The sequence below is a fragment of the Ochotona curzoniae genome, unplaced genomic scaffold (assembly GCF_017591425.1).
Source record: "Ochotona curzoniae isolate NIBS_2020 unplaced genomic scaffold, NIBS_Ocur_1.0 contig_430, whole genome shotgun sequence".
Taxonomy (NCBI): domain Eukaryota; kingdom Metazoa; phylum Chordata; class Mammalia; order Lagomorpha; family Ochotonidae; genus Ochotona; species Ochotona curzoniae.
The window spans coordinates 15,259,308-15,330,378 of NW_024466219.1; the positions used below are offsets into that span (position 1 = coordinate 15,259,308).

General features: G+C 49.5%; 1 protein-coding gene across 1 annotated transcript; it reads right to left on the bottom strand.

The window, feature by feature from the left end:
• Positions 1-20,084: 20,084 nt before the first annotated feature.
• On the bottom strand, positions 20,085-49,433 carry LEMD1 (LEM domain containing 1). The gene is made up of 7 exons (XM_040985270.1): positions 49,374-49,433; positions 47,904-48,022; positions 47,226-47,348; positions 44,300-44,364; positions 35,897-35,968; positions 21,352-21,428; positions 20,085-20,515 (listed from the first exon to the last, which is right to left on the bottom strand). The coding sequence occupies exons 2-7, from the start codon at positions 47,983-47,985 to the stop codon at positions 20,326-20,328; spliced, it is 609 nt and encodes a 202-aa protein (XP_040841204.1). The 5' UTR covers positions 47,986-48,022; positions 49,374-49,433; the 3' UTR covers positions 20,085-20,325.
• Between the last annotated feature and the right edge of the window lie 21,638 nt (positions 49,434-71,071).

The window sequence follows — 71,071 nt, forward strand, 5'->3', positions numbered from 1 at the left end:
AATTCCATCCAGGGTCTCCCACGAGCGCAGCAGAGACCCAAAAACTTAGGCCATCACCTACTAGATGATGTGCCTCCTAGGGTGCATCTTAGCAGGAAGTTGCAATCAGAAGTTGAGCCGGGACTCTAATCTAGGCATCTAGGATGGGATGCAGCGTTGTAATCCCTGGCCAAGTGCCCGCTCCCCTAGCCCAGGTGAGTCTGTGTGACTATGAGCATCTGGAGCACAGGGACTGGGCACAGCAGATGCCATTCCTGGGCCCCACCCCAGGAGCCCAGGAGACAGGAAGTGGCGTTGTGGGGGAAGAGAGGATGCTTGTAGGGGCCACTCATGGAGACGCTCACATACTCTGACATCCATCTCATGGGTGTGGGGGAAGGGGGAGTTGCCCTTATTGACCTGCACTCTAGGGCACTGCCTGCATCTGTGGGGGAATCCTGTCGTCACCATCACCCTCGCCTCTCCACCTTGACAACCCCCTGGGCTTCCAGACGCCCTGTCGAGCTGGGCTTTGTCCCTGAGTGGTGTGACCTGGTGGCCATGGGCTGCACGCTCCTGGGGGTCCAAGTACCCCAGACTATCAGGAACCTTGCTGTTAGTCTCTACTTACTCAGTGCAATGACACCTTCAAGCCCATCCATCCATCCATCTAGGGAGAATCATTTGCAGCTCCATTTGGGACTGCCTGTTCTAGCAAACATTTGGAGGCGCTGGCACATGTTTCCTGCTGCATTTGCGGTAATGGTGAGATGGAGAGGCAGAGCAGCACAAGATGCTCACGTGCAGGTGCCAGGTGTGAAGAGTGATGCGAACATCCCAGCTTGGACCCGGGGAAGCTTCTTGCTTCCCCTCCCACTGCTTGCGAAATTCGCGCAGTTCCGGTTAGCCACCAATGAAATGTAACCTCAAGTTTTACCTGAGAATCACACCCCCCCCCCAATCTGTCGCGGCCCCTCCCTCAGTCCCCACTCACCTACCTGTGGCTCAGATAATCTTAGTTCCCAGTCCCTTGGGGGACCGCCCACAGTTCCTCCCAATGAATTCCCCATGCCCCTCCCACACCTTGCAGACTCACCTGGGTTGTGTGAATGAGCCTTCCCGTGTACCCCCTTCTCTTCCCTTTCTTCCCTTCTTCCCCTTCTCCTGCCTCACTCCCTTTCTCCATCCCGTCCCTTCCCCTGCCCTGGCAGCCCCCATCCTCCTACCATGGCAGATGTGTTCCTTCCAGTTTTCTCCCCCTCCACCCCTCTCGTGTTCCTACCCTATTGCAATAAAAAAGACCTCCTAATATCTCATCGCTTCTGATGTTTTAGGTTTAAGGTAAAAGAGGGCTTGGCTGTGGGAATTAACTGCGCGTAACAAAGTTAGAACTTTAAGTGCGTTTTAAAACCTAACACCAGGGAGCGAAGTGAATGAGATCCGTGGCATCTGTGCTGGCTGCAAAGATGTTGGCGATGACCCTCAATTACGGGTCTGAATGAGGCACCCCGGGACCTGAACAAGTGTAAGGCAGGTATCAATAGTGAGTGTCAGAGCCGTGAAGCCGACATTCGGGGACAAAATACAGTTTGTGGCAGCTCAGACACAGACTGGGGTCCGGATTACAAAGCAGATGAAGCCCCGGTCTTGGGGTGCGTAGGAGCCCGGAAGCTGGGCCCGTGTGATCAGCTCCCCGAATCTACCCTGGCTGCGCCCCTTCGGTGCTGGAGGCCCGGGCAAACACAGGGCAAGGCCATGCAATTCTGCCTACTGGAAGCTGCGTTCACGGAGTAGGCCCAGGAGCAGCCGAAGGAGGGGAGCAAATCCAGTAAATACATGGCAGCCCTGCCGTTGGACAGAAGCCATTAGCCAAACAGCGCGCCCAATTGGGGGCCGTGGAAACAGAACGGTGAGAGAGGGGCGCAGGGCGCTGTGGGCGGGGAGCGCCGGAGTGGGCGGACAGCAGGGCGAGGCTGCGGGCAGCAGACCGGCACAGGGGCCGTGCGGAGGGCAGAGCAGGGGCCTGGCAGACGGCGGCGGGGTGTCTGCGCCAGACACCCTTCCGGAGACGCCCACACGGCCCCTTTGTCCTCCCCCAGGTCCTGTCTGGGGGAGCCCATCCATCACAGAGGCTGCTCACGAAGAGATTTCCCCCTTTCTCCGGAACCTCGAGACACAACAGGCGCCTCCCAGCCCGCCTCGGATTAACCCAGGCACACAAAGGAGAGGGACAAATCCCTGGGCAACCAGTGCCTGGAGATTTCTTTCTTTCTTTCTTTCTTTCTTTTTTTTTTTTTTTTTTTCCTGCCTTTCAGTTCAAATTGCTCAGGGGCTGAAATCCACTGTCCGCCTGCGTGCACACGGAAGACGCCGTAATCGCACAGACGTTTTCATTTTTAAGCCATAGTAATTGCTTTATTTTGTAACTGGCCATTGTGAAGGCTGGTTTTTTTCTTCTTCCTTTTAATAAACTCTCATATCTTTGTTAACCCATTCTCCTAAATTGGGAGGTTTCAGATTAAGTTCCTTACATGCCATCTGACTTGCCTGGGGTTCCGTGTACCACTGACCCCAGGATTTTAGGCGGGAAAACCACCCTGAAAATGAAAATAGAAAGTGGCTTTGATTTAGGGCAATCGAGTCTCTCTCGCTCTTTTTAAAAAGATTTGTTTATTTAAAAGAAAGAATTAACGGAGAGAAATTTGTCTTCCCTGCTGGCCTACTCTCCAAGTAGACACAATAGCCAGATTTGAGCCAAACCAAAACCAGGAGCCAGGTGTTTCGTGTGGGTGGCAGGGGCCGTCCAAGCCCTTGGGCCATCTTCTGCTTTCTCAGGCGCATTAGCAGGGACTTGAATCAGAAGTGAAGTAGCCTGGACAGAAACAGGCACCCATCCGGGGTGCTGCTGCTGCAAGTGGTGGCTTGACTTGCTATGTGGTGGCACAATGCCGGCCTCTGTTGAGTCTTACTCCTTCAACAGATGCCAGCAGGCACCTCCTGAGTGCAGAGTGGGAGGTGGCACCCCAGATGTGGTCTTGTGCTTGGGAAGCTCTCAGTATAGAGCAGAAAGAAGTATGAGGCCTGCATGTTCAGAGTGGAGGGTTGAGTGATGGGGAGGCAGGACTGCTGTTTGAGAAAGCAACAGTTGCAGTTATCCAAGGATGCCAGAGAAGACCTCGGAAGAAAGGAAGTTCTTTGAATTGGACATTCAAAAAGATGTCAGGTCTAGGTGAGGTAGCATGGAGGGCTTTCCAAGCAGAACCAGCAGATCCATGTTGGCAGGCAGGGTATAGGTGAGCCAGCAGGGTGCCCAGGCAACTCCGAGTGTTTACAGCACACTAAAAACTTGGCTTTGATTGAAATTCAGCTGTAAGTGGGTGTCCTGTGTTTCCATTTACTAAATCCAGCCATCCCGTGACAAAAAGAAACTATCAAGTTCCATACATCAAGTCCTTGCAGTGTACCAGTGTACCAGTTGTCATGCCCATTTTGTAGATGGGGGGAACTAAGGCTGATAGGTTTCAGGTGACTTGTGATTCCAAGTCACACAGTTCATAAGCAGCAGTGCCAGGGTTTCACCATTAGCCTTTCCAATGGCAAAGCTGCCCTGTGAGGACAGAAGGACAGAAGGGCAGGTTGGGGCTACTAGAGATGGTTCCTGCTGGTATGGCAGGCTAGGAGCAAGGTGTCTGGGAGGAATGAGCAGTCAGTCTCTGGGTGTTGCTGAGCCAGGGCATAAAGGGCCTAGCGCCCTGTTTGAAGACTAATCTGACAGTGGACTTGCAAGTGGGTCTGGTCCAGGACAGAGTGCAGAGGCCTTTCTTGGCACGGTGCCTTGTGGGATGACCACCGGGTACCAGGCATTGCACCCAGCACTGGGGGCTTGCAGGTGGCCGGGAAGAGCATAGCTTCAAACTCTGTGCCCAGGGAGCTTATCTCTGACCGAACTGCCAAGCAACAAAGTTCAGTAGAAGGGGAAGAGTTTTATGAGAATGAGGAACCTGGCAGACAGAGCAAAGGATCAACACAGCCTACCAGGAAGGAGACAGGATCTGAATTCGAGTCACGGAAAGGGGCATGCTTTTGCAAACCCGGATTTCAAAATGTGTTCATGATGCGGCCAAGGGATCTGATTGTTAATTACAAGAGTGGGAGCAGGAAAAACGCAGATCATTAAAATCCATAGATAATCCAAAATCCCCATCACTTGTAGAAATGCCTTTATCAGTTAAGGATAGTGTTCAAAATTTAAAAAAACTGTAAAGACCTAAATATAAGTGCTCTAACTATGACACCTTTTTAAAAGACTTTTTAAAAACATATATATTTTTGGCAATCTTTACATTGTTAATTAGGGTTAAAAGGTACAAGGACTATAGGAGAGTGGGTAAGACCACTATTTCCCTATTGTTTCCTTCATGTATCTGAGGTAAAGGGAATATTGAGGGAGAAGCCCTACCCAGTCTCTCGCCCACCCCAGGTCCCGGATGTGGGGCATACTCTGAGATCCTTGCTCAAGTGGTTTTGATAGTTCACCAGTTATGAATCGCTGCCAGTCTCGCCACTCCAGGCACGATGAGGCTGTTGAAGAATCGACTGATTGACATAGTCCATCATAGAGTCTCCATTTGTCCAGTATTTTGCTGCCAACATATAGCTGAGGTGGTTGATTGACCTGTTCTATCTTTCGTCTTTTCATGGTTAGGGTTCTGAGTCCGCCATTTCAATTGTGGGGATTCCCAAAGAAACTTTTTTGAGGTGTTCCCAGACCAGATTCCTATATGTACTATCAAGTGCAGGGCCCGCCACAGTCCATCACCCCAATCAGCTGGTAATTGCAAGTGCTGGGTTGGTTGTTTTCAGCCCCGACTTCTACTGGAACCAATGGGTGTTGCAGTCCAGCCTGGTTCTGCACAGCACATATTCGGCCCTCACCTAAACCAGTGGGAGCTGCAGCCCAGTCAGAGCGACCCACAATAAACCCCCACCAGACCTGTCCCTACCTTGGTTTGCCATATGTGTAGCAGACTAGTCCAGTCTGCCCCATATCCCATTTGGCTCTCGTAAATGTCGAAGGGTATTGAAGCTTGGTTCCATCTAACCAGCTCAACTATCCAGCCCCCACGGATGTAGTTGAGTGCCTCTCTGTCTAGCCACCCCAGCCCTTGTCCTAGTTTTTGTGCCCTCCCGTGGGAGTGGTAACCCAAGAGGGAGGAGCCCACTATTTCCCTCCCAGGTCTCTCTCACTCCCGGATTATACTCCAGGTGGTTCTGTGATTTGACTTGACAGCATTAGCCCCCAGTGCCAACTTCTGCTGCGGGTAAGCCCCAACAACTCTCACCCACTCTAATTTTGTTTGGACCAGTAGGAATAGTCCGCCCATCCTGGCTCTTCCCTGATCTGGTCCACATGAGGCACACAGGTGCTATAGCCTTGCCTATCTGGTCTGTCCCCATCCCAGGTCACGCTCTCCAGTGGGAGTAGCTGTCCAGCAAGGGAATAACCCCTTATCCCCCTGCCAGCTCTGCCCCTCCCTTCCTGATTTTCACATGTGCTGATTGGGTGCTGCGGTCACATCTGGCACAGGCAGCCTCATCTTGGCATTCTATGTTGTGTATTGCTTTTGTCGCGACCGAACCTGGCTTGACCCACACCTTGCTCTGGCATTTGGATTTGCCAGTGGATGACGCAAACTGATTCAACCTGGTCGGCCTCCATATAACACCTTTTTAAAGGATTTATTTATTTGTTTTTTATTGGAAAGTCAGATATACAGAGAGGAGGAGAGATAGAGAGGAAGATCCTCCATCTGATGATTCACTTTGCAAGTGGCCTCAACGGCTGGAGCTGAGCCAACCTGAAGCCAGGAGCCTTGAGCTTCTTCCAGGTCTCCCACATGGGCGCAGGATCCAAAGGTTTTGGGCTGTCCTCAACTAATTTCCCAGGCCACAAACAGGGAGCTGGATGGGAAGCAGGGCAGCCGGGCCACAAACCGGTGTCCATATGGGATCCCAGCACGTGCAAGGTGAAGACTTTAGCCACTAGGCTATTGCGCTGGGCTCTATGACACATTTTTTAAACAAAAAGATGTATTTATTTTTATTGGAAAGGCAGACTTACAAAAAGAAGAAGAAACAAAGAGAGAGAGAGAGATCTTTCATCTGTTGCTTCATGGCCCAAGTGGCTGGAATGGTCAGAGAAAAGTTGATCTGAAGTCAGGAGCATCTTGTGATTTCCCAAGTCCCAAGGACTTGACACATTCTCTGCCTCTTTCCCAGGTCATAAGCAGAGAGCTGGATTGGAAGTGGAGCAGCCAGGACTGGAACTGGACTGGAACTATCACCCATGGGATGCCAATGTGAGCAGACAAAGGATTAGCATGCTGAGTCACGGTGCCAGCCCCATCAAACTATAACACTCTTTTTTTTTTTAAGGCGGGACTTCGGAGTGCCCGCCCCTCCCTTGTACTTCCCCCCCGCCTCTTACTTAACAGCCCCCCCCCATCAAAACAATACCACTCATTTATTGGAATAAGAGTTACGGATTTTATCTATCATCTTTTCATCATTTTTTATTGGAAAGGCGGATATACAGAAAGAGGAAGAGTGACCAGAGAGGAAAGATCTTCCATCCGATGATTCACTCCCCAAGTGAGCACAATGGCCGATGCTATGCTGATCCGAAGCCAGGAGCCTCTTCCAGGTCTCCCACGCAGGTGCAGGGTCCCAAGGCTTTGGGCTGTCCTCGACTGCTTTCCTGGGCCACAAGCAGGGAGCTGGAAGGGAAGCGGGGCTGCCGGGATTAGAACCGGCGCCCATATGGGATCCTGGGCGTGCAAGGCGAGGACCTTAACCACTTGCGCCACCGCGCCGGGCCCCAAACTATAACACTCTTAAAGGTCAATATAGGATAGAACCTTCCTGACCTTAAGTTACACAATAGTTTCTTGGATACAACACTAAAAGCTCAAGCAACTGGAGAAAAATGTGTGTAGCGTGCATCAGTCCCTTAATAATTGCCTAATAACGTTCTATTGTATGGATGAGTCGGAAAGCATTTAGCCGCTCTTCAGCTAATAGGGTAAGTTTTGGGGGTAATGAAATGTTTAAAACTGATTACGATGAGGGTCTTACCCATCTGCTGCTAAAAGCCGTTGAATGGTTTACTCAAGATGGTTGAATTCTGTATAGAGCATAAATTATATATATCCATAAAGCTTTTTTTTTTTAAAGAACAAACCCTTTGACACCAAATAGATATGAGTTAATACCCCACTTCTCCATTTGACCTTGAATAAATCAAGTTTCTGGGCTTCAATTGCTTCATCTGAAAAGGAAAAATTATTGTAGCCTCTATTTCAAGGGCTACAAGGAGGTTTAAGTGAGATAATGAGGAAGAGTACAATTCCAGGCACATACTATGATTTCAATTCATGTTGTCTCTCCCGCTAAGGATAGGTGAGTACTTTGTGTGTTACCGTGGGGGCATTCCAGCTCTGTGAATTAGTAATACAAGGGTGTCCTGGGATACCTCCAGGGGACTGGTAAATATTGACACCAAGTGACAGCTGTGCCACCACAAAGTACTTTGCACTCATGAAACAAACCTCTCAAGGACCCACACACAACCCTAAAATTATAAAACAAAACTGGAAGACATTCCAGGGTTAAGCTACTTTCAATTAAAGGGTTCAAAGCCTAATAAATTGGCATTGGGGCTGTGTGTAAAGACAAGCTTCACACTCTTTGAGAGCAGTTCTTTGAAAAATGTCTTAAGGCAGGTAAGTGACTGAGAGAAGTATGATATGCCACATTGTGTGTTTCTCTGTAATTAATCTTTTTTTCTGAACTTGAGAGACAGGGAAAGCAAAGACTCTCCTATCTGTTGGTTCACTCCCCAGATGTCTTCAACTGCTGGAGCTGATGCTCGGAGCTGGGGGCTCACACTATGTGGGTGTCAGGGATCCAGTCCTGAGTCCTCACTGCTGTCTCCCTGTGCATCAGCAGCAAGTTGGAGTCTGGAGGCAGAGTCAGGAATCAGACCTGCACACTCTGGTGTGTGACATGGGAATGTTAACCTCCAGGCTAATCGCCCACTCCTGATTTCTCCATCATTTAAACATGAACTGTGAAAATGCTATGCTGCGATTTACCTGTGTCACAAGTTCTGCTGGGAAAGTTTACTTGCCTATGAACAGGTAAAAAGATTTGTTAGCCAGTTCAGTTGGCCAATACTGGGGGGGGAAAAACAGTAGTGAAGAAAGAAACCATCTTGGGCCCGGCACAATAGCGTAATGGTTATGGTCCTTGTCTTGAACGCACCGGGATCCCATGTAAGCGCCAGTTCTAATCCCGGCGGCCCCTCTTCCCATCCAGCTTCCTGCTTGTGGCCTGGGAAAGCAGTCGAGGATGGCCCAAAGCCTTGGGACCCTGCACCCGTGTAGGAGACCCGGAAAGAAGTTCCTGGCTCCTAGCTTCAGATCGGCACAGCGCCGGCCGTTGTGGTCACTTGGGGGGTGAACCATCGGACAGAAGATCTTCCTCTCTGTCTCTCCTCCTCTCTGTACATCTGCCCTTCCAATAAAAATACATAAATCTTTAAAAAGAAACCATCCTGAGTAGCAACAGTGCCAATTCTTTCCTGCTAATCCTCTTGTCCAAGACTTGCAAGAGAGGGCAGACAAACAAAGGACCCTCTGTACTAGCGATGGCTCCTGGAGCGACAAGGACTATATACTAACTCCATACTAACTGCATACTAACTACTCAATCATCACATCATCCACAGGCAAGGAGCCTCCAAAAGTTTATAGAAAATACATATTATGAAAACACTAAGCAGGAGTTTCAAAATCTTTTTGCACCAAAATGATTTTCTAATTCCATTTCCACAGGTTTTGAAGTTTCTTGGTATTATCTACATAAAACTCATGTAAAGGAGATTATTATTTTTTTCTGGAGGATTACTAAATTTTATTTGGAAGTAGAGTTACAGTTAAAGACGGTAGAAGGGAGACTGAGAGAGAATCTTCCATCCACTGGATTACTCCCCAGATGGAACACAGGCAGGGACTGGGGTAGGTCATAGTTGGAAGCATGAAACTCCATTTGGGTCTTCCACAAGGGGTGAGGAGCTCAAGCACTTGGGTCATCTTCTGCTGCCTTGCCAGTCACAGAAACAGAGAATGGATTAGAAGCGGAGCAGCTGGGACTCAAACTGGTACCTAGGTGGGATGTAGCTATCAAAGGTGAATGCTAACCTGTTGTCCATAAGGCTGAAAAGGAAAGGTGGGGGTATCTTGATTTCCCCTTTATAGGTGAGGAAATGGAAACTCAAGAGTTTCCCCAAATCCCAGAGAAAGTAAGAGACTCAATGATTCAGAGCCCCAGGCTGATTCCAGGTAAGCTTCCACTCAGTTGCTTGCTCCAATCTGCTTTGGACGGAGCAGTTCACCTTCAACTCTGGCTACACACCGATGCCTGCGTACCTCCCCTAGACATCCTGGTGCAATTGAGATGGAGTTCTGCAGAGGGCTCCAGAGAGCTCTGACAGAGAGCCAGGCATAGAACTGATGGACTGGGGAAGTCTGCCTGGGAACACTCTGGGCCTCCCATGTACACCTGCTTCTCAGTGGAGCCAGATCAGATCTGGCTGCAGCTGCTGGGTGTTTATGACACAGCAAGAAAGGCTCACCCTACTGTGCCCACGGTAGAAACTCCTGCACAGCAGGTTCCCGGTGGACAGATAAAAGAATCAAACTTGGGCTCTGGGCCAGCCACAGAGCGTGAGCCGCTGTTCATCCAGTTTCATTGTTGTGTGAACATTATGCACCCCCGCAGTAGTTTCTGGAATGTGACCTCAGGGCAGCCAGCTCTCTGCTCCTTGCTGCCTCAGGGCCTGAGCAGTAGAGGCAAGTGTTTAAGCACCCTGTCCTCTTTAGCTTCTTGGAGTTCAGCCATTGAAGAGTGAGAGCCAAGCCCTGGAGCAAACCTGGAGGCTCTGGCCAGCAAAGTCCTCAAACAGGAGGGACTGGAGGGTGGTTAGGAACCCCAGCCTCAAATGCACAACTCCGCAGACGAAGCCCGTAAAGCTGAGCGTGTGAGGGCACCCTGAGCTGTTAGGTGTGCAGCCAGAATTTGAGCCCAGATCTGTCTGTCTTTTCATTTTGCACGCTAAAGGATGCTCACAGCCAAGAGCTCGACACCTCCTAAAGCCTGGCAGTGAGGTGTCATCTCCATCACTGTCCTCATTTTACCCAGGAGGCTACGAAGGAGGAAGTCATTCAAAACTATGCAAAACTATATTGGAGATCTTTTGTTTAAAAGGGGCCAAGGAAGACACGACGTTTCCACAAGATTGCTACTCAAGCACAAGTGACTCAGAGTGTGGGGGAGGGTAAGATGTGGAAGCCAACCAAAGTTGTGGTCCCAGGTAACCCAAGCCCAGGCTTGATTGGCAGTGGATGGTGGTATAAAAGTGGATCCTTGATACAGTTGTTAAGAACCCCGTTTGGCACAGTAGGTTAAGCCTCCAACTGCAATATCAGCATCCCATATGTGTGCCAGCCCTGGCTACTCCATTTTTAATCCAGCTCCCTGATTGTGGCCTGTGAAAGCAGCAAAGGATGGCCCAAGTCCCTGGGACCCTCCACCCATGTGGGAAACCTGGAAGAAGCTCCTGGCTCCTGGCTTCGCATTGGCTCAGCTTCAGTCTCTGTGGATGGAAAATCTTGCACTCTCTCTCCTTCTCACTCTGTAGTCATTCTGCCTTTCAAAATAAAAAATAATCCTTTTAAAAAAGAAAGATACCACTTGCCTGGTTTGGAGTCTGAGCTCTGCTGCCAACTCCAGTTCCCTGCTCCAGTGTACCCTGGAAAGCACATTCATAATTCTGATCATGATTAGACTGATAGCCGGAGAACTTAGTCCCTGCCACACATGTGGGAGTCTTGGCTTCTGTCTTTGACCTGGCCTGGCCCTGGCTATTGATGGGCCTTTGGGGGAGTGAACCAATGGATGCCTTTTAGATAAAAGCGAATAAAAATGGCAAATGTTGCATCAGATCCTAGGAGTGGTCATGCAGAAAGACCCACTGAACAAGGGCCACAACCTCCTCAGGGCCAGTGGTGTTTGCTGAAATCTCTGCTCTGCTCATCTCAGCCATGCCTCTGAGTGAGCCCAGCACCTGCAAAGGGAGCCAGCCTCTGGAGGGCTTCATGTAAGCAGGAGACATCTGTGCCATCCCTGAAAACTCACTGTTGAAATTCCAGCCAAAGGAACACCCAAACTTCATCTTCTCATTACCAAATTTGGAACAAGTCCACCGCAGACTGGCAGAGCAAGAGTGATGTGTTCTCAACAACTCTCTAAATGGCCTACTTTTGTCTTGAGCATATCCCACCTCTAAATAAACCCGTTAGCAAGCGCCAAATGTGGCCCAGGTTCCCTTGCCAAGCTGAGGCTTGGGTTTGGGAGGGAAGGATAGCACTGTGTGTGGGTGCTGCTGCTGCCCCCCAGAGTAAAATCTCGGCCTAGAATTTCCTGTTTTCCACACCCAGAGGGCAAAGGAGATGGACATCAGATAGAGGTGATTGATCAGTTTTAAAACAAGAGTGCAAAGGCCTCAATGTGATGAGTCAGTCTACTTCCTTCAGTCTCCATTAAGAAAGTAATGGTAAGAATGACTGGAATTGGGGCCTGCATTGCAGGTTAAGCTGCTCCCTACCATGCCTGCATCCTATGTCTGTGAAAGTAAGGGTCTTGGATGTTCCATTTCTGATCAAGCTTGGAGCTAATGAGCCCGAGAAAAGCATCAAAAGATGGCCCAAGGGCTTGGAAGCCTGCATTCATGTGGGAGACCCAGCTTTAGCCTGGCTCAGCCCTTGGTTGCTATAGCCAAGTGAGAGAGTGCCTCTGTGAATCGGATCATCTTTCTGTGCCTTTGTCTCTCCTTATCTCTCTACAACTCTGACTTTCAAATAAGCAAATAAATCTTATAAGAAAAAACAATTAGTGGAATTGAGGAAATGAGAGGGAACTTGGGGAGTTTATAGGCACATAAATAATCCCTTAGGCCTCTGTGAGACCAACGATGATGTTGATATGGTAACCCACAGGCTTACCCTGCCTGTCCTGGCATGTTCCTATGGGGCACACAATGTGGAAAATGAACAGCCTCTTCAGGTCCAGATTGTCTCCAGCCTGAAGTTAAGGGAGAAATGAGATGGGACAGTAGCCAGGAAGGATAAGAAGCACACAGCTGGCTGTCCCAAGGCAGAAAGCCAGGGGGCCGCACCGTCCGAACTGCCAATGAGGAGCTGACATTGTGGTGTAGGGGGTTAAGCCACTGCATCCCATATCAGAGTACCACTTCCTGTCCTGGATGCTCCACTTCTACCTGCTACCTGCTAATCTACCTGGAGAGGCAGTGGGAGATGGACCAAGTGCTTGGGCTCTTGCCACCCACATGGAAGACCCAGTTAGAGTTCCTAGCTCCCGGCTTTGGCATAGCCCAGCCCTGGTCACTGTAGTCATTTGGGGAGTGAATCAGCCATCAAATGAAGATGTCTCTCTCTTTCCTTGTTACTCCCTCTGTGTGACTCTGCTTTTGGAATTAATCTTTACAAACCTGCAGATATATTTTGTTTGCCTACAGTTTGTATTTTTTCCTAAAAGTTAGAATTAGCTGACAATCGAAAGAATTCAGCGTTTTCACACAAAGATACAGAATTTTCTCTTCTTTTGAAAAACCTACCCATGGAGAGTCTGGCTGCTCCCTCACCCAGCAGATGGCCAAGTCCAGAGGTCAAAGGCTTGAACATTTGTCTCCAGAGCTCACCTGACCCCACGGGTCTGTTTGAGATGTCTGACACTGGGAACCAGCACAATAGGTAATCATTTTATGTGATGTATTCTTTGTCATTTCAACCATTTTTAATTGTACAGTTCAGAGCTCATTTGGGAAGTGGACCAGGAAATGAAAGATCTCTCCTCTTTGTCTCTATCTCTGTAATTCTGCCTTTCAAACAACTAAATAAGTCTTTTTTTTTTTCTCAAAGATTTATTTTTTATTACAAAGAGAAGGAGAGACAAAAAGAAAGGTTCTCTGTCTACCAGTTAACTCCCCAAGTAAGTGACTGCAATGGCTGAAGCTGAGCTGATTTCGAAGCCAGGAGCCAGGAGCTTCTTCTAGGTCTCCTCAATAGGTATGGGGTTCCAAGGCCCTGGGCCATTGACTGCTTTCCCAGGCCATAAGCAGAAAGCTGGATGGGAACTGGAGCAGCTAGGATGCTAACCAACACCCAGAAGGAATACCAACACATGCAATATAAGGGTTAAGTCACTGAACCACTGTGCTGGGCCCAAATAAATAAGTCTTAAAGGAACAGCAACAACAAGGAAAAAAGAGATCAATTGCAAGCAGCTGGGTTTGAGTCTCACTTTTCCTTCCAGCTCAGCTTTCTGCTAATGCACACCCTGGGAAGGCAGCAGATATTGGCTCAAGCACTTGGGCCCTGCCACCCACATGGGCAATCTGGGCAAAATTTCTGGCTCCGGGGTTTAGCTTGACCCATGCTGGTTTGTTGAATATATTTGAGGAGTAAATCAGCAAATGGAAGATTCTTTCTTTCTGTCTCTACTAGTCTGCCTTTCACACACACACACACACACACACACGCTGTTTTAAAAAGAAGAAAGAAGCACTCAAGCCGCACCCTCCAGTTATCTCCATTTATCCTTGAACTCCAAAGAGGACAGCAGCAGCAATACTCTCTAGGAACCGTGGCTGTCACGTGGTTCTCTGGTTGCCAGGAAGTCCTCATCCCCACTGCAGTGGACCAAGAATAGCACCTGGCTCCCCAGTGATGGATCCACGGGGCAGGCTTGCTTGGGGAGGGGCCGCCCATGCGCCGTAGCTTCTGACGGGAGCCTGCCGCTGCCCCAGGGAGCTGCTGGGTGAATGTCCCCCGCATCACACATGCTTTCACTTGTTACACTCTCACCTACTGGGCCAGCAAGTGTGGCTGGACTCTGCACCCAGCCAGCCTCGTGACCTGTTTCACAGGTTCATTTCTTTTTGAGTTAGCTAGTTAGAAGTCTCTGTCGCCTGAGTCGGCTAATTGGTTCCCTTCCCGTTGTCTGCCATCCAAGTTATGGTGGGGGGATTTTCCTCAGGCTCAAATGCCAAGTAGGGTAGACACTTCTTTATTTTTAGTCTTGAAATAAGCTCTGGCCTCAGGAAGAAAAGCAAGGTTTAATTTTACTTCAAAGATCAATTCCTTCGTGTTATTCTAATCAGCAAGACTTTTCTTGGCTGGGAGATGGGGGCGTGGGGAGGGAAGAGAAGGGAGGGAACTGGAGGAAAAAAACCCACAATGTCAACAAGCTCTTTTTCTTATATGCAGGAATTATTATGAGCCACTGGAGATATAAATAGTGTGGTCTAGCATGTCTTTATTTATGATGGTGGTAATGAAAATAGCTTGGTACTTAGGCAATTATTTTTAAGAGCTGGTAGCATTAGTGTTTCTTTGAATGTCGAGCAACAGAATTAGGGCCTTACAGAATGTCCTCCATCTGCCAGCCTCCGTGTTGGCTGTGCAAGGACTTAAACAGCACGTGGACAACAGAAGAAGTCCTGCTGGTCCCCCTGCACAACACAAGCCAGTGGACTCCAGCAAGCTCCCGACTTAACTGGCAGTTAGACGGAGAATACTCTGGCTGGGCAGGTGACAGGTCTGACCCAGAGATAAATCGTGACATTGAAGAAGCAAGTACCACCTTCACCTGGTTGAATACCGGCAAACCTGTGATGGGCGTGGTTGGGAACACCTTCGCGCTGCCACCCCTGCTACCATTGAGGGTGTGTTTCTGCATGGTTGATTAGAAGCAGGCTCTGGGGATATTTTGTGATTTCAAGTGGCTACTTGGATTGCCAACTGCTCGAAAAGGAAATGGGTTCTTCCTGGAGGGAGTGCAGACGTCTTCCAGAGAGGAGACCCTGAGATGAGGAAGATCCAGTCCTCAACCCAGGGAACTCCAGTTTTGGAGAGGCCAAGGACCTGTCACTGGAATGGGAAAAGAAGCACTTTGCTCTTGCTCTTGGCAAGAGGCAGTGAATCTCTACTCCAATAATCTTCCCATCACTGTCACTGGCAGAGAGCTCTGCATCGGGATTGGATTTGGCCAAAGCTAAGGAGGGAGACCAAAGCAGAGAGGTGCAAAGCACAACAATTAAACACAGGCAGGGGCCTGGTAGTGAATTCAGCCGCTGTCTGTGGCACCAGCAACCCCTAGGACCTCAGGATCCATCCAAGCTACTTCACTTCCTAGCCAGCTCCCTGCTAAGATGCCTGGAAAAGCAGTGGAGGATGGCTTAAGTACTTGGGCTCCTGCCACCCACATGGAATATCCAGAAGTTTCTGGTTCTTGGTATAGATGGGTCTGGCTCAATTCTAACCATGTGACCATCTGGAGAGTGAATCAGCCAATAGAAGATCTCTCTCTGTGTCTCTTCGCCTCTTTCTATAAGTCTGATTTGCAAATAAATAAGCAAATCTTTTAAAAATAATACTAAGTATAAAAAAGTTAAAAGCAGGCAAATGCAGGATCTGGGTCAGGAGCAGGAGGCATCTGGTGTAATAAGACTTGAGGTGAGAGAGATGTTTCTCTGCCTGGATGCTCAGCCAGGTAGCAGGTGTCTGAGACCTGTACTGTGCTGGAGCCCTGTTCTTGGAAGGGAGTGGTGGCATCCTGGCTCTGGGCAGAGAGCCACCCGGAGGGTTAATGGTGGCGTTGGGCAAAGGAGCACCATGTTTCAGACATGTGAAGGAACCTGCAGCTTCCTTTCTCTGGGATTCTGGGAGTTGATCCCGTTAACATCCTTGTTTGAGTTCTCTCCCTCCCACACTTCTACTTCCTCTGTTTCCCTCCATCTAAAACACCAGAGAAGCCAGCTAACACACCCAGCCTGTGTTAGAGAGCTGAGGAGAACTTAGGGACTGGGAGGCAGGGAGAAAGTGGTGCTCCCTCACTGATACCCTTTGCTGAGGTCTGCTCCATGGCAGCTCCTTTATGTGTCTGAGGATGGTGACCCAGGATGTCAGTCAGCCACACACCCTGCGCATGCTTTCCCCACATCACCATGGAAAGGTCACTCAGGAGATGATCAGGAACTTTGGGGTCATCAAATAGGACAAGAGCACCCTTGGAGTACTCTAAGCAGAGGGATGCTAACTGTCCTCCATCCCCACCCCCAATCCTCCAGGCACCAGCCATTGCAGTGACTTTTCTGCTCTCTGCAGGCAACCCATGGTGCCAGCTCCTGGTCACTCGCCAGCACGGTAGTCTCAGTCCATCTCCCCACCCTAAGCAACTCCTGGTTATATCTCAGCTGCCCTGATCCAATACAGACTGCCATAAGTGTTGGACTGCCTGTGCTACTGACCTGAGCTCCCACAGTCACTGAGTGATCTGCCCAGCTCCTGCAAAGCCCTTCTTCCCTCTGTAGTAGCCTAGTCATTTTGGGCCTCTGGATGCAGAAATGGACTTGGAAGTCAACTGGGGGGCGGGCAAAATCATTAACCGGAAGAATTCCAGTTCTCACACATTGGCCTCCATCAATGTCCCAGCTGTTCCTTACCCTGGACCACATTCTCCTTCCTTGGTCCCCAAGTCCCTCCATGAGCTGAGTGTCACCTTCTTTCCCAGCCCTGTGGGTGCCATCATCCTGCTCTCCCTCTAGCCCAGGAAGACACCTTCCCTCAGCCACACTCGCCTTTTAGCCTCGCCCTCTCTGCTCCCCTTCGTTGGCGCTGGTCCTGCACATCCTTCTGCCTTCCACTGCAATATCACCAACTACAGGAAGCTGCTAGGTCCACTTCCAACGCCTGGAAAGGTCCCTTCATATGTTCCCATCAGAAGGATGTTACTAACACTGTAAGGTCACTGACGTCCCCACCTACTTCCTAACTGCCTGTGGTACTTGAGACCAGAGCCAATTGTGTCACGGCTTTCATTTGTCATTTTATTGTGATTGTACAAGGTACTGTCAAGTCAATTGCTGAATGAATGGTGACACATGGCCTGGAGCCAGACGTGTCTGTCTCGAGTTTCTTCCTTTAAGACCAGTTTTTCCCAAAGGGGAAATTAGTTCCCACTGCTAAGAGACTCCTGATAGACTTCCCCTGCTGGTCCTCTGGCCTGAATCTTAGGGACTCCTTCCAGATGTGCTGTTAGAGACAGGAACTTGCAGTGCACTGGCCCCAGGTGACTGGTTTTCCCCACACCATTCTGACATCAGGGTCTCCAGGGGACCCCAAAGGGGTGTCCTATAATCTACTTCTCTTCTGACACTACCCAGAGATGGCTCAATATCCCACAGCTTGAGGGCTCAGTCCCACAAGACGGTCACCATGGCAGGTGCCAGTCACAAGCAGGTGACCCATGTGTCTGAGTGGCCATAAACTAGGCTTCCCACAGCCACCCCTACTCCAGCGAATTTGCTACAGTGGCTGCAGTAAGTCAGGGAAACACTGACTGAGGCTTATGAGGATAACAAATATCAGATACCAGTGAGCAAGTCAGATAGAGGAGGCACACAAGATGCGGTCTGTGGGAAGAGACTTATTGTACTTCCTTTAGACACCTCCACCAGGTCAGCTTGGTGGGAGCTCCCAGAACCCTGTTCTTTGGGAGTTTATAGAGGCTGTTATGTAGGTATGGTTGATGCCATTGACCATCTGTGGTCAACTTAACCCTCAGCGCCCTCCTCAGAGATTCCAAACCTGTGCTGTGTCTTTTCTGGTGACCAGCTACCCCTCTTCTATGCTGAAGCTGTGAAGGGGCCCTCTACTCTCATGTTCAAGACTCACTGTGGTGACCCCAGGCTTTTTGGGAGTATTTCAGTGTCAGACCAAGGGGGAGAGCTCATGCACCTGTGTCCTTCTAATCATAGCGTCTGATGGGGACGGACCATAGCAGAGCTTCTCACATCCCCTGGGAGCCTGTTACACCGCACATTCTGGCTCAGCAGCTGGGGCTGGACCATACAGGCTGGTGCTGGTGGGCGGGGACTCCACACCCTGAGTGTAAGGCAGGAAACTAGATGGCCTCGGTAACCTCTTTAAACTGATTCCAGGATTCCAGCCCATAAACACTAATTGGTGGGCTGATGTTGTGGAGGAGTGGGCCTACGTGGATACAGGGTTGTGTCCCGGCTGCTCCAGTTCCAATCCAGTTCACTGCAAATGGCCTGGGAAATACAGTGGAAGATGGTCCAAGTGTTTGGGCTCTTGATGTGCTTGTGGGAGACCCAGATGAAGCTCTGGACTCCTGGCTTCAGTCTTGACACAGTGCTGGCCCCTTGTAGCCATTTGGGGAATGAACAAGTGGATGGAAGATTCTCTCTCCTATTATTCCTATGTGTGAGAGAGAATACATAGTTAAAGAAAACAAAAAACTAACCGGGGCCTGGCGCAGTAGCCTAGCAGCTGAAGTCCTTGCCTTGCATGCACCAGGATCCCATATGGGCACCAGTTCGTGTCCCCGCTTCCCTGCTTCCCATCCAGCTCCCTGCTTGTGGCCTGAGAAAGCAGTCAAGAATGCTCCACAGCTTTGGGACCCTGCACCCATGTGGGAGACCTAGAAGAAGCTCCTGGCTTCAGATCGGCTCAGTTATGACCATTGTGGCTGCTTGGGGAGTGAATCATCAGATGGAAAATCTTCTTCTATGTCTCTCTTCCTCTCTGCATATCTGACTTTGCAATAAAAATAAAAATAAATCTTTAAAAAAGGAGCTAGCAAAAATGGGAGATTTTTTTTGTCAAAGGAGGTTTTGTAGGTGAACCTTTTTTTTTTAAAGATTTATTTTATTTTTATTGGAAAGGCGGATATACAGAGAGGAGAGACAGAGAGGAAGATCTTCCGTCCAATGATTCACTCCCCAAGTGAGCGCAACGGCCGATGCTATGCTGATCTGAAGCCAGGAGCCTCTTCCAGGTCTCCCACGCGGGGGCAGGGTTCCAAAGCTTTGGGCTGTCCTCAACTGCTTTTCCGGGTCACAAGCAGGGAGCTGGAAGGGAAGCGGGGCTGCTGGGATAGAACCGGTGCCCATATGGGATCCTGGGACGTGCAAGGCGAGGACCTTAACAACTGCACCACCGCGCCGGGCCAGAACCTTTGTTTTTATAATGCTTGATCCTATGAGAAGCTTCTTTCTTTCTTTTTGTTTTGTAAAAAGCCCACGTTTAAAAATTATTTGTAAGCCAGAGTGTGAGAAGGGGAGAGAGAGAACTTGATTTTCTATCCACTGTTTTACTCCCCAAATGTTTACAAAAGCCTAGACTAAATCAGGCTGCATCTAGGAGCCAGGAACTCCATCCAGATGTCCTACTTGAGTGGCAGGTGTTGCAACACTTGAACCATCACTGTCTGCTCCCTCATCAGGCCTTACTTTTCAAGAATCCTGCGATGCTTCAAGGACACATTGCTCTCCCATGCTAAATGATTTCTGTGATGTTGGACCAACTTTGTGTTTATATAACTAAACATCCCCCCCCCCCTTTTGTTAATTAGCTGTCATGGTCTTTCTAACAATTGGCTATGCAATTTGAGCTGTGACTAGCACGTGATCCGTGGCGGATCACTGTAATTAACACAATTGCACATTCATGCTCCTCTCCCTCAGCGTTGTGTGCACACGACTCTGCTCCTTACCTTGTCTTCTCTCAAAACTTTTAGGATCAAGCAATTCCTGGACAAGGGAAAAACAAAACTTGCCCCTCCCCCCCAGCGAATTCACATGAAAACTGGTAATAAAATCAGTGCAAGCCCAAGGGGAGACATTGGAGAACAACCAGGCTGAGCCTGCCGGGAATTCTAGCAGGGATGGCACAATCATAAGGATGCTATGTCCAAATTACTCTCACTTTACCATATCAAGCCAAGTAAGGTCACCATTGTTTGTGCTGTTAGACATGTTTTACTGGGAATACAATTTTTCTCTTTGCTCTATGCTCCACACAAGTAGGCTGGTTCATGTATAAATATGGGGAAACCTGCTGTTTAAAAAAAGAAAGAAAGAAAAATACTGGGTGGAGCTTCCATTTGAGGAGTGTGCTGTAAGGGGGAAATGCTTTTAATGATGGCCTACATAACTTGGGGGGTTTCCTAACAGCCATGCTCTTAACACAATGCTTCTCCCTTGTTCTTCCCACCTCACCGGGGCCAGATGCCTGTTTGTGCAAGCAACAAGGGGCTGGGGCAGGCTCCAGGGCCAGGCCAGCTCCTTGAGTGGAACCGCTGGGGGATCTCTTTGCTTGGGGCATTGCTCTTGCTGCTAAGTGTTTAGCCAAAGATCGGCTTCTTCTCCACAGTGATGTAGACGAACAGCACAATGATGAAAATGCCAAGCACCGCCAGCTTCAGACCCAGGGGGAGCCCGAGGCCAGCACTCGGGTCCGCTGCACAGGGCTTTCTGACGACACACCCAGCCTTGCATCTGGGGACTCTGTTATCAGAGGGCCTTGCAGCATACCTGTGAAAACACGCGTGGCTCTGAGGGCTGTGGCAGCTCCTATCTGTCTCAGCTAATGCTGTGGCTTTAGTGACAGCCCACTACACACATGAAGCCCATGCTGATCTCACCAGGAATGACACTTCTCTATCCCACACAGGATCTATTTACCATTACCCTCCACTTTGGCACAGCGCCAGGCTTAGGGACCTTGTTGATTCCCTCACCTGCCCAGGTGCTCCCCCACCCCCTTTGGCACAGGTATAAACTCAGGGCTAGACACTGGTCCTTTTGCAACCTACTCATTTTGCATTTAAAAGGGCTCTTGTGGGAGTTCATTCAGAAGTTAGGGAGCTTTTCAGAAGGCTCCATCTCCTCGGCACAAAAACAGTACATAATTCTGGGCTAGACTGTGACATTGCAATACCCAGAGGCTTGGCACATGTGTGGCATGATGAGATTGGGGCAATTGGCATCTTCAGCACCATTTATCATTTCTGCCTGTGGAGATCATTCAAGAGCCTTTCTCCTAGCTAATGTGAAACACAAAATGGATTGTTCATGACAGCCGCCCTGGCTGCACTATCCAGCACCAAATCTTGCTCCCTTAATATTGTGTTCGCCACAACAATGATCTCTTTCTAACCCTCTTGCCCAGCCTCTGGTGGTCCCTCTTCCACTTTCTGTTCCTATGAAACCACTGAGTTCAGCACCCACGTGCAAATGAGAACTCTCTGCGTGTGAATTCAGTTGGAGACCTCACTTTCAGACGAGTGAGGTGGTCCAGGCGGGATTCCTGGGGACTGACAGAACGTGAGAACATTAATGTCTTCAAATGCAGGGAAAAAAAGCATTACCTTATGCCTTTGGGAAGCTTGTGAGCCAGGCAGCCTCCTTCTCGAGCTTTTGTTTTGCCCGCAGGAGCCTCGGGTCTCTAGCAAACAGAGAGGAATTTGAATCTCACCAAGAACCCTGGATGGGGCTGCTGTTTTAAATACTTTTTCTTCATCCACTTGAAAAGCAGAGAGAAACGGAGACAGAATTCCACTTGTGGGTTTATCCTTCAAATGCCCCCCAAAGCCAGGGTGGGCCAACGCTCAGAGCCCACAGATCCACGCAGGTCTTTCACACGGATGGGAGGGGCTCAAGCACTGGAACCAACACCTGCTACCTGCCAGGGTGTGCATTTCTGGGAAGGCAGGGTCAGAAACAGAGCAGCAGGGACTCTCACTCAGCACTTTGATACCAAGGGGTGCTTAACCTGCCACACCGAAACTCATGGCCAGACTTCTTTGCCCCAGAAAAAAAATCACCTAAACTGTAGCTCAGTAAGAGCTGTGGGCATATCAGGTTGAATTATTCACTTGCACTTCCCAACACAAAGTTTCAGTGGAAGGGCTGAGCTTATGTCACTCCTGTGAAGCTGCTGCTCGGGATGCCTTATCAGAGTGCCTCTGGGATTGAACCCTGCTTCTGCTTCCTATCCAGCTTCCTGCTAAAGCATCTGGGACAGAGCAGACGATGGCCAGGCACCCAGGTTCCCGCCCTTCACATTGGAGACCCAGAGAGAGTTCCCGGGAAATGACTTTATGGGCATTTAGGAAGTGAATCACAGATGAAAAGGTCTCTAATTTTTCCCTGTCTGACACTGCCTTTCAGATAAATAACATTTTTTAAAAACCCTGCCACATGGTTGTTTAAAAAGTTTAGAGCGAGTGAGGTGGCATAGTAGACTAACCCTCTGCCTGTGGCATCGGCATCCCATCCTTTCTTGGCTGTTTCACTTCCCATTCTGCTCTTTTATTGTCTGGGAAAGCAGTGGAGAATGGCTCAAGTCCTTGGGCCCTTGCACATATGTGGGAAACCCAGAGGAAGCTCTTGGTTCTTGGCTTTGGATCGGCTCAGCTCTGACCATTGCTGTTCTTTCTTTCTTTTTTTTTTTTTTAAAAGATTTATTTTTATTATTTTTTTTTATTGGAAAGGCAGATATACAGAGAGGAGAGACAGAGAGGAAGATCTTCTGTCCGATGATTCACTCCCTAAGTAAGCGCAACGGCCGATGCTATGCCAATCCGAAGCCAGGAGCCTCTTCCGGGTCTCCCACGCAGGTGCAGGGTTCCAAAGCTTTGGGCCGTCCTCGACTGCTTTCCTGGGCCACAGGCAGGGAACTGGAAGGGAAGTGGGGCCGCCGGGATAGAACCGGCGCCCATATGGGATCCTGGGTGTGCAAGACGAGAAACAACCACTTGCGCCACCGCGCCGGGCCCTGTTATTTCTTTAAAATAAGAATACCTAATAAATATATTAAAGTTCAAGTTCACTTTTATTCAATAATGAGCCAAACATCCAAGTTTCAAGGAGTCTTAGGTTCTGAACTTCAACAACTTATACAAGAATAACAGGAGCCTGGTCAGTAGGGCTCCTGAGCAAGAGGGACATTCTGATCCTATGTAGCAACCTTCTGCTGACTGAATTCGCTGATTGTGCAGGGCTTTTTCACGTGTATATGCATTTTCATACAAAGAAGGAAGTAGCTTAAGACAACAAATTGGACAAGAGCAAGGATGAGCAAATAATTTTAGAAAAAAAAATATTGCCGAGTAAGAAAAACAGAAGTAAGGACCACAGGGTTTTCTTTGCCCTTTAAAAACATATATGTACTTATAACATATTATGTATATATTTACACACATATGTATATATACATACACATATCTATCTATCTATTTATCTGTCTATCTATCTATCTATCCATCCATCTATCTATCCAGATCATGTTGTTAGGTTTTTTCACGGAATTGAAAAAGACTCCTTGTGAGGTAGAAGACACGGGGACTTAATACAGGCAATATGGCTCAAAACATCTGCAGGTGCACCAGAAGTGATCAACAAGTATTAGCAGAAATGGTTGTGATAATGATCATTGTGATTAATTTCATACTGCTTTCCCCTGCTTCCACATCTACCTTTTGTTAATTGTTCAAATTTAACGTCCAGGCTTTATCTTCTTCAAAAGCCTGTCGTGTCCAGTGGGAGCACCCTAGGAGCGTGAGGCTGGGGTATTTGACAAGCTCGGTAAGCACGTGTTACAGGTACCAGGCCCCACTCTCGAGGCGTCCTGCCCTCTGCCACTCTCCTGAGGAGGCACTTTTACTGCTCCCTTTTGGGAGAACAGCCTACAGCATAGACAGATCAAGTCCCTCCCAAGGTCACAGTATCATCAGTGGAAAGTGCTGTGCTCCAACCCCTGCAGCGGGCTCCTCAACATCCTTCAGTTTCTAAAACTTATTTCCCTCCTGCAAGACAGAGAAGCAGACAAACAGATCTTCATCCACTGGTTCGCTCCCCAAATGGGCCAGGTTGAAGGCAGGAACCAGGAACTCACTCCATCTGGGTCTCCCACGTGGGGCCCAGGGGCTGAAATCACCTGCTGCCCTCCAGGATGATGTGCATTAGTGGGAAGCTGGTGTGCAAGTGGGACAGGAACTGCAACCCAGGCACTGTGTTGGGGATGCAGGTGGCTCACACAGGGTCTTAAAGATGAGGCCAAACTTCTGCCCCCATGGGAAAGCTCTCTCATCTACATAGGTCACCCCTCTGTTCTCTATTACTTTAGCCCTAATGAATGCATTAATGTATGCTAATGTATGCTTGATTAAGCCTAAATTTTACTCATTCATTCAGCAAACATCTGCTGAGTTCCAGGCCGGTGCCAGCTGCGAAGGCATCAGAAGGGACGGTGGCACACGCTCCCTACCCTCACCAGCTCACAGCAGCATGATTGTTTACCCAGCATTCTGCACAGGCTTCCTTCTTCCCTTGTCCAACCATCTGTCAAGCTACAGTACCTAACATTTAGGGCCACTGTTTTCTCTGCCTGCCCCCTTCCTAGGGTCCCAGGATGCCCGAATATAAGAGGACACTTTTGCATCTGCCATGCAGGCAGAGGCGGCAAATGGGAGAAAGGACTGATTGACTCCAGAACTTTCCTAAGGAGCGTGCTGATGGCACCCCTGGGAGAGACTAGACAAGCTGTGTGAAAGGTGAGTTGGAAGGAGAAGAGCCGGGGCACCTGCCTGGGTCAGAGAGCCACGGAGAGGACAATGGACTTGGGTCTACAGCAAGGATGTTGTTAGGATACCAGCAGAACACCTGTCCAGTAGGGCATATCAGCAGTTCCTAATGGACAGTCCAGGCAGAGTGGAGGGGACGTGGCCTGCTCCGGCTCCTCCCCAGTGAGGGCATCTCGGAGGGAAGTTGCAGATGCCACCTGTGTTACCAGTAGACTCATGCACCCTGTCCACCACCATTCTCTGGAAGACTGAACTGAAGGTTCTTGAGGAACAGCCACTGCAAACTGAACCCAGAAGGGTGCCTCAGGGGCTGGTGGCTAGTGGCTGCTTCCTTACCGAGAGGCGGCCCTAATTCTTCCCAAGGGGCTGGGGAGTGTTGTGTGTGCAATTCTTATTTATGTCAATCTATTAGCTTATGTAAAAGTTGAAGCTTATGCAGCAGGGAACAACAGCCTCATGAGCTTCCACATAGCCTCGCCTTGTAGTTTCTCTCTAGCTAATTCTCTTACACTTAAAAAGCCACAAGAAAGCAACACCTGTGGGGTAGAAGGCGGTAGCAGAGGGGGTGATTCCACGGCTCTCAGGGCAACCCGTGCTTCCTCCTGACCTTTCCTTCCGGTCGCCAGGAGTGAACGTCTTTTAGTTTCTTTCCTTTTCTCCTTTTTTTCTTCACTATCATTCATATACAGAGTCTTCCCACAATATGTAAACAGTGGACATTTTGATTTCCAAAAAGGGAGCAATTAGGATCCATCCATTTGCCACGGCAGCCATCAATGATGAAGATCATACTTGTAACGACTAGATAGCATACTTGTAATGACTATATGGTTAACCCACTGGGGCACAGTGGATTAACCTGATATTTATGAGGCCATACTGGAGTGCCTAGGACCGAATCCCACCTCTACACCCAATCCAGCTTCTTGCTAATGCGCCTGGATTTTGCCCACATACTTGAGTTCCTGCCCCCCACGTGGGAGAACTGGATGGAGTGCCTAACAACTGGCTTCAGCCTGTCCCAGCATTTGTGAAGTGAACTACTAGATGAAAGACCTCTCTTTCTCTCTCGCTTTCTCTCTTTCAATTGCTCACACTTCCTTTTAAATAAATAAATCTTCTGGAGACCCAGAAGAAGCTCTTGGCTGCTGACTTTGGATCGGCTCAGCTCCAGCCATTGTGATCACTTGGGGAGTGAATCATCGGATGGAAGATCTTCTTCTCTGTCTCTCCTTCTCTCTATTTGCCTTCCAATAAAAATAAATACAGCTTTTAAAAAGCGTCTATATGGCAAGAAAAGGGTTGTAGATCAAGTTTACATTATAAAATTGCATGGGCACAGAGATGTTCAGTGTAAACATGCACTGGAGGAAAAAAAACTAGAGAAAAACAAACAAAAACCAAAACAAAAACAGATTTTTGCTTCAAGTGGTGTACTTGGAATAGATTTATAGCTAAACTTTAAAAAGCTTGCTTTAATGCTGTTGAGATGTGATTTGCACTATAAGCAACACCCACAATGAAACAAAAAAATACTGGTTTTCACTAGAGCGATGGCTCAGGGAGGGTAAAACAGCACCCGGAGGAGGCATAACAACCTTGCCTCCTCTCCCTGCACCCAAGGCTGGTTGCTACATGACACCAAGCAGCCAGAGCCTGGCGCTAAGGGACTGTGGCTCCTTCTGCTTCTTCAACTTCTTCATCATGCCCCTGGTACTCGGGGCAAGCATCTTACAGGGTCACTGTTGTCCATAGTGACCATCAGAGTCAGATGTGCCCATACAAAAATCACGAGGGTCTCCCCAACTCCAGCTGACACTTCCCAGGATGCCAGGCCCTGTGGGAAGCTCTTTGAATCCTCAGAGCTACCTTATGAGGAAGGCACTTTCCTTATGCCCACTTCACAGAGGGAAGGTTGAGGCATACAGGACCTGGAGGGGAGGCTGGAGGAGGCAACAGAGCAGCTAGTGAAACACCCTGGACTCTGCTTCTAGAACCCCTGATCTGTGAAAAATGGGGCTGTGGACTCAGGTTCCTCAGGTTTAGAACCCAGCCTGGGGAGTGTCTGACCCCTGTCAGCACACAGCCCGCATAGGAGGCCTTGTCTGGTACTCGCCAGTGTCCACCAAGGGCACATAGACCCACCTCCAAGGCACTCAGGCACACAGGCCTGGGTTGCTGGCCAAGCCCTGAGACTCAGAACCCTCCAACACCAGGGCACCTTGTTCCTTTACCTCACATCAGAGGCTGAGCGCAACCCCCAGAGGCTGTTCTTCACCTCTTCTGCCTCCCCTTCCAGTGGGGGTGGGGAAAATTTTGCTTAGCCAAGGGCCATGGCAGCATGAGAGTGTGACAATGGGACAGAGTGGAAATGTGATGGTATGACAGTCTTACAATCTTGGTCATTGCAGACATTTAGCAGGGTGATCAACAGACTCTCTCCATCTCCCTCTCTCTACCTCTGCTCCTCAAATAATTAAAAATCAGTGGAAAAAACATTATATTCTTACAGTCTTCTATCCCAAGCATTCACTGGCTCTTACTAACAACTCTAGGAAGAAACCATTAAGGTCATAGTTTTATGGATGAGGAAATAAAGCCTTGGGGAGCTAAGCTGCGTGCCCCCAGGTCACACAATCAAAAGAGTAGCGATCAGACCAAGGCCCTGTTGAAAACATGTCACAGCACATTCTGGAAACTGTGTTCAGTAAGCCATGAATGAAGAAGTCCCTGATTTCCTGTGGAAGCCACACTGGGAGGCATCCCTTCTATTCTGAAGTGTTTCAGATGACGTGGCCTCTCCCTCAGATTTTGTACAGATTCCAGCCCATTTGTGTTAGCCCATATTGAACTTGCAAGAGAGTTGTGTGGGGGGTATTATGTCACACTGCATTATTTTCTAGTTAACCTCAGACCACTGGGCTAATACTCAGAGCCAGAAAGAACCAAAATTAGTTTGTATTCTCATTAAATCCTTCTGCACCAAAGATGCTACTTCGTTTATGAAAGATGATCTACCTTGTCAGAAGTCATTACTGTCTTAAGAGAAATGTGGACTTTCAGAATTATACAAAGACAGTTCAGAAAGCATGTGGAAAGTGGGCAGGCATCACTGAGACAGTTAAGGGCATGACTTGGCATGCCTGCCTCCATCCTGTATCTATCAGAGTGTCTGAGTTTGAGTCACTCTTCGACTTCTGGTCCAGTTTTGTCCTAATGCGCATCCAGGAAGGCAGCAGCCAAAGCTCAGGTACTTGGGTCCCTGCCAGCCACGCTGGACACCTGGGTTAAATTCCAGGCTCCTGACTTTGGCCTGGGCTGGCTATAGTGGGGAGTGAATCAGTGGACAGAGGAACTCTGTTTCTCTATCACTCTTCTAAATAAATAAAAAGAGAACCAAAAAAAAGTTTAAAGGGCATGGAAAGTGAAATTAAAAGAGAAATTCAGGGGCAGATATTGTGGCAGAGTGGATTAACCTGCTGCTTGAGATGCCTGCAGTCCATATTGGAGTGCTTGGGATTCACTTCCCATCCAGCACATCCTGAGAGGTAGCAGAGGACGGCTCAGGGAGTTGAGTCCCTGTCACCCACATGAAGACTCAGGTGGGGTTCCTGCCTCCTGGCTTTGGTTGTAAACATTTGGGGTGAGTGAACCAGGGAATGAAAGATCACCGCTCTCTGCCTTTGAAATCAAAACAAAGAAATGAACTTCAGAGTATATATAAGTTCATTTTTGTGCAGAAAACACCGAAGTTGTGCATTTCTGTGAACTTTTGGAAGATGCCTTGTTACACTAGCTGAATGACACCTGCAATAGTAGACCTGCAGCCCAGGGAGGGTACTGAGTGACACCTGTGATGGGGCCAGCAGCCCAGGGAGGGTACTGAGTGACACCTGTGATGGGGCCAGCAGCCCAGGGAGGGTACTGAGTGACACCTGTGATGGAGCCAGCAGCCCGGGGAGGGTACTGAGTTCCAAGCCCACATGCTGTTTCCTGTCAATTTTCCTGGATTTCTTCCCATGGTAGTGAGGAGGCAGCTTTGCCCCAGAACTGGAGACATGTCTCAATCACTCTGCCTCTTTAATGCCATTTTAAAAAGGGGGTTGCATATAGAATCTGACCTTTTTTAAAAAACAAATGTCAAACCAAATGGGCTGTTAGGACCTGTTTACAAGCAGGATAAAATCCCTTTATATAGGACAGAGTCAACCTCAGATCCCTTTATTGGCTGAAAGTGATTCTGTTAATAAAAGATTATACAATAAGATCAGACTCTTGCTTCATTAGTCTTGATTTAATAAAGCTTTCATCTTAAAGACTGTGTTCTTTTAAACTAAATAATGATCTTGAATTAATTGAGCACACCGCACCACATTGATAAAAGGGAGGCTAAACTCTATTTCTGATGACAAAGGAAAGGAAAAGTCTCCTAGTAACCAGAATAGAATTGAAACTCCCTCAACTTGGCCAAAACAGGTTTTTCAAACCTCACAAAAAGTCATGTTCAAAGGTAAGATCTCAAAATATTTCCTTAAAAATTAGGGCCAGGTAAAAAAGCACCCATAATTATCACCTGTACTCAATATGATCACAAAAATATCCCAGCCAGCACAGTAAAACAAGAAGGAATAAAAGGCATAGAAACCAGGCTACAAAAGAGTCTTCAGAAAAATTATTATAATTGCAAAGAGCTCACTATTATCATATCAATATACAAAAGTCAACATCATTTCCATAAACCAGCAAGACTCATTTAAACTATAAATTTTTAAAAAGGGTATTACTTCCAATAGCAACAAAATTACAAGCCTGCCCAGTGACAAAGCTGACAAGAGATAAGCATGATCTTCACTGGGAAAATTATAAGCTTCATTAAAGAACATTAAAGATTTCAATGAATATGAAGGAGATAAAATACCCAAATTTAAACATATCCACAGATGAGGGATGTTCACAAAGTTCCTGGAAAATATGTATGATAAAACACGATGCCCAGATTTCAAAACTAGGTGTACCACTTAATTCCATTTCCCCACAAGTGCTTTGAAGAGCCGTATGCATGGAACTTGCTAGATGACAAGTCAAGCAGATCAAAACACTGCAGATGGGAAGAACCGGATGCACTGCTCAGAATGGACTGGGAGCTGTGTGGGGTAGATGCACTTCTCCCAGTTCAGGACTAAATCCCAGGCCTTCTATTGAGTTACTTCGTTTCATTTGAGAGGCAGAGAAAGAGACAGCACCCTGTCTTCCCCCAGTTCATTCGCAGGTGCTCTGGCGTAGGGGTGGCACAGGAAGTAGGGCTGAGTGACAGAAATCCAATCACTTGAGCCATTGCTGTTGCCTCCCAGGGTCTGCAAAGCAGGAAGCTGGAGTCAGGAGCCCCAGCCAGGACCAGAAAGAAGGTGCTTCACTATGGAGTGTGGGTGCGTAAGTGCAGTCAAAATGTTCGCCTCTGGGTATTACAATATCTCCTACAGGTGGAGAGGAGGGCTGGGGTCCTTGGGACCCAAGACAAGATAATGGTGAGCTCCCCAGGTACTCTTTTTACCTTCCTTATCCAGGCCTAGGAGCTGGAGAAGTTAGTGACCTGGAAACTTCAACAGAGGCAACCACTACAACACTCCAGGGAAACCCAAAGGACTAGCAGAGGGGCAGCCTAACAAGATGGAAACCTCTGGACACCCGCAGCACTTCTGTATCCAGATAGTCTGTCTCCACTCCAAGCAGTCTGGAACCTGTACTTCCCCTCCTGGATGTGGGCCCTCCTGCCCTCCACTGGGGTGGTGACACAGGAGTCCACAGGAGCCTCTGCCAACCCAGCAGAAAAGAGGTAACCTCACCCCAACACGTGTATCTGGGTTGTCCCAAGTAAGAAATTGGAGTCAGGGCAGAGTTGCTGAAATGAAAGGCTTAGCAACATTTGAGAGCCATCATTGTGGCATTGTGTTGCAGTGGATGAAGCCACTGCTTAGGATGCCAGCATCCCTCATGAATGCTGGTTCTAGTCCTGGCTGCTTCACTTCTGATCCAGCTCACCTGCTAATATCACTGGGAAAGCAGCTCAAGATGGCCCAAGTGCTTGGGCCCTGCCACCCAAGCTGATGGAACTCCTGGCTTCGGCCCAGCCCACCTCTGACTATCGTCGTCCTTTGGGGGAGTGGCCCAGGAGATGGAAGGCAAGAGTCTTTCCCTTTCACTAAATCTGCCTTTCCTACAAATAAGATAAATCTTTTAAAATTATATTTTCAGGGCCTGGTGGTGTGGCCTAGAGGCTAAGGTCCTTGCCTTGAATGCGCCAGGATCCCATATGGTCACCAGTTCTAATCTCAGCAGCTCCACTTCCTCTCTATCTCTCTTCCTCTTTGTATATCTGACTTTGTAATAAAAAAAATAATAAAATAAATCTTAAAAAAACAAGCAGAATATATTTGGTGGTTTTCAAAATTTAAAAAAAATTATATTTCAAAAGACAACATTTGGGAACTCATAACTTGAGTGAGAAAAGATGAAGAACAGACATCAACTCCAAGATGTCGTGAACATTGGCATCATCTCACCAGGGTTTAAAGCACACATCACGAGATGCCTTAGGGAGGAAAATGAGCATGTTTGAGACGAATGGAAACTGTGCAGAGCAGCAGAATACGTAAAGACAAATCAAGTGTAAATGGTAGGAGAAAGCATACAACCTCAGAAGCAAGCAAGCTTTCTACCAGAGCTCAATGACAGAAATTAAAACACAGAAGAAAATGATCAATAAAGGTGAGGCTAGATCAGCATCAATCACCCACACTGTGCAAGAGAGAGAAAACAGATAAAAGGAAAACAAACAATCTCAGGGTTTACACAACAGCAACAGAAGACCTGGAGTTTGTGTCTTCAGAGTCACCAAACGAGAGAATGAGATGGGGCTGAGAAGCCATATGGAAAGAAAGAATGGCTGAAAATGGCCCAAACTTGCCCATGTGTGTACTCATACACACACACCCCTGTACAGGTTCAAAAAATTGAATCTCAGTTAGAATAAACCCAAAGAGAGCTGTGCCAAGACACATCAAAATTGAACCTCTGGGCCCAGCGAGGTGGCCTAGCAGCTGAAGTCCTCGCTTTGAACGCGCTGGGATCCCATATGGTCGCCTGTTCTTACCCAGCAGCCCTGCTTCCCATCCAGCTCCCTGCTTGTGGCCTGGGAAAGCAGTCAGGCATGGCCCAAAGCCTTGGCACCTGTGTGGGAGACCTGGCGGTAGTTCCTGGTTCCTGGCTTCAGATCGGTGCAGCACCAGCCATTGTGGTCACTTAAGGAGAGAATCATCGGACAGAAGATCTTCTCTGTCTCTCCTCCTCTCTGTATATCTGACTTTACAATAAAAAAAAAAAAATTGAACATCTGAAAACTTTTGTGCATCAGAAGAATCATTGAGAAAGTGAAAAGGCAAAATAGGAGTATCGAAAACAGCTAGCACATTATGTATCTATAATCCAGAACAAAAGAAAAAGCTCTTACAATTCAACAGCAACAACAAATTGCAGTCTAAAAATGGGCAAAGAATGTGTGGAAAGGCAAGTGGTCACGAAGCCCACAGAAACATCCACAGGATAGTCAGTCATTAGGAAAAATGCCGACAGACGCCACAGTGAGCTGTGGCTCCTCACTTGGTACGACGGCCACCAGAAACAACTGCTGGCGGGATACCAGTGTGGCTGGGCTTGCCTCCTTTTTCCCCGGGTGGGACACTTAGACTGAATTCCGGACCTGGCCCAGTCCTGGGAACTCCATACAAGGATGTGGAGGAGTCAGAGCCCTCATAACCTGCGGGTAGGAATGTTCAATGATGCAGTCACAGTGGAAGAAGGATCGGCTTGTTCTTCCAAAAAAGTGACCTATACAGTCGTCCTGTGACCCAGCAATCCCTCTTACAGGTGTATTTCAAAAAGACCTGAGGTTAGAGACTCACATACTTGAACACAAGTGTCTAGTAGCGCTATTCACGTGCTCAAAGATGGAAACAACCTAAATGCATCACTGGATGGATGAGCAAGCAAATTGTGGTGTCTACATTCAATGAACATTACTCAGCCACAAAAAGCAACGCGATGCTGACACAAATACATGTGATAACATGGAGGCAACAACAAGATTCTGTGCTAAATGAAAGAAGTCAGATACAAAATGTCACCTCTTAAATTATCTCATTTCTATAAACATTCCAGAAGTCATTGAAATTAAAAATAGATTGATATTTGCAGTAGGTGAGGGGTAGAGGGAAATGGTTTCTCAATGGGCTTTTATTTTGAAGTGATTAAATGTCTTGGAACTAAGATAAGAAGTGGTGTTATCACAACATTTTAAACAGTTTTATATAACATTAATTTCATCTCGGCTTTTTTTTTTTTTAAAGATTTACTCATCTTCCTTGGAAAATCAGATATACAGAGAAGGAGAGAGACAGAAAGGAAGATCTTCCATCCATTGATTTACTCTCCAAGTGACTGCAACAGTCAGAGCTGAGCCAATCTGAAGCTAGGAGCCAGGAGCTTCTTCTTGGTCTTCCACATAGGTGCAGGGTCCCAAGGCTTTGGGCTGTCCTTGATTGTCTTCCTAGGACACAAGCAGGGAGCTGGATGGGAAGTGGGGCTGCTGGGACTAGAACCAGTGCCCATATGAGATCTCAGTGCATGCAAGATGAGGACTTTAACCTCCAGGCTACCATGCCGGGCCCTTCATCTCAGTTTTTAACATTCCTGACTCTTATTATTGTATTGGAGCCGTGTATGTAAATTCCTTTCTTTCTTTTGAGTAAAAGGCTTGTTTGTTTATTTGGAATGTGGAGTTAGAGAGAGAGAAGGAGAGAGAGAGAGAGAGAGAGAGAGAGAGAGAGAGAGAGAGAGAGAATGAATCTTCCCAAATGGTTACAACAGCAGGAACTGGGCTGGATCCAAACCAAGAGCCTCGATTTTTATCCTGGTCTCCCGTATCAATACAGGAGCCCAAGCAGTTGGACCATCTTGCATTGCTTTCTCAGGTGCATTAACAGGAAGCTGGATTGGAGCGGAGCAGCCAGAATTTGAACTGCTAGCAGGCAGTGGCTTAACTTACTATGCCACAATGCTGGGCCCTGTAAGTGAATTTCTTTATGTTGTTATTCTAAGACGTAAATACTGAAATTTGGGGAAGAGAGTAAAAGATTATAATGTCTGAAATTTAATTTTACGTAGTCCAAGAAAAAAGACAGATAAAATTCAAAAACAGATGTGGAAAGCTGCCCCCAATTGGTGGATCTGGATAAAGACCATGCATACAATCTTTTTTGTTTGAAACTTCCTATGAGTTTGAAATGACTTCAAAATAAATGCTTCAGGAAGTATAGTTAAAGAGGCATAAGGAGAAAGCATAAGGAGAAAATTCAAACTACTAAAAGACATGACCTACAAATGACTGACATCTGTGATATATAACAAACACCTACCCATTCACCAGAGGAAGGCAATCTAATAAAAATGGGCAAACGGTAAGAACAGGCATTTAACAGGCACAGAGACACAACTGGGCTGCAAACGTGTGAAAAGATGCCCAATCTTATTAATAATAAGAGAAATGGAAATTACAGTCATAAACGCCATTTTACACCCACCATATTGACAAAAAGTTAAGTCCGGTACTACTAAATCTTGATCAAGTCTGAGAACAATGGCGCTCTAAAGGTATTCATGATAGAACTTAAAAGGGCGCAGCCACTTTGAGAAACTGAAGCCACCTGCAGCCTGCAATTCCACAATCCTCCCCCCCAAAAAACTTGTACATCTGTGCAGTCAGGGAAACATTTTTGCACCTGTACACACTGGATCAGTGTTACAAAGTTCATCACAACATTATTATGCAAAGAAAACTTGGAAACAATCTAACTATCCAAGGAAGATAATGAATAGACACCTCACTATAATTCTGTATACACGTGAGAAGGCATGAACCAATACAAATTTTGGATGAAGCCTCCCCTTTCCCCAACAACACTGCACAAAACAGGGACGTTGAGAAGCTTACACTGTGATCAGTAGGGAATTCAAGAAGGAAAAGGGGTGAACCTACAACCCAGAAGGGATATTTTGGGGCCTCTGACTGATCCAGCAATGACTAATTTTTTAATCTCTCAGGTGGGAATCCAACTACTCCGTGCAATTCCTTATTCCTTTTCAGATGCATGATATATTTTTTTTAAAGATTTATTTTTATTATTTTTTTCATTGGAAAGGCGGATATACAGAGAGGAGAGACAGAGAGGAAGATCTTCCGTCCGATGATTCACTCCCCAAGTGAGCGCAACGGGCCGATACTATGCCGATCCGAAGCCAGGAGCCTCTTTTGGGTCTCCCACGTGGGTGCAGGTTCCCAAAGCTTTGGGCTGTCCTCGACTGCTTTCCCAGGCCACAGGCAGGGAGCTGGAAGGGAAGCGGGGCTGCCGGGATTAGAACCGGCGCCCATATGGGATCCCGGGCGTGCGAGGTGAGGACCTTTAACCACTTGCGCCACCGCGCCGGGCCCGATGCATGATATATTTTACAAGCAAATGTCAGAGGCCACCAGATTAAAATATTTTTTCTCCACTCAGACAAATTCAAGCTACCTAGCTGCAAGAGTGTCTGTCCATTTCCAGCTGTGCCGATTTCTGTATTGTGGCTCTTGAGTATGATTAGAAAGTTCACTGTCATGACAAAACAATGTCAAAATCATCCCCAACTTTCCGTCAGGTCTTTTTGCGATGCCATGGAAGAACACTGGGGGGTGCTATTTCACCACTTAGAGGCATGGTTGTTTTCCCTCCCTCTAGGTCATTTGATGTAACAGAGGGCAACAAAAGGAAAGTTGGGGGACCTGGAATTTTATGTTCAGTTTCTCTTCCAATCCTCCGAGTTGTCTCAGGCCCGCTGTTTCCCCTCTGTCCTTTCCTTCATCTGTCAGGTGAAGCATAGAACCTTCTCCAAGAAGTCTTTCAGAGAGGAAATTATGTGATCAATAATTCTCTGTAATAAGTCACGCCTGGACGCATGAGTTGTAATGAATGCTGTGAGATGCTCACAAAATCTTGATGAGACCCAAGGGATTTAAATAAACTCATGGCTGCCTGTGTGGGAAGAACGACAGGAAGCTGTTCTCCTAGAATGGAGACACACATCTCGTCATAAAGCAAATGATAGCTTAGCTCCAGGCAGGGTGCCTTTCCAGACGAAAGAGAAGGGAAGAATGAGTTTTATATACAGAGTCATGTTTTTCCTATGGAAGCAGACTACCCCGCTCATAATTCGGCCCCATGACAATAAGCAAGTTTACCTTTATGATCACCTTGAAATTGTTATACTCGGAGTCGTCCTCTTGCTGTTCTTGCTTTTCACAAACTGGGTTCTGTGACACAAAGAAATCAACACATCATCAATCAGATATGACACGCGGATCACGGAGCACACCCAGTGTGTTTCTACTAGGTGGTCAGTGTTTTTACAGGAGGAATGTGAAATTAGGTTCCTTGTAGAGATGGCATTTAGCTCCCATTAGCATGTGTCAAAGATGGGAGAAAGGGCTTATTAAGTAGTTAGCAAATATGTAATTTACTCCACACTTGGCCCCGTCTACAGTGTACAGTGCCTACAGGGAAGAAGGATGTTTTTCAATGAAGAAACTGTTGTGGAGTTGTTCAACATGAGCTCTGCTAAAGCCTTAATACACTGGTCCTACTACCCATCTAGTTGTCGTCTTTATACACAGCCTCTTCTTGTCTTACTGGGCTCTGATGGAGTGTTTGGGTTAGACTCCACACATGCTGCTTGCAAGTCTCTAAGACATCTTACTAAAAATTGAGAAGAGAGAGGAAAAAGCCTTTGAGAGTTGAGACCCAAAGATGTGGTAACAAACCTAAGAACTGGAAGTGAAAAGGAGTCATAAAGGGTTCCTTCTTGTCCCTTCCTCCCCTGGGGTATCAGTGTGCCCCACAGCTTAGAAAGCAAAGCAGGGATGACAGGACTCCACACCCATCATCACATCTGGAAGCCGAAGAAATTGGATGATAAGGTTGTGGTAACTTGGAGGAGCCTGGTGGTTGAGACCTAGAGTAGTTGGGATGAGAGCAACATGAGGCTTTAGTGTGTGCTCAGGGAAGGGGGCAAAGTGGGGAGGACCACATGGCAGTACTGGCACATTCAGCGGTCAAGGAGGCAGTAATGGCAATTGTGCAGAGGAGGTGGCTATGGTGACTGGGACACTGGTGATGCTGAAACAACTAGCAAATGGAGCAAAAGCATAAACACATGGAGGACAATGGAATCCCTGTTGGAGAACCAATGTTGGAAGGGAAACAAAGAACATGGAAATGCACCATTGTAATTGCAGAGCAAAATGAACTTCTGAGTTTTAATTTTATAGACAGATGCGAGCTGCTCAATGAAAGGGCCGTATTTTAAGAAAGTGTTGTTGGATGATTCTGTTCTGTCAATGTCACAAAGTGCACTTACACAAGACATCACTAGACAATGTCACTTCAGGGGGCCACCAGCATCGGGGCAATCCATAGTCGAATGGCTTTATTGAAATGCCATTATGCAGTATACATCTATCTATACATCCATAAAAATGTAGACTGGATGGCTACCAGGTCATAGATTTATGCACCTGTTTTCTAGTCCTGTCTGATGTAAAGCCTAGCAGTCATGACCTCATCAGGAAGGAGCTCCCTGAAGGCGTGGAGGTCACTTCCTAAAGTCCTTGCTACTATGAAGGGAGCCAGGGCTCCTGGACAGGAGAAATGGTAGCCTGCCACACCACTTCCTTCCCTGTATGCCTGGGAAGATGCTCATACTGAAACTTTTCCTACCAAGAAAATAGCATCCTTTTGGAGAGGGCTTCTACTGGCAAAATCTTGAGCAGTTTGAGTATTTAAATAAATAATGGCACCAAGGGATACAACTCGTTGAAAGAGGAATCTGAGTTCATTCCACTGTAAGTTTATGAGTGGGTGGCTAAAAAGAGAAGGGACAGACAGTCCTTCCAGGAGAAGCTGATGGTGAAAACAGAAGGGCCTGCAGAAATCGCCTGAAAGGGCCACCCTGGGGATGCAAGTTAATTCAGGCCGTTACTCTTGCTGTGAGGATTCATGAGGTGTGGTTCTGTTGGTGTCAGCTCAGACATTCTCCCTGCCCCCAAATGCTGTTCAATTACAAGCAGAAACGGAGGGTTTTTCTGGTGGAGAAACTGAAGAGACACCAACTTTTCTGGGTTGCTGAGGCTCATGTTGCAAACCATGGGACAGGCTGACTGTGTCTGTTCCTGGGACGATGCAGCAGACACAGCACAGCATTATTTCTGGGGAATTCTGGCAGAGATTGCATGGCCTCCAAGACTAAGAACATGCTATCTCTGGGGCTGGTGCAATGGCTCAATTGGCTAATCCTCCTCCTGCAAGTGCTGTTATTCCATATGGGCACCTGTTTGTGTCCTGGCTGCTCCACTCCCCACCCAGCTCCCTGCTTGTGGCCTGAGGAAACAGTAGAGGATGGTCCAAAGCCTTGGGACCCTGCACCTGTTTGGGAGACCCACAAGAAGCTCCTGGCTGCTGGCTTCAGATTGGCTCAGCTCCAGCTATTGTGGCTACTTGTGGGAGAGAATTGGTGGATGGATCTTTTTCTCTGTATCTCCTTTTCTCTGTAAATCTCCCTTTCCAATAAAAAACAAACAAATCTTTTAAAAAGAAATCTGATCCAATTCGAAGTTTACCTTTGTGATGCCAGGGTACCCTGAGACATGTGTTTCCTGATAGGGGAGTTGCTGAGATGCTTGAATCTTTGGAGAGCTTTCCTTTCCATCTTTCCTTTCAATATTTGTTCATTTATGTTCATCTTATTTTGGAAAGGCAGAGAGACAGAGAACAGATGGAAAGAGATCTGTTTGCCGAGTTATCCTTGACATGTCTGCCAGAGCTGGGGCTCAGCCAGACTGAAGTCAAGAGCCCAGAGCTCAAATCAGTTCTGCCATGTTGAGTGTACCACTTACATCACCTGCTGCGTCACCTGTACCTGTGTTCCTAGACCAGCTGCTACATCCCAAGGTGCGCATGTGCATCAGAAATGGAGCTAGGACTCAAAGCCGGGCACTCTGACAAGGGACATGAGCACCCAAAGCATTGGCTTCACTTGCTGTTAACCTTAACCTTCACCCTTCTAGGGTTTTTAAAGTTCTCCTGTGTTGGTAAATGCAGCATAGTGCTGAGTGGGTGGATCTGACGAGGCCCCACACCTGCCTGGTGTCGCCTTCAGAATGACCTGGAAACATGCAGGAGCATTTCTGAGTTCTACCAGCTGTCCTGGTAAATTCTCAGACCAAAGAGGGGGTTGTAGGAACCCTGATGACAGCATGGGGAACTCAGAAGGGGACCCTCTTAGATGGCAGGAGGCAATCTTGTGGAACCTTCACCCACAATATCTGACGCTAACTCAGGTCAACAGCATCTGAACAGAACAGAGCTCCCAGACACACAGCTGGTGTGTGCAGAGTTGAAAAGTTGATGAATGCGAGAAAAAGTCCCTAGGCAGAGACAGACTACACTCACCCCACGGAAGGAAATGCCTTTCCCGACTCACTAAAACTGTCAGGGGCATGAAAGAAGGGGATCAGCCACGCATTTGCTTCTTTAAATAAATCTACAGGAACTCTGAGAAGTTTCATGCTCTAGCACTAAGGTGTCCAGCAATAAGGATTCTACTTTCGTGCTTTTTCATGCTGTGTGTATTACAGGTGACTAAGTATCATGCTTTAAGATTTGTTTATGTGTAAGGCAGAGTTACAGAGAGAGGGAGAAACATAGAGAAAGAGGTTTTCTATCTGCTAATTTACTCTCCAGATGGTTGCAGTGGTCAGGGCTGGGCCAAGCAGAAGTCAGGAACCTGGCACTTCCCATTTGGGTTCAAGGGCCCAAGTGCTCTTCTGGGTGTATTAGCAGGGAGCTTGCTGGGAAGCAGAGCAGCCGTGACTTGAACTGGCACCCAAATGGAGATCCAGCATTGCAGGGGTGGCTTAACTGGCTCTGCCCAATGCCAAACCCCATTATCATGCTTTTTATATAAAAGTGTGATAAGGGTAATAACAGTTCTTAATTGTAAGTAAGCAACACAACACCAATCTGCCATTGCTATTCTGCTTGACATAGCTCAACCTTTCCTATGAAGTGAGACCACTTCCTTGGTGCGAATGAGTGGGTGCTGACAGGCAGAGGTGGAGGCCCAGTTAGCAGCACTGAGGTGGGGACCCAGGTGGTGGGACCTTGAACCCATGGTTTTGTTCCCAGACCTCACCATTATGTGTCCTTGGGACTGAAGCTCTGCCTCCCTCTGCCTTTAGCTCTTGCTCTATGCAGCACTCAGCATCAAATGCAAAGTCGTTGCCTCATGGGCCAAGACCCAGGGAATAGAGGTCCACAGTCCTTTGGATGGGCATCGATTCATGAGGGCCTCAGCACTGGCCCTCAAGGGCATGCACCAAGCAGCATTTAAGCGATGTGGTGCATGCATGGTGCAGAACAGGATACCTGATCAAGGAGGGGCAGCCAGCATGGAAAGTGGAAAAGGTACTTCTCAGGGCAGCCATCAGGGAATAAGGAAGCTGCTTCTCCCTACATGCCTGGCCCTGAATGAAACACACAAAACACACAAATGAAATACACAAAAGTTAAAACCACATCTATATCTCATACCCCGGAGAGCGCAAGCTCTGGGCAGAATGAGATGGAAGCTGGTTGAAAAAGCAGATTCCCAGGCCAAATGTCCTTCTGAAGGCAGTGTTGTATGCAGGGAAGGTGGCAAATGGGAAGGGAGTTTCTAGGCTGGGAGAGCAGAAGGAACTGCAAGTGTGGGCCAGAAAGAGCAGGTGCTGGTTGGCACGGAGTATGGGCATTCTGAGAGAGGGTTGCACAGGAGCACACCCTCCAGGGCCAGTGTCCTCTGAAGACTGGGTGCACAAATACACACACACACACCTTGGCCTTGCTCCCAAACCTGGGGCCTCAGTGCCCCCATTCACTCAGGAGAGTGCCACTGGTCTATTGTCACTGTGCATCCCTGAGGCCCGTGTACTTCTTCTGTCCTCCCACATACCCTGGCTGAGACGGTAACTGCACAGGCCTCCTAATCCAATACCCACATTTGATGCCATCTGCTATTGTAAGTTACTGTACCCGCTGTCACCTGCAATCCCATTTTCCTTATTTGGCAAAGGGACCCTTGGAGCCTAAGACACATACCAACATCACTCTGTGCTCCATCATGGGGAGGAGAAGCTGCATCCAGGGTCCTTCTAGTGGAAATCATCCCCTGACCAAGACAGAAATCCACCTGCTAGAGCCAAGATGTTGCAGTGGCTTAAGCTGCCTTCTGTGACTCTGGCATTCTATGGAAGCAAAGGCTCAAATCCTGACTGCTCCACTTCTGATCCAGCTTCCTGCTAACACACCTGGGAAAGCAGCAGAATATGGCTCAAGTACTTGAACCCCTGTCATTGATATGAGAGGCACAAATGGAGTTCTAGGCTCCTGGCTCTGGGCTGGCTCAGCCCCAGCTCCTGCTGCCATTTGGGGAGTGAACCAACAGATGAAAGATCCTTTGTCTCTCTCTGTAACTCTGCCTTTCAAATATATATGTAAATATATATTTGAATATATTCCAATAAATATATGTATAAAAAAACATTTGTTTATTTTTTATTGGAAAATCAGATATACAAGAGAGAGGAGGAGAGACAGAGAGAAGATCTTCTGTCCGCTGATTCACTCCCCCAAGTGGCCACAACAGCCAGAGCTGAGCGAACCTGAAGCCAGGATCCAGGAATTTCTTCTGGGTATCCCACACAGGTACAGGGTCCCAAGGCTTTCAGCTGTCCTTGACTGCTTTTCCAGGCCACAAGAGGGAGCTGGATGGGAAGTGGGGCAGCTGGGACACAAACTGGCACCCATATGGGATCCCAGCTCGTGCAGGGCAAGCACTTTAGCCACTAGACTACCGTGCTGAGCCCAAATATACGTATTTTTTTAAGAATGTTTTTTTAAAAACATCCTGATTTCTGAGCAGTCTTAGTGACTTGGACAGGATGCTTCATGTACGGTTTGATTAAACTAACATAGGCAGTGCCCAACAGGGTCCAGAAACAGACATAGCCCAATTCTTAGAGCAGCTTCTGTTCTACGTGTATTCTTGCTCACGTGAGAAGAAAAAATGCTGTTTTAGAGGCATGCAAATGCTTCCTTTCTAGGTACTTAAAGGATTGTTAGGCACAGACCACTGCTCTTAAGTAATTAAAGTCTACAGTGTTAGACAAGCGTCTCCATCAACATACTTGCTGCCACCTTCTACGCGGACATTTAAATGCTTGTTTACATTTCCTTTTGGATTTAAGGTTGAGCAGGTGTCTTCAGGCCCCTTCGAGACATCAAAACAGCTTCTATAAATCCTTCAGATCAAAAGATTTTATGCCATCACAAACTTTTGTTTATTTCTATTGCCCATTCAGAATACTGATGCAGTTTTATTTCAGGTTTTCGTGAAGGCGAAGCGCAAGGGCCCAGGGCCCGCCTGGTGCTGTTAGAGGCACTGATGCCTTTCTCTCAGAGTGCATCTTCGCGGGGACCACACAAAAGGGCTTCCTGAATGGGAAGGATTCCTTTAATGAGCCATTTGGAAGACTTTTTAATATCTCTTTAGAAAGTGGAGCGTGCTATCAGAACTGTTTCATCAACCCTGAATCATGTTTAAATGAGAAACCAAAGTGTGTCACAGCAAAGTGCACTTGGGCCTTTTTGTCATTTATTTAAATTCAGCAGGTAGTTTTCGAAGCTGTGGGCCTCTAGAAAGTTCATGAAAATGTGTATTGTTTAAAAAAAAACAGATTTTGAAAAGTTTTGCGTAAAAAACATATCTTTTCATTTCATGTTTCACAAAGTTTTCGATGGTTCCTAGTTGTAGCACATTGGCTTATCTGTCTCCCAGAATTATGACATGAATTTGTCAGGGGGGAGTGTTGGGCTCCTCCTCATGACCCTAGTGACTGAATGAGGTAAAACTACTAGTTGATAGGCAGGCATTGGCAAGAGTGAATTAAGCTGCCATGGGGACGCCTGTATCCCGTATCAGAGAGACTGGGAGAGGCATGCCTCCACTTCTGATCTAACTTGTTGCTAATGCACCTGGGAGGCAGCAGATGCTGGCCCAAGTACTTGAGTTCCTGCCACCCACATGAGGGACCCAGATGGAGCTCCTAGCCCCCGGCCTCTGGCTTCAGCCCTGGTTGTTACAGGTGTTTGGAGACTGAACCACAGAAGAAAGTGTGTTTCTCTATCTCTCTGTGTTTCTCTATCTTCTCTATCTCTCTCTCTATCACTCTTGCTTTCAAATAAAGGCAGACCCCATGTGGAGAACTCAAACGGATGAGACACCAAATGATACAAATGAGGAAGAGACAGGGCTGAAGACAGAGTTCTCAGGCACAGGTGCCATGAAGGTCCAAGACACAGACTAGTGAGAAAAAGAAACCATCAGTGCCACAGAGCCAAGAACCCAAGAGTACAGAGTTGTCCAAATCTAAAAAAGCAGGTGTCTCAGGATGCAATAGGGCAGAAGTCAGAAGATGGAAAATGTTGCCAGAGTTGGCATGAGACTTTCTGCGCAAGCACCTGCTCCACATGTGTCCCTCTTTCCATCCCCCACCCACACTCGCCTTGCACGCTGGGAGCTACCGAGAAACTCCACAGGCTGACCCCTGTTAGATAGCCCCAGGTCACCTGAGGAGTCTCTCCCTGAGCCAGGCTTACCCCTAGACCCACGACTTTGCCTACTTGAACTTGAGATTCAATATGGGGGTGCTGTGGTAGCCAAGCCTTAGTGCCTGGTGAAGGGGAAGGAGAAAAAGAGACATGTTCACTGTGGACCTTGGCAGAACCCTAGCTCAGGGCCTCGTGTGAGTTCACCAGGGCACTCATACAGCTCTGGGGAAATGGGAGGACAAGCTCAGCATATTTTAGGGTAAAACAATTTTGAGCCCCATGCCTAGTCTTTGCACAGCACACATTCTCTCACAAAACCCCTTCTAGGCATGGATTTCTGGTGGTAGAAGGAACTGGGATGGGGTGGAGGGCATGGTACTGGGTGGGCAGGATGGCAGCTTTCAGGGAGGGGCAGGAATGACACCCTGTTAACTTCAGGTCCTCTGGTAGAACATGGAAACCACCTCACCCAATAGACCCCTGCAAGTGGAGCTTTAGCACAGCAGGTAAGACATCCCCTTGGGACACCTGTAGTCCACTCCAGGGAGCCTGGGTTTGAATCCCAGCTCCTTTTGCAGTCTCACCTCCCTGCTGATGCATGCTCTGGGAGGCAGCAGTGGTAGATCAACCCAGTGTGAGACCTCACTGAGTTCCTGGTTCCTGTCTTTCATTTGATGCTGTCCTAACTGTTGCTAGTACTTGGGGAATGAGCCAGGACATGGGATCTCTCTTCTCTCTTCTCTCTCTCTCTCTCCCTGCCTGTGTATCTTTCAAATAGATAAAATAAACACAAACTTTAAAGCCGATCCCACCGAGCCTGGGATTTTATCACTCTGGCATTACACAGTAGCTTGCTGTTCTTTTTGGTAACACACAAGAAGAGTGCTATCTCCTACTTGGATACAGGTATAAAAGCATTCCGGCATTAGAATGATACATACTTTTTGGAGTTCCTTGCTTTTTTCTGCAGAGAGTGTGATATTTCCTTTCAAAATGATATTAAGCTCTGGATCATGGGAAACAAAAGGAGAAGAGGCTGTGAGAAAATACACGAGCTTGCCGAGGGGCATCAAAAGCAATCAGGAGGGGTGAATCCTTCAACCACCCGGCTTTGTTGAGAGAGGAGGAAAGTTCCCATTGCCCTTCCCAGGGAAACAAGTCTTTCTCTGGAACTGCGGGAGACTTGGCAAACCCTCCCTGGAATTACAGGGAAGCTGCACACACAAAGCCTTTAAAAAGCACACAGGAAATGTGCAGTATGAAAAACCCCACACATGTCTCACATTTTCATTTGGGGGTGGGGGCACTAAAACAAGCTTATCACTGAATTCCATTTTCCTAAGAGCTTTTCAAGGTGCCCTGGTGGTGAAGTGTCTCTGAAAGAAATACTTGTGCGGGCTGCACCTCTGAGCAGAAACTTCTAGTCTGTTCCCCTGGAGCAAGCCGGAAGAAAGCTCTGCATGTCCCTGCCTGGCCAGATGGGGTAGGAGGATTTTCTCCCTCAGTATCCAAAAAAGTACCTTGTGGAAGGGAAGGCCAGACTTGTGCTGAAAGGCTTGAAAACCGGGAACTGTCAGAGGCAGCCAAGTACTGGTGAGGTGCCAGAGGGCAAGACTTGGGCCCCCAGGGAGGAGTCCTGGACTGCAGGGGTCTGACCTGCTCTCCAAGGTGAACATCCGTGGAAGATCTGATATAAAGCTGTTTCACCCCATGCCATAACAGTGAGTGAAAGTGAGACAAATCTAACCCATGGGCAGGCATTCACCACCACTCAGGACACCTGCATTCCTCCTCTCTGGTCCTGGCTCAAGTCCTTGCTCTGCATCTAATCCATCCTCCTGCTGCCCCATTGCACCCTGGGCAGCAGCAGGCACTTGGTGCACCTGGATTCAGTGCTTGGCTCCTGGCTCTTGGCTCCTGGCATTGGCCCAGCCCCAACTGTAGCAGGCTTTTGGGGAGAAATCTAATGAGTGGACAAGCTCTCCTTTTTTTCTCTGTCTTTCAAATAAACAAATTACATTTAACCAAGAGAACTCTTGCCCACAAAATGTTTGGAGCATCTAAGTCTCAACCCACAGGTCTTGAACTCCCTGTACCACTGCCTTCACCCCATGACCTCATCGCAGGTGTTTCTGTGAAATGGCCAAGGTTGAATCTACACACACACACACACACAGAGGAACAAAAGTTCCATTCCAAACCCCTCTAATGGCAGCAGCAGCTATGAGATTCTTCCAATGAGCACATTCACATCTCTGGTTCGGCCCCTGCATTCTGGAGACCTGGGTTTTCCACCTGCTCTCCTTGGCCAGTGGCCATGCAGCTGAACAGATGAACACTACAAAGGCCAGGCTGAGTCACAGCTGCTGCTCTCGCCTGCTGGCCTGGAAGTCGCCTGGCCTTGGGGGAGACTCAGGAGTGGTCAAGTTCATCAATTCAAGGACCAATCCAAACGCACCCATACGCAGATTGCATGCAGGACCCACAACAGCTTGAACCTGCAACCTTGGGCTACAGTCCCAAATGCTTCTGGAATCTGGCCCTGCTCTTCCTCCAGGGTTCATCTAGTCCTCCGGGGCAGTACACACAGGCCCAGGGCTAGGGCAGGACTTGGAACCTGGTCTACAGTCAGGAACCCCGTGACTTCTGAGGACCCCCAGGCTCACTGTGCCTTCCATTCTCTAGCCTTGCTGCCCTTCTCAAAGGAGGCCAGCTGTGCCCAGCCCCTGGGGAATGCACTCAGCATCTGTACCTCCTCCAATACAGGAGTCCAGAGATTTCTTTCCCAAGGGTTCCAGGCACTTGTATTATTTGTTGAAATATTAACTCAAACTACATGAAGTTGTTCAGTTTTGTACATCACACGTGGTGTGGACTATCATGTGTTCATTCCCACAGTAGAAATGAAAGTATAGAGCATAGGGTGGGAAGAATAAAATTTTTGAGCCAGAGCTGGGTTCAGAATCACTGAGTTCTGTCACTCCTTCAGCAAACATGGCCTGAATTTCTGCTCTGTGCTTGCTCTGGAAGCTGGACATGGGCAGGTTAGGGAAGATACATGAGCCCTGAGGCCCTCCATGGCATGGTTTTATCTTTGGGGCCACTTCCCAGCCACCTGACATTGGATAGTCATTAAATGCTAAGTGCTGTGGGGGCAAAATGAGACAATGCACAGTAGGTCCATCCTGCATGGATGACCCTCAGTCAGTGTTGTTTGGCAATGGCTCACAGAACTGCTATTGGATGGAAAAAAAAAAAAGAAGAAAAGCCTTGGAATGTATTGTGGAACTCATCAAGGCCATTCGCTAAGAACCCTGATAGCAGAAACAATGGCAGGGGCCTTATGTACCTGGTCCTGGGTACCATCAGCAGAACTAGGGGTCCCTGAGGCCCCTCTCCCAACACAGCATGCAACCCAAAGGGACCAGCACTGCCAGCCCCATGGAAACCAGGAGGGCACCTTGTGGAAAAGGGGCTGAATCTTTCTTAAATAGGCATACCACCATTTAACCTAAAGAAAACAATGGTCAGATTTGTTGATAGAGGCAAACTTGTCTGATGTTGAGACATCAAAAGAGATCCAGAATTCACCTATAGGAACGTTGGGTGCAAGAAGTCAACACATGTGAGTGACAGGATCTGTAAGGACCTGTCCTCCCCGCAGCCTTCCACCAGTTAGGTGAGTCTCCAGGGTGAATGCAGGTGTGGGGTCCCTCATGCTGCCCAGGGGTCTATTTTCCAGGCTCTTCGTGTAAACAAGCCCTCAGCTCTCTTCCAGGTCACAGCCTGGGAAGCTGCACTCATTATAGCGGACATGGTATCAATGAGTGGAAAGCTGCCACATGACGGAATGGTTAACGAAGGTACCTTGGCTGTCATCGCTGTCCTGAGACTCTCCGGGTTTGGTGGGTCCCTCGGCAACAGGGGAAGCACAGGGAATGGAGGCCAGCAACTGCTGTAACTTCTTTTCATATACTTTTCTGGTGGACGCTGAGGAGGAACATGAAGAATAAATGAAATCATTTTTGCACATGGTCCTCCTGAGTTTCAGGTTTCCTGACCAAGACCTTGATTCTCGTACCTCATGTTAGCGATCAGTTGTGGCTTTGGAAATGAGGAGGGCTCTACTGTTACCTAATCTCTCCTTTTCACAGACTCTTGGGGGATGTCTCTGTGGATTAGCCATAGAATCAGGCCTTGGATATGTGTGACTAGGCTGTGTATAAGCATATGGATAACAGATCCACAGATAGTTCATATGACATGCATGCTTTGAACAAAGAGAAAAACCAGGCCAAGAGAGTCAAGGGAGCAACTGGGTTTCTCACAGCTGGCAAGAGTCAGTCCATTCTCTCGGGCGCCATACTTACTAATCTGTTAGGCTTAGGGCTTCTTCCCTCTTGGGGTTTTCTGCTTGCTCTGTTCCCCCATGTCTGTGGTAATGGTTCTTACAGCATGTGTTGCTGCTTCAGTGGATCGTTGTAAGTCTTTGGAGGGAGCTCGTGAACACTAAAAGCCAACCGCTAGCACCTGCTGGACACCTACGTAGTATGGGGCCGGGTGAGAAGCCGAGTTTCTGCAGCTGGCTGTGAAGCTCACAGTCACTCAGACACTTCATGTCCACCATGGTGATAGAAGAGTGGCCTCTGTGTGACCTGGAAACCCTTGAGAGAGTAAAACATGAAGTCTATTAGCATAGCCTTCCAAAGAAGTGCTCTAAGTACTAGCCCACCAAAGCCTTTACAATCCCGTCTCCCCATCCTGGGAGGTGCACTGGTAATCAAACACACATCAGCACTTCCTGCTCTTTTCTGCAATAAGCCCCTACTGGGCTTCTGTTGCATCCGTGGGTAGAGGTCACTTGGGTAAGAGGGTCAGTCTTTTCTACTCAACTCATGAAAGAAAAAAAAAAATCTCGCTGACAAAATGAACTCATCTTTCCACGGCTGCTCAGAAGCTCTGAGTAAGACTCAGGTTCTGAGACGTTGAGAAGTTAATTAAACGTGAACGAGATGAGAGCGATTTTTTCCGCGAGTTAAATGAAAGTTATTTATCCCTGCCCCGTTTCTGATGACAGCATAGAGAGTTCGGAGCATTTGGTGATTGCGCACAGTAGTCGTTTGCACACTTGTAATTTAACTCTGAGCGTAACGAGATGGTAGTTTTTAATTAACCACCAGCAGACTTCGTAATTGCTGAACTGGCATCTGAAGGAAAAAAAAAAGAAGTCAACTACTCTGGCACACAAATGGATTCCTTGAAATTTGTGAAGATCTTGCTATGGCTTTCCAAAGTCGCAGGGGCTCAAGTTCAATCAGATTGATTTGGTTGACCTTTGGGTTTCCTAAACTGACCCCTCTGCTTGCTTAACATGCTGAGAAGAACAGAGTTCCCCGTCAAACATTTTAACAGAGATTTTAATTCTGGAGTTTGTTGTGCCTGTTTCTATCATGTTTCATAAGATGGCAGTAGGATCATTACCCAACACTGGAGGATCTGAACCAGTTTGAAGTAATGACTTTGCCTTAATCGGCGATCAGTCAACGTCCAATGAGGAAGAACATCACACACAAGCTAGGATAGCTGTGAGCTGTGATGAGTAATAAACAGGTGGTTTGCACTTGTCTAACTGGCCAGCTCTCCCCCTTTAAAGCTGTTCTTTAAGGAGAATCACATTCTTGCACACAGTAGGTGCTTAGCAAATGTCTGCTTCCTCCTTTTCTGTGTTTGGGTGCTAAATTAATACCTTTAGGTCACTAGGAAACGACCAAGTTCTGGGAAGAAAAAGGACAAAGTCCTTCAACACGACAGATTATTTCCCCCCTGAACGCTGGCTTAGGCAGATCCTGTGACATTTGTTCTGAGAACAGCTGTCTGTTGTTTCGCCAGCTTCCCCAAAATAACCTCCGAAAGAGCCCTCATCAATTTCAAGTGACACTAGACAACTGCCCAGAGGGAGCACGCATATGGAAGACAATATCCAAATGGAATCCAACCGGGGACGAATCCACTTACCCCTTCACATGGCTGTCTAAAGTCCATGCAGACCAGCTAGTTACTAAAGCTTGGGTGAGTGTCACTCTAGGGTTTCCACTAGCAACCAGCCCCCTTCTGCCTGAAAGATATTATGGCGATCATAATCCTGACAGTGTGACATCAGTAACCCCCTTAGCAACAGATGGAGGTACAAATCTGGTGATTCATATCACTGCAGTGCAAACAGAGGAGGCAATGGTGGGCTTCCTAGGCACACTGTTAGGGAAAAATGTCAAGAAGGGTAGAGCCACCAGTCCAGGTGCTGCCTAGAAGTTGGGGAGAGAAAGGAGAACTCAAAAAAAACTCAAATATCTAGGACACCCATGGACGGGGCCATGGGAATCGATGGCCAATTGAGCCGTATGCTCTAGGGAAACCAGAGGAGTGGAAGAAACCACAAGAGTTCAGTAAGGATTGCTCATATAAGGCGCAAAGAAGGAGAGGAGAGGTGGCATTGTGGTACAGCAGGTTAAGTTGTTTGTGATGCCAGTATCTGGATCACTTGAATTTCAGCTGCTCCACTTCTGATTCAACCCCCTACTAATACACTTGGAAGAAAGCTCCCAGCACAATAGCTCAATGGCTAAATCCTCACCTTACAAATGCCAGGATCCCACATGGGTGCTGGTTTGTGTCCTGGCTACTCTACTTCCCATCCAGCTTCCTGTTCGTGGCCTGGGAAAGCCATGGAGTATGGCTCAAAGCCATGGGACTGTGCATCCTCGTGGAAGATCCCAATGAAGCTCCTGGCATCATATCAGCTCAGCACCAATCATTGAAGCCATTTGTGGATTGAACCAGAGGATGGAAGATCTTTCTCTCTGTTTCCTTTTCTCCATAATTCTGATCTGACTTTCCAATAAAAATAAGCAAATCTTTAAAAAAAAAAAAAAAAGTGAAAGATAGCTCAAGTACTCGGGTTGCTGTACCTGCATAGAAGACCTAGATGGAGTTTCAGGCCCCCGGCCGAGCCCACCACTATTGCCACCATTTAGAGAGTTTTGAGTGGAAAATCTGTGTGTGTGTTTATGTGTGTGTCTTTCAACTTCTCTAGCTCTGTCTTTCAAACAATTAAGTGAATCTTAAACATAAGAGAGAAGCAGGAGAGTGAGATAAACAAGAACGTTTTGCAGAACCATAGCCTGGGCCAGCCGACCTTCCTGTGATAGTCGATACAAACAGTGCTGCCCACTTCGCACAAGAATGAGTCCTACGCCTTGCACAGAGCTGGCCGTTATTGTTGCTGCTTTTGTTGTGTGAAAGGAAAGATCTGTCAGGCTGTTAGCTTGTGTCTTTCAAGAAAGATTGCTGAGATTGAAAAAAAAATTAGGTGGGGCTGGTGTCGTGACATAGAAGGCTCTGCCTGCTGTGCGAGCATTTAATATGGGTGCCAGATATGGATGCTGGTTCAAGTCATGGCGGCTTTGCTTCTGATCCAGCTCCTGCTAGTGTGTCTGAAACAGCACCGAAGAATGGCCCTAGTGCTTGTGCCCCTGTACCCATGTGGGAGATTCAGAAGAATCCCCTGGCTCCCAGCTTTAGCTGTTGTAGTCGTTTCAGGAGCGAACCAGCAGATGGAAGAACTCTGTTTCTCCTTTTCTTTCTGTAATTTTGTCTTTCAAATAAATTTAATAACTCTTTACAAAACAACAATTAGGCAAGACAAAATGATTCAATACCAGGGACAGAGGGGAAATATCAGAGAGGGCTTAAGGGAAGAGCAGTGGAGCGAGCCTGCATGGACTCAGATCACTTACCAGCTGGGCAGGGAAAGATGACGTCAGTGACTAACCCTGCCAGGAGCTCCTCTTTCTCTGGGAATGACTAACAGCCTCCCCATGGGGCTGTCCAAAAGAGCCAGGGGGTCACAGGGCACCTCATTAGTGCTGCATGTATTCTCCACTGAACCCTAGCCTCCCAAGTTCCCATATCCAGCCTCTTAATCAGGAGGATCCACCCCTTTTGACACCTGCTCTTTGCCAATCCTAAGCAGCTGAGAAGGCTCCCTAGGGGATCCCAGGCTGTGGCTTCTGGGTTTGAATAAAGCACCAGTTTCCAAACACATAAACATTTACCAACACATACACTCACACACACACACCAGATTCCTCCAACAAAGGCTTGGGAAATTGACACATTTGTCTCCACCAAAGAAAATGAATGATGGGCATGAGTTATTAGGATGCAGAAGCGTTTTGTTTACATTTCCCAGAATTGCTTTCAGCAAAACAGCAGCCAGCAGGTGGAACCGCTTCCAATTCAGCTGTCAGACCATGGGGATGAAACGGGTGTTTCCGCAATACTTTTCTGGACAGATCTGCAGGGCTTAAAACAAGGTTGAGCTCCAACAGGGCTAAGAGCCCATTCCTCTGCTCACCCACGGCTGTGATACTCCTGACCAATCACATGGTTCTGAAGATGTCTGTCCTTGGCAGCATCGGCAGCACATCTATCAGTTTTCTTGTTGATTCTCTGCACGTCATTTCAGCTCTTGAAGAAAGTGAGTTTTTGTTGCCAGTTGAGTAGGTATTCTGCGTGATAAGAAGTCTAAGCCTTGAGAGCTGCCTCCTTTCATTAAAATGTGGATCCAATTTCTCTTCCCTCAATGCTGCAGTTTTAAACTGCAATAACAGAAATAGTAAAAGCCAGATGTCACTTCAGTCTCGGGTTTGAGGTGAGCACAATTTCCTCTGGAGTTTCATCTCTCTCGTTCCCAGCCCCAGCCTTCAGAAGGATGCACAATTTAAATGTAGATGCAATTTATATAGGGGAGCTCAGAACAGATCTGCAGTTGCAAGGAGGAAGTCTACGCAGGCAAAGATCAGTGGCTGACAATCTCAAGTCTGCATCTCTTCCACGCTCTGGGTGAGTCATTTCTCCTCAAAGCCACAGGGCTGTTCAAAGCAAGTGGAGAACTGAGATCTCATAAAATTCCCCAGATACTGTGAGCTGGGTCTACAGCCGATGGGGGCAAGTTTGGGTTTCCAGGAGCTTCCCTGACTGCCCTCACTGCTGAGCTCGGTAGTTGATCCACAGCTTTCAGGTGGTGCTTTACTAAACCCCTCCTATGGGGCAAAGATGGACACCAATGCTATAGTTCATCTTTCCAAAGGATAATAGAAAAATGAAATGAGAGGTTAGCAGAGGGCTGCAGGGACACAAGACAGAGTCCCACCAGGATCAAAGCTTCCTTCCAGCTGGAGCTCCCAGGGTGAGCGACAGCTTGATAGTCACAAGGCACAGAGACAGACATCCCAGGAGTGAGGTGCTACAGCAAGGGAAGTTGGTCAGCATGGGCAGGCTGAGACATCTGGTGAAGGAGTTTGTGGGCTGGTTCAAGTCCTGGCTGCTCCACGTCAGATCCAGCTTCCTGTTGTGGCCTGGGAAAGCAGTGGAGGATGGCTCAAGGCCTTAGGTCCTGACCCCATGTGGGAGACTTGGAAGAAGTTCCTGGCTCTGGATCAGCTCAGCTCCAGCTGTTGTGGCTATATGGGAAGCAAATCAGCGAATGGAAGATCTTTCTTGGTCTTCTTCTTTCTGTAACTCTGCCTTTCAGATAAAATAACGACTTTTGGACCTGGCATGGTAGCCTAGTGGCTAAAGTTCTCACATTTCACGTATCATGATCCCATATGGGTGCCAGTTCATTTCCTGGCTGCTCCACTTCCCTTCCAACTCCCTGTCTGTGGCCTGGGAAAGCAGTAGAGGAAGGTCCAAAGCCTTGGGGCTCTGCACCTGCATGGGAGACTTGGGGGAAGCTTTTGGCTCTTGGCTTCAGCTCAGCTCAGCTCAGGCCATTGTGGACACTTGGGGAGTGAACCAGAAGATAAAAGATCTTTCTCTGCTTCTTCTTCTCTTTATGAAATCTGACTTTCCAGCAAATAAACAAATAGATCTTTTAGAAATAAATAAATAGGGCCTGCGCGGTAGCCTAGTGGCTAAAGTCCTGACCTCACATGTGCCAGGATCCCATATGGGCACCGGTTCAAATCCCAGCAGCCCTGCTTTCCATCCAGCTCCCTGCTTGTGGCCTGGGAAAGCAATCGAGGATGGCCCAAAGCCTTGGGACCCTGTACCTGTGTGGGAGACCCAGAAGAGGCTTCAGGCTCCTGGCTTTGGATTGGCGCAGCACTGGCCATTGCAGCCATTTATGGAATTAATGGATGGAAGATCTTCCCCTGTCTCTCCTCCTCTCTGCATATCCACCTTTTTAATAAAAATAAATAAATAAATAAATAAATATTTTTCTAAAAGATGCTGCTCTACTTGTCTAGCATGGATTGCAAACACTTGTAAACCACTCCTGGTTGGCTTCAGCATTAATTACACCTTTAGAGCAAATTTGCATTCTTATGGAATCTTTCTTAAGCTAATACTAAAATTAACTGATACTCTCTGAACCAAGGACCATGCAGAAATATGAACTTAAAACTGCCAGCTGGAGCTACCCTGGTGGTGAATGTAGCACAAAAACCTGCCGCCAGCATTCCATAGGGAGCACTGATTCGAATCCCAACTGCTCCACTTTTGATCCAGCTCCCTGCTAACAGCTTGGAAAAGCAGCAGAAGATGGTCCAAGTGATTGAGACCCTGCACCCATGTGGGAGACCCAGAAGAAGCTTCTAGCTCCTGGCTTCAGCCTGGTCCAGCCCTGACCATTGAAGCCATTTGTGGAGTGAACTAGAAGATGGAAGATCTCTCTCCCTCTCTCCCTTAAATAATTAGCCTCCTACTGAACTTTAAGTCCCATCCATGGTTGCTTTTTTATGGCCAGATCCACTGATTTCTGGAGCCCCATATGGCCTTTAGGCAGGACGTTCCCACTCCCACCTCGCTGTTGGGGTGTCTCTGGCCCGACCCCTTTCTCTCCACCACAACAGACCATGGACAGAGTCAGTGGAGGAGAAAACTGACCAACTTCCAAGAAATAAGATGGGGGAGAAGATCACTTAATCGCCCTTTTATAACCGCAAGTCTTAGGGCCTTGAGCAGAGCCTTTCTGCCAGCTGCTCCACGGGACATGCCAGGCAGCTCCATCCACATGAATACTGCAACGCCGAGCAAGTAAGGAAGAAGCATGGCTGGTTCCCAGGGTTCTCAGGGTGAGAAGAATCACGTGACAGCAGGGAACAAACCTGGAAGATAGGCAGGGGCCGGTGGCAGTGGAGGCTGCAAAAGTAGAACACGGAGCTCTTAGGTGGCATCCTGAGCCCTGCAGGAGCCACTGAGGACTTCGTGGTGGGGATTTTCTGATTTTGAAACTTAATGGGGCTGGCACAATGGCTCAACAGGCTGATCCTCAGCCTTCAGTGCCGGCATATTATATGGATACCAGTTTGTGTCCAAGCTGTTCCACTTCCTATCCAGCTCCTTGCCAATGGCCTAGGAAAGAAACGGAGGATGGGCCAAGTTTTTGGGAGCTCCTGCACCCACATGAAAAGCCTAGAAGAGGCTCCTGGCTTCAGACTGGCCAAGCTCCAGCTGTTGAGGCCATCTGGGGTACGAATCAGCAGACGGAAGATCTGTCTCTCCCTGCCTCACCTTCTCTCTATAAATCTGCCTTTCAAATAAAATAAATCATTAAAAAAAAAACCCCACTTAGCTGTGTTTCAAACAGAAGTTCATTCCAAGCAAGTGGGGACTACAATGAAACCCTCCCTCAGTCCTCCCCCTGCTGCTATGGTTGTCAATATTTTGGCCATCTTTGTCACCCTAATGAGCAGGGGCTGACACAATGACACTTCTGCATGAGAAACTGCTCTCTAGCCACCACAGAGGAGGCAGCAGGCAGGGAGCAGGGCTGGGGATGGGGTAGGCTGGGCTGCAGCACACCAGTCACCCACCAGCCAGCCCCATCTGAGTCCCGCCATGTGCCAGGCCCCATCCTTGGTGCTGTGACTGAAGGGGATACACAGTATCCTTGCTTGAGCTTCTGTCCTGGGTGGGGCGGGGAGGGTGGGGGAAGCAGATAAGCAAAGAGCAAGAGGCTTTCAGAGTGCAGCTGCAGCTGAGGGGGAGGGTATGATCTCCAGCGGGTGGCTGAGGGCCATGCCTGGGTTCCTGGGGGCAACAGGAAAGTTGGGATGGGACAGGGGTGGCATGGCAGGTGAGAAGAGATGCAGACTTGGGCTCTGCTGGCCCCAGAGGGGACGCAGAGAAATGGATTTAAGAGGAAAAGCCAACAGGAACTGGTGCATAGAGTGCAGTGGATAATTTTGATTTCTGGTTTAAATATCTTGGGGGACAGGAAGAGGGGTCACCTCACATGGTTCCAAAGCAAAGGAAGTCACTTCTACCGTCACCCATTCAGCTTCTGGACCAGACGATTGCCCTGGGTAATGCCGGGAGACGCTCATCTCCACCACCCCTAGCCCTCTGCAGCTGCCACCAGCCCACCTCCTCATCTGGGGACTCAAGAGTGCAAAAGGACATTCCCGGATCCAGGTTAGCAGGTGAGGACAGCAGAAAAGACAGCAGATATGCAATTATGCATGCAGCACCCTGAGGTGGCAGAGGTGGGGTGGGGGCAGGTGCATCAGCTGGTCGGTGGGAACATGGTGTCTGCCTCACAGGTTGAAGGGGTGCTCCGAAGCTGCATGGGACTTGACTCATCTTCCATGCCCCCTCTATCCAAGGGAACATCCAAGATGTATAGGGGTGAGATGGCTAGGAGGCAGTGGGCTGGTCTGGGGTGACAATCTTCTTCCTACCTCGCCCTGGGACTTCAGCATGGTGGACTACCTTTCTGCGGTGACAGCTGGGGTGGGAGAAGGAAGAGACACCCACCCTGGGGGCAACCTGCAGGGATGTCATAGCAGGCTCAGGCAGGTGGCTGTTTCCTCTGCCATTGCTGCATCTCCTCCTACCTGGAAGGGCAATTTTCTCCAGTTGTCCAGCTGGGGGAGGGGGGAGAACTACAGCGGTGGAGTGGGGGGGAGTACAAGGATGGGGACGGGCATTCAGGGTCACCGTCTGGGAATGAATCCTGGACAGCAGGAGGCTGCTGCGCTCACTCCTCGTCCCTGCCATCCGTCACCCAGCCAGGGAGGTCGGCAGCCAGGCTGCGAGCGCCTAATGAAGACAGAGAGGTGGCTCCGGCTGTGCGCAGGTGTCGCCTCCCATTACCAGGTAAGGTGACATTCCAAAGCACCTCATTACCGAGCAGACGCGGGACAGGGCTGGGGCGCATATTGATGACAGCGGGGCCAGCCAGCGTCTGTCTCAGCTCCTGAGAGAGCCAGCCAGAAGCGAGAAGCAGGCGTTCCCCAATGTCAAACCTTCCGCCTCTCTCACTTGGCAGAGAAAAACGAATTCTTACCGTCCCCGACCCGGGGAAGGTCAAGTTGCTGCCTCTACCGCTTGCAGACCCCAGGGTCCTCCCCCTCAGGTCCCCTTCCATTCCCTCGTGGGATGGCCCAGTGGGGGAAGGGCGTGGTGCTGAGTTCCCAGCTCAGAACAGATCCAGAGTCCACCCACTGTTGCTACGGAGGTGGGCAGCAGCCAGGGATGAGGGCAGGTGGACGGGGCTGGGGTCGCTCTCCTGAGACAGGGCCAACCTCCCCAACCATCACCTTGGGGAACCAGGAACGGCAGACGCAGCTCTCAAAGCCAGGGACGAAGTGGCCAACGGAAGAGCCACCTTCCAGGCACCCACGCACGCCCACCCCAGCCAACCAAGAGCACCCCACTGGGCCCTGCAGCCCCACAGCCAGCTGGGTGCCCGCGCAAGCGCACTGGGCGACCGCCCTCGGCAGCGGGCGCCCCCGCCTCCGCGCTTCTCCTTTTGAAACCCGCAGCAGACGGAACTCGGCTTAAAAATAACTATTTTGACAGTTCCGATGTAAATATGTGAGTGACGCGTGGGGCTGTTTTGTCTTCACACTTCTCCTCACCCTTGGCTCCCCTACCCCTCAGCCCCAGCAAGGCTGCGGCGCAGATGACGGGAGAGCGCCCCCTGCAGGATGTTCCCCGAAATGCAGTCGCAGGACGTGGCTTGTGCTAGGGCGCGTGGCCACTGGAGGGCGCCGTAGAGGTGGCATCTGATCCCTTTGGCTGCCCCAAACTGCTCGTGGGGCGGTAAACACAATGCACTATGTCTCGTCTCTGGCTGAAGGAGAAGCTCTCGAGGGCACGTTTGAGCGAATCATTCAATCCTGCCCTCCCTATACCCATTTTCAGTTACATTTGACCTATATTTTCTAAATTTCTCTTCCATGCCCAACACAGTGCTAGATGCAGGGAGCACCTGTGTGATATGCAAAAGGCACACTTGCCAAGTGCATCCTGAGCATCTGCTGTGTGCTCCACATGGAGTTAAGTAAGCACCTGAGCCCTGCGACCTGGTATGGGAGGTCCTTGTGGGAGGGAATGAATGTTGGCCCCCTGCATGCAGAGCCCAGAGGTCTGACTGCTCCAGGATGCCCCAGTGAGAAAAGAAAGCTGACTGAGATCTTTCCTCCATAAGCAGCTAAATGGAAAAGCGGCAGAGGCCAAGTTCTACCAGCTCCCCAGGTAAGGGAAGCCAGATCTAGGCAGACAAGCCTGTGGGTACCAAGATTGTAGTTGGAGCCCAGCCATTACAATAATATAGCAGCATTTTTTAAATTGAATTATTTGAAAGGCAAAGTGGCCTTGGGAGAGATCTTCTGTCTGTTGGTTCACTCCCCAAATGGCTGCCATAGCCAGGATTGGGCCAGCTTGAAGCAAGGAGCTCCAATCAAGATTTCCTCTTGAATGACAAAGACCCAAGTCCTTGAGCCCTAACCCTAATCCTAACCTGTGGCCTCCCAGGCACTTTGGCAGTAAGCTGGATGGGAGGTAGAGTGAGATTCCAGACACTTCGGCATGGGATGTGAGCAGTCCAAGGGGAGGCTTAGCCAGCTGTGCCACAGCAACTCTAGCGTGGCCAGCCTGCGCTGCCTTGCTCCATGCCCACAATGGGACCAAAGGAGCATCTTAGGATGTTTCCGAGGTTTCTCTCTTGTCTCTGTGGGAGGGGGTTGGAGGAGATAGCAGGAGAAGAACCAGCAAAAGAAAGAAGAAGGAAGGAAGGAGGCGGTGGGGTGAGCCAGCATCTGTGTACACGCACATGCAGAGCCAGGCTGAGCCATGAGGTAGTGAAGTTCAGGGCCAGAGCTACCCCAGAATGTGTCCCCTTGCCCCTCAGCAAGATGCCTATTGACACTCTCAACCTCCCCCTCCAACACTGCCCCGCATCCTAACTGCACCTGCCTCAGTGGAGAATGAGATGCAGTCACTCCCCTTGGGCACTGCCTGATAGCTATCCCATGATTCCTCCCTCCTGGTTTTATCCCAGGGTCCTGGAAAGAGAGGAGGCAACAAGGAAACTTCAGGTAGCAGCCTCACAGTGGTGGTGATGGGGACAATGGGGTGCAGAATCCAATGTGACGAGAGATACTTCCCGTGGCACCTGCTGGCAAGGTCACCCTCTCCGCACACATGGCCATGGGCAGACTTCCCAAGGTGCAGCAATAAGGACAGAAGGTTCCTCGGGATCTGTGCCCAGAATATTTCCTTCTTCATCCTTCTGGGCTCCGCTCTGATGCCATCTCCGCTGAGAAGCCTTCCCTGATCCTTTCGCATCCCACAGTGCACTTTCAAGCCCTGACTCTGCTGAGGCACCATCCTGCAAGCTCTGGTCCTTGTCACACAGCTTTGGTTGAAATGGTCAGTTCCTTGAGGACTGGACCAGGGCCCCACTGCCCTGCGCTGCTCCTGCTGCAGTTCATCCCGTGGAGTGAAGGTTCAGGGATTTACTGCCAGAGATCTAATCACCAGGTGGTGTGCAGGCCACATTTCCTTACGTGGTAGGTAAGTCCTGGGGCAGATGGCAGCAGAGTTGAGGGCAGGCTTCCCAGCTCACTCCTGAACATCTAGTTTCTTGGAGTGTGTATCAGCACCAGTGTCTGCGCCAGGCATTAGATGAGCGAGCGAAGGCAATCACTCCCTCGGGTGCCAGGCCTCCACTATCCTGCCCTTCAGCTGCCTGTGGGATCTGTCCCCCGGAGGCTGCTTTGGGGCTAAAGCTGTTGGCTTGAGTTCTCTGCCTCCCAACAGGACTCCTTTGCTTCAGAGATCACTCAAATTTCTGTCTTCCAAGTTTGAGTCATCATATAACAATTCTTTTAAAATATTTACTGGGAGCTGGCACCATGGCATAGCATGCTCAATCTCCACCTGTGACACTAGTAGACCATATGGGCATCGGTTCGAGTCTCTGACACTTCACTTCCAATCTGGCTCCCTCCTAATGTGTCTGGGAAAGTGCCAGAAGGTGACCCAAGTGTGTGGGTTCCTGCCACCCCACATGGGAGATCCAGAATCCCTTGGCTAGTGAATTTGATCTTGCCCAGCCCTGGCTATTGCAGCCATTGGGGGAGTGAACTAGCAGATGGAAGAGCTCTCTGTGTCTCTCTCTGTAACTTCTTTCAAATAGAGGAAAAATAATTATTTAAAAAAATATATTTATTCACTCAAGAGACAGATGAGAGCTCCTATCTGCTGGTCCACTGTCCAAATGCCCACAACAACCAGGCTGAACTCTGGAGTTGGGAATTCTAGCTTGTGAGTGACAGGCTCAACTACTTGAACAGTCACTTGTGCCTCTTAGGGCACGTTAGTAGGAAGCTGGAGCCAGGCCCTCTGAGCTGGCAGGTGGCACAGGATACTAAGAGCAATGTGCTAACAGCTAGGCCAGATACCTACCCTAAGGAGTTCTTTTTAAAGCATGCCACATGATATGGTCATTCTTGTTCTTGATGCTATGTCATCTTGTAGCATCTTTCCCTCCTGGCAGGCCTAAAAGTTCTCATGTGTTCTGGAAACAGTTCTGAGAAACCCAATGAAAGGTCTTTATTCTTTCTGCAAAGCACTTTCATGAAGCAATGTGGTTAGAGCCAGCACAGTGACTCAACTGGCATCCTTTCTTTGCAAGTGTGGCAACCCATATGGGCACCAGTTCATGTCCTAGCTGCTCCACTTCCCATCCAGCTCCCTGCCTCTGACCTGAGAAAACAGTAGAGGCTGGCCCAAACCTTGGGACACTGCGCCTGCATGTGAGACCTGGAAGAAGACCCTGGTTCCTGGCTTCAGATTGGCTCATCTCTGGCTGTTATAGCCATTTGGGGAATGAACCAATGGACAGAAGTTCTTTCTCTCTGTAAATCCACCTTTCCAATTAAAATAAATGAATCTTTAAAAGCAAACCTATGTGGTTCTACTGTACTCCTAACCCACCTCCCTCATCCCAACTCCCACTCCCTCCAGATCTTAGAGACACTAGGAAGCAAGGCATCTGGTTCTCCTCAATTTTTAGGTAACACAGGTGAGGCTCACAGAGATATAGGGGGTTCCAGACACCTCCAAGCTCCATCACCCACCTCTACATGCATACCCTAATTCTTCCCAGGCTGAGCCTCCCCGCAGCGCTCAGCAGAGCTATTCAGTTCCTGCTGTTGCAGTGTGAAATAAACACGGGCGCCCCATCTATGCTGACAGCATAATTCATTTACTGCAAAGGGATGTAATAAAGTCTGTTTATTACAGCAATTAACAGAGCAGCGTTTGTCGGCATGCTTTTCAGCGGCAGCCCCAAAAGTGCTTACTCCAGGTGCACAGATTCACCAAACTGTGCAACTTGAGCCAAAACCAACCAACCGAAGGTGTAGGAAACGGGTCCTGGCCACCTCAGGGAAACTTGCCATCCAGGACTTTAGCTGAGGTAGGACCTCAGGGCAGGGGAGTGTTCCAGAATAGAGATTGTTGCTTTACTGGGTTAATATCTGGGTCTGTTTTCAGGGTCGTGGTCTTTAGAATGTGCCTGAAACGCAACCTTCCCAAGCTGGCTACCTCAGGTATTGGGTTTAGAGGTCTCCAACAAGCAGAGGAGGGTACAAGAGATGTTAGCACCATTCACACTTAGGGTCCCCTGCCACTCGGTGGAACTGGGGACATAGAGGCTGGGTCAGCTCTGAGAAATCCTCTTCTTCACCTGGGCCTTCGAGTGCATCATCAAGTGTTGAGAGTGCAAGCTTCCAGAGAGGATGTTACTTTGCTTTGGGCAGAAAGACAGGACATCCGTCCTAAGTCTTTGGTAGAGAGAAGGACCAGAAAGAAGTCTTAGTTTAAATCCCCCATCTGTGTGTATCTGATGGTTATAAACTTGGTTTGCTGGCCCCTTTCAAGAGCCCAGCAGACTCACACCAACAGAACAGTGTTCAGGTCCAAGTCTGGCTCTCCTGGAAAGTGTAGCAGCCTGGGTTATCACAGCACTGGGGTGTGAGGGGGTAGAGAACCCATGCTGAGCATCCCAGGGGGCTGTTCATTACCTAGAAGATGAGAATTGGGAGGGAGGGACACTAAGGCATGCAGAAAGACAAAACCTCAAAAGCCCAGACAAACCTGAGTGGGTAACCTGGGCCTCCATCTTTCTCTGCATCACTCTTGCCCCTCCTCAGGCTGCTGGGAGGAGGAGCTATGCAGGAAGGATGAGGGCAGAAGCCAACCTGGCCTCTCAGGAACGGAGAAAGTCAGAGCTTTGAGCATCATGAACAACGGGATAAAAATAGCTGTGTTGCCATAGCAACGGAGGCTGGGAGAGTCCGGAGGATCTGTCTGGGTCCTGCCATCTCCCCCTCCCACCCCTCACGGAACGGAACAAACGGATAGAGCTCTGGAATGAGCTGAGCGAGAAGAGGAGGAAGGGCTGCCCCAGTGGGGAGGAAGGGAGGACCAACCAGCCTCCCACCAGCCAAAGCCTTGAACGCGAGTCCCTGGGGCTTTTGCCAGAGGCAGAGCTGCTGGGATTTACAGGTTCCTGGCCTGTGGAACTTCAGCATAAGGAGTTCCTCCAAGGATGCCCTGAGTTGCTCCGCCTGGCCATCCTGGGCTCCCCTGTGGCTAGCCAAGATTCTGTCTCCTCTACATATTGCACCTCTGGGATTTAAACTCATCGGGATGTGGAGAAGGGAGCCCAGGCAGGACAGGCCACAAGCTCAAAATGGGGGACACTGACCCTCCAGGACAGCTCAGGAGGTGGCAGTTCTGGTAGTTTGCTGACTATACAGACACCCTGGTTTGGGACTTCAGGTGCCAGCCTGGATTTGCTCTTCTGTGTTGAAGCACCAGAGCACTTGCTTCTTGGAAACAAATTGCCAGTCCCATCACCAGTTGGGTAGAACAGTAACCATCCAGACAAGCATCAGGCTTCCCTAACCATCCTGCCAGGAGCTTATTGCACATGGTCACCCAGAGGTGTGCTTCCCTGGTGAGGAGCCACCACCCCCGCATCTGCACAAGTTTGAGCCACATCTGGACACATCTGCCACCACACAGCCTCCAACTGGGGACCTTTCCAGAGGCAGGGAGGGAACAGGCCTCAAGGCCATCTGTGACACAGGAAGGTGTCTGAACGGTCAGGAGCTAGCCATGCAGCAGGGCAATGGGACACAGCAGCTCTCCATTCGAAACCCAGCCTACCACCAGCACTTCCCAAACCCCACAGGGCAGAGTACACACTCAGTCTATTGACAGGCATATTTCAGCCTCAAGCATTTGGCCTTATAGACAGCAAGGAATGGCAGCGGGGTGGTGGGGGGAAGCTGGATCAACATAGATGGAGATAGGTACCCAAGCAGCTGTGCCAACAGGGGTACCAGGGTCACACAGCTGGGCACTGGTCCTTGAGATCCCTTCTCAAATCTCTTGAGCATCTGCAGGTGGTGGTACAGGGAGAGAGGGAGGGAGGAAGTATACACCAAGGTGGCACCTGTGATGGCCTGGCACTGAGGCCCAGGGAGCCTGGAACCCCTCCACAAACCCACACAACCTTGAACACCCAAGTGTTCTCGGCAGACTTTAGTGCCACCTCCCTCTCTACAGCTGAAGACCCTGAGTCTCCAAGAAAGATGTGACCAACCTGGGGTTGCACAGCCACTAGATACTTGAACAGTGCCAGAATCCAGGAGACAGATCCCCAGCCCAGCTCTTGACCTGAGACATGAAGCCCCTTGTCCAGAGGGTGAGGCTCCCAGACCCAGGGTGGCAACATGGGAACAGGATTCCAGTCTGCTTCCCAGGATGCAGAGGGACAATGCCCCCCATTTCCCTGAGAATAAAACTAAGGGCCAAACAATGGGGGGGGGGGTGAAGGGTCTGGCTAGCAGCAACAGTCCCTCCTACTCAGGCCCGTTCAGCTGCAGTGTGGGCCCTAGAGAAAGGAGGGCCACCAGCTGGGAACCAAGGACAGCCTGCAGGGTCCAGCTGGAATGCCTTGACCTTGGATGGCCACCCAGGTTCACACAGCACAGACTAGCTATGCAGTATCACTCTGGAGATGGGGGAGGTCTCCTGCGGAGAAGAAACCCTGCAGGGCTCAAAGCCAGCCAGCCAGCCAGCCAGCCAGCCAGGCCCCTGCGGCTGCAATCCTGCCAAGGGCCCAGGCTGTCCCCACTCCTGACCTTCCCTCCCACTGGGGGAGCAGCCTGTGTGGTTGGCATACAACATCCAATACCCCCTGGAGTCTCCAGGATCCAGTTGCAGCCCCCACCGCGGGAGAGTCAGCCCAAGCATTGCTGCCTTGTGGGCCATGGCCAACCAGGGACACCTTGGGGGGCGGGTGCTCAGGCCTGTCTCCAGGGAGCTGCTGCACGCTTCGCTACCCTTCTTCTGGGCTCATCCAAGCCTCCACTGTCCCAGAGGACAAAGCAGCAGAAAGTTTTTCTCATGTGCCTGGTGACCCCGCTGGCCTTTCCTGCTGAATCCTGCTGTTTCCTTGACCATCTGCTCCCAACTCTTTGGCTATAAAAGGGAAGAACAGATTGTTGAAGGCCAGGCAAGGGAGGATGGGAGGGAACTCCTGGGCCTCATCACTGAGTTACCTCGGATCCTACCGCATCTGCCCAAAGCCCAGGAAATGCCCCTGAGTGTGGGCAGGTGCAGGCTGCCATGACAGAAGGTGCTCTTGCTTCTGCTAAGTTCTGGGCAAGCTGGCGGAGGAGGTCTCTACTGTCCCTAGCTGCCCTGAGAGGCTCACATTTCTAGGAAAGGGCACAAGGATCCCCCATTGCCAGGCACCACGTGACAGAAGGCTTGTTATGTCCCTGGAAGGAAGATAGCAGCTAAAGCCACAGGCCTTTGCCAGCAGGTCCAGGCACAGGGACAAAAGGCTAAGTTCTAGCAAAATGGGAGGATGGAAGGAAATGCTTTCCCTGTCACTTCCTTCCTACAGGAAATGGACTGTGGCAGGACCAGGAGCTGGAAGGCTGCTGGGATGGTGAGGTGGGCATCATGAGAAAGTGAGGCAGAGAGCTGCAGAATAAAGGGAGTGTGGCACGGCTGCCTCCAGAAAATGGCTCCACAGCCTGTCCCCTAGGAGACTGTCCCTGAGGAGGGGAGCCAGGGCCTCGGGAACAGGTCTTCCCAAGCTGTGTGGCAGCCAGGGTGTACACAAACCATGGAGCTGCAGCATCAGGGCCACAACTGGAAGAAAAACTTTCTGGTGTGTGGAGCAGTAAGGTTGGCAAGAGACAAGCCATGCACCTGCTGCTCCCTGCCTCCTGTGCCCAACCAAGCTGGCCATCTGGGGGCTGGTTCCACCTGTACAGTTGGAAGGGGGAGTGGGGAAGGGGCACTGCTCTGCCCACTACACTCCTGCCTCATTTCTTGAAAGAACCCATCCTGGGATGATAGGTGGTGAGGCCTTCCCCAGGGTCAAGGCCACTCTGCCAGGGCAGCCGGTTCTTGATGGAGCATATCAGAGGGAAGTTTCACTGCAGGTGAGCAGCAGGTCCTGAAGTCCCCTTGTACACCCAGGCCTCTTCCAGGCAGCTCTCAGGAATGCAAGCCCACACAGGAGGTGTGGCTCAGGATGGTCCTGGGAGCACCCAGGAGTCTCAGGGCACTCAGGGTGGAGCCATGCTGTGCCAAGAGGAGTGGGGCTTTGTGCAGGCCAAGGTGCTCACCAAGCCCCAGTCAGCAGCTGCAGCCCCTGGCCTCAGGCTTGCTGAGGGGCAGACAGGAGTCCTGGTTTTGCTCACACCACCGTTTCCCGTTCTCTATGAACTTCCTCCTTCTTCCTCTTCATCTTGCAGAAGCCATGGAAGCCACAGAAACAAGCGAAGGTGAACTGGGGCATGCCCTAGGCCAGGCTGGGGATACTCAGTGGAGACCTGCAGGCAGAAAAGAGGGTGGAAGAAGGCAGGGGGAGAGAGAAGCAGTGCTGGGGTGAAGGGGCCCACCCAGTGGCCCTCCCACCCCCGAGGCTGCTACAGGGCCTTGCTGCCTTGTACACTGTCCACTAGACCACGGCAGCTTTGAAACCTCCTGATCCATGCAAGCTGCTTTCACTCCTCAAAGGGGAGTCCAGTGTGAACAAGAGAAAAGCCCAGCAGGGACTGCTCCCTCTGCCTCAGCACACCTGTGGCTGGGCACCAGGAAGCTCCCAGCTCTGGCTCGTGCCACCTCCAGCAGGTTTCAGGGGTTGCACATGAAAGGATCCAAATGTAGGAGGCTTGAAGAAACTCTTTCAGCACAGCCCTTCCTTTGCCATCTGGAACTTGGCCAGGCACCTCTCCTTCCCCTCAGTGCCCCCATTGTCTGGCTCCCTTAGAGAATCTACAGAGAGCAGGACGCATCACATTCAAGTGCCCAGAGCAACACAAAACCCCATGCTGGTCAAGAAGAAAACAGACAGCGGAGAGCTCGCGAGCCAACAGGCCGTTTTATTTAGCATCTGTGCAGGGCAAAGGGGGCGGGGAGGGAAGTACAAAAGTGTGAAGACAGTTGTTTCTGGTCACCAAGGTAAGTACGCAGCAGTAGCTGGATTTGCTCCAGTTGGGCACCTCTCCACAAGCCGGGGAGCATTCACTCTCAGGGGGAATGTGGGTTGGGGGATTCAGGCAGACAGCTCTCTCTGTGTGCAAGCTGTGCTCGCTGCAGGCCCTGGCTGAGTGGACCCCAGCCTCGCCCATCTGCAGGATGCTTGGGTCTGCCCTGTGTCCCTGCTCTGAGTCCGCTGTGGAGCATGCCTAGGTCAGACCCATATCCTGGGTCTGGTCTCTTTAGGAGGGACACAGGGCAAGCAGGAAGGTGAAGCCCAAATGCCAAGGGGAAAGAGGGGGACACAGAGCCAGGTTGGAGGTTTGGAGTGTGGGGCACCTCCTTCCTCCAGGGTGTCCTGGGTCCCCCGTACAGGGAACACCTGTATTGCTAAGGAAAGCATGGCCGTGGGGACATTCCCCCAGGTCTGGCCAACCTTGCTTGCCCCCCCTCCCCAGACCAGGGGACACATTTGCTTGGTGCTCACAGTACCACTCAGGAGTTGGTTCTGGAAGCATTCTCCCCTCCCTCATGACCTCGATGTCCTGGTAATACATCTAATAGCTGTAATTAATAGGTGCCAGGCATTCCTAGTGGCTGCTTGGGTGGGCATGAGGCCCAGCCTGAGTCAGCAGTAGGTAAGCTGTGACTTAATAACCCCCTCTCCAGCACCACTTACACACCCACTCTGGCAGAGTATATGTAGTGAGCAGGGAGCGCTCCCCATGATATTAATAGGCAATGCCGAGACACAACTGCTATATTTCTAGATCCATCCATCGTAGCTATTGTAACAGACCTAAAGAGAATCAGAGATCCAAACTGGGACTTAGGGGGCCTGGGTGCTATTCTTGGCTTAGACACTGGTATGCTATGTCACCCTGGGCAAGTGGTTCCACCACTCTGGGTCTTCCTCAAGTTGGTATGCCAGGGTGAGGTTAGCCAAAGTTTAACACTTAGTCCCCAAAGGAAAGAGATGGAAAGGGCCCTGGGGCTGCAAGTGGGCTCCACTGTGATCAGTAACTGTGATGCATACACTTCCCTCGCAGACAGCAAGGATACAACCAACAAAGCACTCCCATGGCCATGGAAGAAGTACTTGCAAGGAAAAAAGCCAGCCAGCGGTCCCTTGAGCCCAGGGTGTGGGGTCCTGTCTGTTCTCCCCCTCTTCCCCTCTAAAGCCTGTTCTTCTTTCAAAACTTGTCGCTCAGCAGATAAAGCCACCGCCTTCAGCGCCAGGCATCCCACAAGGACACCAGTCTGAGTTCTGGCTACTCCATTTCCAATCCAGCTCCCAGCTAACAGCCTCAGAACACACATGGCACAAGTGCTTAGGCTCCTGCACTCACAAGGGAGACCCCGAAGAAGCCCTGGCTTTGGACAGGCCCAGCTCTAGCCACTGTGGCCATGTGGGTAGTGAACCAGTAGACTGAAGATCTAGGTGTCTCCCTCTAACTTCATCTTCCAAAATCTCTTTTTAAAAATATGATAGCTCTTCCCTAGGGTTGTTGGGTGAGTAGGGGAGATGGGACTTCTTGACCAGCCCACTTCTGTAAGGAAGGCAGAGGTATGGGGGGTGGGAACAGGACCTGCAGGAGCTGGGCTAACCTGGCTCCCACAGCTGCTTCCCTTGCTGGAGTTCCACGGTGCCCACCTCCAAGGCAGACTCTAATGAGGGACTAGGGATTCTTTTTGGATCTTAGCCTGTCTGGTGGGGTCCTCCATGTCTTCCAGGGCCTGAGAGGGTACCTGCAAGCTCACTGGTAGCCTGAACTCTATGGATGGCACACTATGCAGAGACCAATCCCTCACCAGCTATTCACCTTCAGTCTGCCCATCCCCCTGACCCACACTTTGGCAGCTCACTCCAGCACCAGCTGCTCCCTGGAGAAGCCAGGCCAGGTGATCCTCCCCAGCTGTGTCTATCCCTGTATGACTGGGGAGTGGGGAGCAGGGGTCTAGACTAGAGCCTAGGCACACCCCGTAATTCTCCATGCTCTGGATGGGAACTCCTCTCCCACCCCCAGTTTCAGGCACTTAGTCCTGAGTGTGTGAGGAGGCAGGGAAGAGGGGAGGCAGCTCAGGAATGGAAAACCTGCCCCTAGGAACCCAGAGTAGAAAGTGAGGGGTAGATGACGGACCATCCTCCCACAACCCCACAGCAGGCTGCAGGTGCCTCAGACTGTTGGCACTGGCTGAGCTCCAGCTAGGAGCAAGACGGCCTGGGGTCTGCCAGGTCAACTGGGAGAGAGCTGAACAGCAGCAATGAAGCCAGAACATCGGTTATCCAAAGTCCCCTAGCTGCCCCCAGCAGGGTGCTTGCCCTCTCTCTGGGGGCCCTCTGACTTCAATATTAGGGACAGAAATGGGGCTGTGGATCAGAAATGACATGGGGTGGGGGGGAGTCCTGCAATGGGGAAAAGTTGGTACCCTGCCCTGCCCTGGGCTTGCAGCCCACACCTACAGTACAGTGTCCTTCACAGTGGTGGGATGGTGGGGCTGGAGACTACTCCCTAGCACTGGGACAAGCCAAAACCCCACAGACAAACAAGAGACGGCCCCCCTCCCTACCACCTCCCCAGGCAAAAGCAGAGACACTCCAATAACAATTCCTGCCCCCAACACACACACTACCCCGCCTTCCCCACCCCCCTCAGGTAGAGGGCAAGAGGGAAGTGACCCGGGGAGGAGGGGCAAGGCCCGGACAATGCTGAAGCCCCCTGCCCCCGCCCCCAGGCCCAAAGCACCGCAGCCTCAGTAATTAAAATATGAATTCACCTTCCCTCCCAGAGCCATTCATCACCACGCAGGGAAGCAGCTGCGGCTTAGGAGACCGGATTTGGGGGATTAGCTCAGGCGGTGGAGCAGACACACCAGGAGAAAGAATTAAAAAGGAAGGGGGTGAATTGGGCTGTGCTCCCCACACCTCCTCCCTCTCCCCTGCTGCCAACGAAATCCTCACACCCACCCCTTCCCCTCCCCCCTCCAGTGGAGCCCCTGCAGCTTGCTGGGAACTGTAGTCTATCAGGCGGGTGTTAATAAACAGGCAGGCCGGGGTTGGGTGGTGGCACAGACTACAGATCCCAATACTTCTTCTCAGAGTTGGCAGTAGCCAGGCTGGGCACTGGCCTTGAGCTAGGGACCAGCCAGCAGTCCTCCTCCTCCTTTGAGGTTAACTCTTTCTTGGCCCTGCCTCAGGCTTGCAGATCAGACTGGAACCCTCCTTGGTGGGTCACGATCCACCGCCTTGGTCCCTACTGGCCCACCCACAGGGAAAGACAAACCCCTCTTTCTCCTCCAAGGCTCTAAGAGAACCCCAGCAATCCCCAGTAGTCTGGGACAAAATGGGTCAAAATGATCTTCAAATGAGCTTCTGTCCACCCTGAGTCATTGCAGGTGGTGCAGGGGCCATCAACCCAACCCTAAATTCAATAGCAGCAGTCGGCACTAAAAGGATCAGACCTTCAAATCTTGAGGCCAGCCCTCTCTGCAGAAGGGGACAGAGATTCTTTTTCTCCTGTAGTTTTTGTGCTTAGAAAGGAGTAGGACTTAGTAGTCAAATTGCATTTCCACTCCAGATCTGCCAAGAGAGATTCACCCGAATCGAGGATTCAGAGTCCTCCCAGGGGAGGCCGCCTTCCACAGCAAAAGTATTTCAGCTGTCAGCAGGCAGGGGACCAACAAGGGCCTGTGATCAGTGATTCCTCCAAGGAGAGAAGGGCGTGAGGCCAGCTTGCCTATTCAATGCAGCTCGACAGCCACTGTGCAATGCAGAATTGCATATCTTCTCCAGGCCTGCCCCACTAGCAGGCGCCAAGAAGTAGAGCGGAAAAGAACTCCAACTTGGTAACTCCAGCAGTGAGCAGCGAAGGTGGGCTGGGTCCCTGTGACTTACCTTTAGGCCCAGCCTCGCTCTCAGCTCACAGTTCACTGGGCATTTGCTCAGCAACCTCCGCAAACTTGCCTTGCTGGCTGGAGGCTCAGGGAACGGGTTCGGCTGTCCCCTTTCTCCCAGGGTGAGGTCAACCTAGGGCCAAGTGCACAGGATTCCTGGGAAAGACCTAGTTTCAAAAGGTCCTGACTTTGCAATTAGGAAGTGGGGAGCTAGGAGAAACCAACCAGGTGCCCAGGTGCCCCAGGGACAGAATCAGGAACAGCATGCCTTCACAGGCAAGCCTGGGGCTCATGGGTAAGGTGTTAGGCATTTCTCAACTCAGGGCCACGGAGGCCAGCAGGGCAAGCAAGAAACCCTGGCAATTCATTTTCCGTATTCCATCCACCATCAAAGCTGGCAGGAGTAGAAGGGACCTGGATCCACTCCAACAAGAACCCAGCTGGCCTAGTCCTTCTCTGCTTCTCCTATTGTTTGATCACCGCCCACCCACCTCCTGCTGGAAAAGCAAAGCCAGTGATGCACAAAGGGTGACTGGAGTCGGGCCACGAGGCCAATCTGTGGGCATGCACCCAGTGGTGACCTCGAAAGAGCCCTTCATGGGAGTACAGCAGCACCCACTTTTCTGGGCAGTGGTGTTGGCTCTCCCAACACCCCACAATGGGGCAAGAGCACAGGTTCTGTAACCAGCTCTGTCCTGTATCAGCCATCTGTGCTTGGGACCTATGTGCCTCAGACTTGCCATAGTAAAATGGGCTAACAGTAGATGTGGTGGTCTTGAGGAGGAGTTCAGTCAGTCCAGGGAAGATGCTTAGAATTATACCTCTTCCACGGCAAGGGCAGGGTGAACGTTGTGGGCTGTGGGAATTCAGGGCACTGAGCAGTCCTTGGCACCTGTCTTCTGGTGCCCACACAGTACCTAGGCTGAGTCTGCAGTGGCCACTCTGAG

What these genes read in the sequence shown, in the direction of transcription:
- LEMD1 (XM_040985270.1), bottom strand. Translation starts at nt 47,985, where the DNA reads ATGGTGGACATGAAGTGTCTGAGTGACTGTGAGCTTCACAGCCAGCTG. An exon ending in GGACAGCGATGACAGCCAAG is followed by an intron (nt 44,365 to 47,225) that starts GTACCTTCGTTA and finishes CCCATGATCCAG; the next exon opens with AGCTTAATATCATTTTGAAA. An exon ending in AAGCTTCCCAAAGGCATAAG is followed by an intron (nt 20,516 to 21,351) that starts GTAATGCTTTTT and finishes GTGTTTTCACAG; the next exon opens with GTATGCTGCAAGGCCCTCTG.